Below are 72089 nucleotides of genomic sequence, written 5' to 3' on the forward strand. Positions count from 1 at the left end.
TACATAAGGCTTCCAATTAATGAAGCATAAATAAATAATCTCATTTACCATATTATCCTTTGAAGGAGAGCAATATTGTTTGTTACATATGTAAGGACCCATTTAAGGTTAAACTTATGGAACGATACTATTGTCCCATTGGGTCTATCTTGGTACGTTATGATATCTATTACATAAAAGATATCTCTGAGATCTATTATATAAAAGATTGTGTTAACAATGCTTTGACTTATGTAACATATACTTGGCAAAAGAATATCATCTATATAGACAAGTTTATCTTAGTTGCTCCCACTCATTTTGAGGTAAGTACATTAATCCACTTGATTGTTGATGAAAATAATTACGTTAAGATTTCATCACATTATGATGTTTGCATTAACCCGTACATGGATTTTGTTGGCTTATAAATAAAGTGTTCTTTAACCTTCAGTTTGGAACTTTCAGGTTGTTTTACGAACATGTAAATGTGTCAGCCATTTGTTAAGGAAAATTGTTTTTAATGTTCATCTAATGTAGCTTTAAATTATTATAAGCTACTAGAACAGTGATGATCCTCAAAGAAATCTTTGATAATTTATCTCTTCCTAAGTATAACCTTTGACAATCAATCATGCTTTTGAGTGTCTTAACGCTTATATCAGGATTTGGTTTAGTTATGAACACTCTTAGGTAATTCAATCAAATCCCAAACGTTATACGAACACATAAAATCAGTTTTACTAGAAAACTGTTTTATTCCATTTAGAAGATTAAGTGACACTAATGGCTTAATTTGAAGAGATAGGATTAGTAAACATTTCCAAAATCCATTTCAACTTCAGTTAGGGAGGTTATGTAATCATCAAAGTTAGTAGGTTTTTAAACCTAGATGACCTCCTGAGTTGATTATTGGGTTCATTAGAAGTTTCAGTTTTATGGATTAGCTCTTGGTTAGGTTGTTATCATTTTCATTCTAAGTTTGAAAGAGTTGGTGCAGTATGGTGTACAAGAGGTATAATTGGAGTTAAATTTTGGAGTGAAATTTAATGACACTCTTCCCCCCGCCTCTTGTATTCCTTGCAAGTCATGATAAGGACTTTGACTGCGCCCACTGACCTTAGAAATCTTTAGGAACTCAGCATGCTTAGGGTCAATATTTAACGAATAGAGAAAACAAATTAATGACGTTAGTCGTTGTGATCTCTCTTGTTGAGGATTACGTTAGTTTAGGTAAGAAATCTAAGTGTGCCCACAATTAAGCAACAATGAAACTTTTGTAAGAGTAGCATTAGATTTTAATGAGACAAGTTATGATAGAACAGTGTCAAGATGGAGCAGTGTCTTGTAAAAGAGGTGTAAATTGAGGTAATGTGAAATTTTCACTCCCCCACCTCTTGCAACTATTGCAAGTTATTATTAAGACACTTAATGCTCCCACTGATCTTTAATATCTCTAGAAAAGCTACAAGAGAAGATTCAATGAGCTACGTGACGTGGGAACCTATCATATATATGTTAGACTTTATTTGATTTCTTTAATGTCCAGATATCATGAGAAACTTTAGGGACATATTTAATAGAAATCTTATTAAGTATATATATATATATATATAGGGGATGGTTCAAATGAAAACCACTTTTATTGTGAAAACTCGAAAACTAATTAAAAAAAGCCTAAAAAACACACAAAAATTTTTTTTTTCAATTTTTTTATAAAAATCGCTGGTTTTTATATATAAAAAAAAATTTTTCAAAAAAAAAAAATTGGTGTAGTGCACATGTGTAATAATACACATGTGTAGTACACATACACATGTGTAGTATTACACATGTGCACTACACAAATTTTTTTTTTTTGAAATTTTTTTATATAAAAAAACCTGCGAATTTTGGTTTGCAAAAAAAATAATAATAATAAAAAAATTTTTGTATGTTTTTTTGGCTTTTTTTAATTAGTTTTCGAGTTTTCACAATAACTAGTGGTTTTCATTTGGAAGGTCCAAATGAAAACCACTAGTTATTGTGAAAACTCGAAAACTAATTAAAAAAAGCCAAAAAAACATACAAAAAAATTTTTTTTTTAATTTTTTTTTTGCAATCAAAATTTTGCAGGTTTTTTAATATAAAAAAAAATTTCAAAAAAAAAAATTTTTTTTTTGTAGAGTGCACATGTGTAATACTGCACATATGTATGTGTACTACACATGTGTATTATTACACATGTGCATTACACAAATTTTTTTTTTTTTTTTTGAAAAAAAGTTTTTTTTATATATAAAAACTAGCGATTTTTATAAAAAAAAATTGAAAAAAAAAATTTTTTTTGTGTGTTTTTTAGGCTTTTTTTAGTTAGTTTTCGAGTTTTCACAATAAAAGTGGTTTTCATTTGAACCATCCCCCATATATATATATATATATATATGATAGGGATCCTAAGAGAAGTCCACCCTATTTGAGAAACCTGAGAAGCATTCTGGACCACACATTTTGCTAAGCTTTTCGTAATATACACATATGTATAGTTTAAAATTGACTATATACATATGTGTATAATTCAAGATTTGACAATATACATATATGTATATAGTCAATTTTAAACTATATATATGTGTATATTACGAAAAGGTTAGGGAAAATGTGTGGTCCAGAATGCTTCTCAAGTTTCTTATTTAGACTAGTGCTTCTCACATGATCCTAATCCTATATATATATATATATATATATATATATATATATATATAGATTTCTTCTAAGACCGTGAGCCATATGCGACAAAATTTAGATACAAGTTGATAGTCTTTCAAATGATAAATGAATTACGTCTGAATATTCCATTTGGAATAAGTTCCACGAATGTCAATGAATGACTTATGATGGACCCATACTTATTCCTTAAGCCAAGTAATATTTAGGGCTGTAACGTCATGATTTAAAATCACTTAAAATGAGATTAGATGAATAATCATCCTCATTAACCATGTCACGATTTCTCATGAATTTTGGTTATAATGGATGAAATTTATAAGTCTCATTTTTTTTCTTTTGTTAAATTCTCATTTACATGATGACAAAAAAATGTGAAAATGTAAGGTATCATCTAGTTTTATCTTAGGAATGTTTCTATCCAGATATTTAGAACAAATAAGATGAGAGTTTAAGATAAGTGTGACTTTATGTTGACTATGCAAACCTCACAATCTTCATAACATAGCCTAAGTAATGATACTGTACTCTGATTAATCTTCAGAATATGTAAGGTATCGAAAAGCGTTGTTAGACGACTGCTTATTATGGTCCTTATAGTCTTAACATTTAATTTTGTCACTAACTCTCACGTTAGTTATTTGTTTACTTTTGGTAAGGAAACGTTTAAAACTAGAGTCAACTAATCATGTGTTAATAGGAATATTAAAGAATTATCAGACTTAAATATCATTAGTAAGTGACTATCTAATTAATTTATCCAACTGTTCTTTAGAATAATGGATAGTCTGGTTGCTTATGCCTAGTCTAATGACATAATTATGCAGTGAGATTTTCCCTTGAAGAACCTTAACGTTGGGATTAGCACTTGTAATTTGTCTATGGACCTTAGAACAATCCTCTCTTAAGGTTTTAGTGGTTGTAAGGTGAATAACATCTTATTTTCCAGTTTCAAACATTTATTTCTTTGTACATATGTTAATTATCAACACACTCGTTATACTTTGGTATTTTTGAGTGTTATAGTTGATTTATAAGGCATCAAATTGTACAAGTGAAAATCTTAGTATGTAATGTACTGGAAAAATGTACTTATTTCCATGCGTAAGCCCTTAACTTTATGGGTCATGGTATTGTACATTGTTATGTATTCATATATACCACTTAGCTTTATAATTTATAATTTTAAATGAAGGCATGCATCTTAGGAGTTCTAGTGATTATTCTACAATTATAGATTAGTCTTAGGAAAGACTTAATCTGGAATAACCTTTTAGTGACAGCACTTATTCTTGATTATCATAAGAGACATCATGTTTGATTTGTCCTATTCATCATGCTCTACTTTTCTTCTGTAGTGCTTTATCCGAAGAGAGCAATAGGATCATCGTGTCTTAAGAGATAATCAAGGATTTAATTTAAGAGCTAATTCTTATAGAAACTTTAAGCAAAACATATTAGATTTAGGAATTAGAGTGGATGAGATATAGATTTATAGAAGAAAATTATAGTGAGTAAAATTATGGGTACTAAGAATATGGCAGACGAAATGATCATAAAAATTAATTGAGGATCACTAATATAAGGACCATTGTGTGAAGAGGTTGTGATATGTCTATTACTAACATCAAAATAATAGACTATTTAAAGTTCTACTTAAACGAAGACAAATCAGCTTTGGCCAGAAGTGTAATCGTTTAAGCATGTGTGGAAAGTGGTTGTAACAAATCAGCTTTGGCCAGAAATTGAGACAATCACTTTAGTTATGCACTTGTTAAGTATGCCATCTATGAAGGAATTAAATCAGCTTTGGCCAGATATTAAGACATTCATGTTTATGATGCACACTTAACATAGCTTTCGTAATACTTGAATGATAAGTAGATGCATCAAATCAGCTTTGGCCAGAAGTGATACATCAGAAGCTCATTCAAGTTAAGCCATTTTGGTTTTGTAAAACATTATTTGATCCTCATTAATTAACTAAGTAATTACAAAAACCAATTATTTAGTAGCAAACCACCTGTTAGCGTGGATCGAACTCCGCGGTGAGTTCGCTGAGGGGTGCAGGGGGACAGCGAGCCCCCTGCACGGGGTTTGGGGCGGAGCCGCGAGCTAAATCTTAGTTCACATTAAACAGCCCAAAATAATGAGGTTTCGAGTGAGATCTCGACTCAGTTATGATATCTCGAGTGAGATCTCGAGTCGATTATGAGGTCTTGAGTGAGATCTCGAGTCAAGTCTCGACTCAGCTTATAACATTATGAGGTCTCGACTCATTAATGGTCTCGAGTCGCAACCTCAGTGTCTCGAGTCGTAATCATGGTCTCGACTGCTGTGAATTATGAGATCTCGACTCCTTATGAGGTCTCAAGTCGCAACCATGGTCTCGAGTTGTGACAGATTTAAGCCCTTAGTCGAAATCTTAGTGGTCTCGAGTCGAGACCTTATGATCTCGAGTCGAAATCGTTGTCTCGAGTTATAAACATTTAAGAACACTTATGATTTCGAGTCGAGTTCTTGTGGTCTCGAGTCGACATCTTTGTCTCAGGTGGTTAAAATTTATCTCGAAACTTCTGTTAACAGCTGTGAATGTGAAAACATAACTGAAAATTCGAATTATAAAGGATTTTGAGATATGGTTTCCTGTTTTAATGATGATCTAATTTGTCAAAATATTTCAAAAATTTTATATGATTATCAATTAACAGTTTTCGAATAAACTTAGATGATAAAATTGGATCAAACAGGAAAAAACACTCATCAATCCTAATTACATTCCAAAACATAAAGGAATTTCGAATTTTCCTAAGAACATGATGAACCCTAAAAAATTTAAAACATGATTCTAGAACCCGAAACCTGAATTTTAAGGCTTCTAAAACAGATTTCGGATTTGTTGATTTTAACCATTATGATTTCGAGTCATTTATATAACATTCTTTTTCCGAAAAAAAATGATTTCGGCACATCAGACTCGAAACCGGCTGATTGTGATTATGAAGTTGTTCAAAATTTATGTTATCATGATTTCCGAAACACTGACTCGAGAACAAAGTTTCGAATTTTATTAAACTTTGAAAATTTATGTTTTCCAGATTTCAATCCCAGAATAATGGATAGAATCAGAACTGATTTATCAACATATGCTCTGATACCACATGTTGATCAGTTCTGTTTAGACATAATGGAAAACATGAAAACATACCTGATTGCAGCAGTACAGACCAACAGAGAATCCAGATGGAGACGCAGCAACAGTGTTTGACATGATTGTCATCTTGGTCTGGTTCCTCCTTAGGGTGCAATCTAATGATGGTGATGATAAGAAACCGAAAAGGGAATCAGTTATGGAGAGGGAGGCGAGATAGATGTTATGTGTTATTAGGGTTTGTGTACTTGTCTAACCCTTTAACCTCCACATTATTCTCCTTATATATGCACCCAGGAGGAAACCCTAATTAGTTAATGAGGGTAATTAGGCCCATCAACAATTACCAACTAATTATTTAATAGGATTGTTATATATTTTGATCCATATAATGTAAATGATTATAATGGCTACTAGATTAAATATAAAATAAATATATTTAATCTTATACCATAATATCTGAAAACAATGCTGTTGGAACTTGGAGCAAAACTGGAATCTTGAATAAATGAATAGATATACTGGGATTTTTTAGTGGATGCAGACATTCCACATATTTCAAGCAATGAATTTAGTTTTTCAATTTATTTAGTATATTGGTTTAATTAACAACAGTGAATGTTGCAGTTTCAGATAGAGAGAAGGGAGAAAAAGATAATAAATTACTTTTTATAACTAGGGGTAATTTAGTCATTTAACAATAGTTAACCAAAAATTTCTAACAGTGTTAAAAATTTGGACTCAAATGGTTAAGAAATTTGGCTATACGGACTTTGGGAGTTAAACATTTTGATTTTGGACTCAAGTGGTTAAAATCACTAAAACACAGGGACTCAAAAAGTAATTTACCCTAAGCTATATGTTTTATAAATTATTATATATAACATTTACTAGGTTAATTACCTATGTATTAAACAACTTGAATGCATAATACATATAATTAATATCCTAGAAAATATAGGCTTTAGATGAAACTACATACAATATTAAATAAAAAAATACAATACTAATTAGAATTAAAACTTATAATCTAATTATAAATGAAATTTCATATTACACTAAATAAAGAAATTAAAATATAAATGAGATTTCATATTACATTAAATAAAGAAAAGGCTATATTACATTATAGTAGTAACTCTCGCGCGTTGCGGCGAGTGCATCGATTTTGTTGCCTCGTGGTTGTTGTTGGGATTTCTGGTGTATATATGGCGTTTATGGGTTATTCGTTATATAGTGACTTATAATGTAAGTAGAAACTTGAATTTGCATAGGTTCACCTTATGCCCAATAAGATAGAAGACAAAAACCACTTGTGATGTTTTGTCTATAAACGGGTTAATTTCAATTTGTTTTATCCTAACATACAATACAACTGGAAAAAAGTACACATTATACCAGAATAGCCTTCAAACCATTAATAATCCAATTCTCAGCACCTAAATAGCCTTCAAAGTTCAAACCATTAATATTCTAAAAAATCACCAATTAAAACCTTATTAAAAAGCAACTACTTTATGCATATGGTAGTTGTACCATTGGCTTTGGGAGTTTTTTTAAAAAAATTGGATTTTTTCTTTCTAACCCTAAAGTTTCAATCTTTAGCAATTTAAGTCTAAAGTTTCATTCTTTGGTAATTTAAACCCTTTGATTAGTTTGATTTTTCACTTATAATTCAAAAGTTTCTATCTTTTGCAATTTAACCCCTTTTATTCTTTTTACTTTTAACCCAAAGGTTTTCATCACTTGCAATTTAACCCTAACACTTTTAACTTTCAACTTTCGTCACTTATACTTTTCATCTTTCGCAAGTTTTTCGTTTAACGTTTTGTTTTAAATTTTCTGAGTTAACACGCCACAATGTGCATGTGGGGTTCAACGTTATTTCATCTATTTTTTCCCGTTTTACATGCCTGTCGCAGCACGTCTATTTTCCCTCATTTGATAAGTCTGTCGCAACGCGCGGGTCAGAGATCAACTTAGTTATTTTTTTTATGTTTTACACATAGGTTCGCAATAATGTAAGAAATATTTGACTTTCATCTAATATAATATATAACTAACGAATCCCCGCCGCATTGCGGCGGGTGATAATTCTAGTTGTACTAAAATTTCATTTGACACAAAACTAAAGGTAATTGTGTATTGAATGAATAATGTATACAACTGAACCCTCCTCTTATACGGAGGAGAAAGCTACAATCACGGATACAATTTAGGATACGGTTTCCTACTACACAATATACTTAAATAAATGCACAATATATACTCTAATTTATATATTCTAATACTCCCTTTCAGTGTGAACGGGAGATGAAACAGACGCTCAGGCTGTCTCGAAATGTTTGGAATAACTGTCTGGACAGCCTTTTAGTGAATATATCGGCAAACTGAAAAGTTGAAGGGATATGGAGAACACGAATGTGACCAAGCCGGACCTTTACCTGAACAAAGTAAATGTGACAGCCCTCACAATTACAGGTATCCGTACAATTAATTAATTTTAATTACGTGCTTAATGACTTTGCTGATTACAACTGATGACGTAAACTGCTTTCTGATTTCTGTTACATACATACATGTGCATCATATTTCATACTGTCACCCCATTTATTACACACAAAATTTAGTGACATACTTGATGCACAAAGCACAGTTAGCACACTGAGCGGATAATTCAGAAACATGCTGACAATGCCAGCACATAGACAGACAATGTTTGAGGACAGTATGAGCCAAAGACAAGGTACAACACTAGTATGGAGTGTAGGGAAGTGAGGACCATAAAATTGCGTCACTAGGTGATAGTTAAAGTACCGGGAAGTGCCTAAAACCCACTAATAATGCAGAATTCTGCATTATTTATCAGAAATTCAGCATTTAACATGCTAGTAATGTCACACCCCGACCGCGTATAACATGCAACCGCGGCGAAAACGTCGGGGAGTGTTGAGACAGAATTATTTGTTTCACAACCATGGCATACAAAGTTATATTTTATTTATCAAACAAAAGTGTTACATTGTCTTCAAACAGGAAATAAAGAGTTTATAACATAATTAAACTAAGTCTATCTTCGTTTTATGTCTCTAAGGCACAGGTCCGCCCTAGTATCACAATCATCATCCTAAGCGATAGCTCCTGAAAACACAAGTGAAAGTAGGTACGTCAGCATAAAAAGGCATGTGAGATACATAGGTTTTGTGAAAATTGAATTCATGACTTATGATTGAGAAAATGTTTAGTCATGAACCTTGTAATTTGCTTTGTCTTGTAAATCCATTGAAAAACGATAAGATCAGATGATATGTATAATTAAATGTAAGGTTAAATGAATAACCTAGAAAAATGAGTTTGTATAAGATAAGTTGTTTGTAAAAATAATGTCTTGTGAAGAATATGTTATTTGTGTAAAACGTAATATGTCTAAACTGAAATGATTTAAATAATGCTACGATAGCTAATATTATACAAACACTTATATATAGGAAGTACCAGCGGCATATCCACCATGTTTGTATCATATTACATACGCCAAGTTACTCAAACCATTTACCCAAACCAACCACCAAAGTAAATTGTTCATATATAAATCAATTGTCAAGTGTTATTGTGTAAACCATATCAAAATGTCCATGTCTAATGTAAACCACCAAATGTGTATATCAATGTCAAATTGTTTATGTTTAATGTAAATCATTGTAATGTGTATCCAAAATATCATGTATGGCATGTGAAAATATATCAATTGGGCCATAGGTGAAATGCACAAAAACAGGGTATTGAATTTAAACATAGTTTAAGTCAAAGTTATGTTTTGTGGAACAACTACATGCTATACTGATACAAACATTTATGTGGTATTGTGAAAATTCATACATTCAAGCCTTTGTGACTGTGGTGATAGACCTTTAAACAAATTAAAGGTCTATATGTGTTATTGTTTATCGAATTCGGTCATTCCTTCCAATCCAAACAAACCTGAGATTTCAGGAATGGGAGTTGTCAAGTCCTATGGTACCATTACCTACTAACGAGTGGCGTAGCTAATGTTAATGAATGTACATTGTATCATTTGAACAAACCAAATGTCATACCAAAATGTAAGCATGTGATGAATAATTGTACTAAGTATGCACACAATGGGCATACATAGCATAAAATGTAATGTAAAATAATGTACTAAGTACGCACACAATGGGCATACATAGCATAAAATGTAATGTAAAGTAATATACTAAGCATGCACACAATGGGCATACATAGCATGAAAATGTATTGTAAATCGATTGTACTAAGTATGCACACAATGGACATACATAGCATAAACACAATGAAATCATGTACTATATATGTACTAACGAACATAATAAGCATATGATATGAAAACATGAAAAGCATGAAAGTAACAAGTAGGCACATGTGTTTCACCCCAAAACAGTTTAGAAAACAGTAAAAGATGGGGTTCAATGTACTCACCTGAGATTGCTTTGAAGTTCTTGTATAACAACCAAATAATGCTAGAGATCACGGATATCAAACGGCACCTAATATAGGTAACTACGTTAATATACCGGACCTAACTCGGAAGATCGGATAGTATGCGGGTTCGTAAACCAAACGAGTATGGAGACTCGTGTAATATGGTTTAACAAAGCCTACATACTAAAATGAAATCTAACCTAAGTGCTTACGACCCATTACGACCCGTTTAGGTAGCTTATGCTACCTTAACGCGTCGTTCGCGTAAAACGCGTTTGGAGCGCCTAACGTCATGACCATAAGGTATAACCTCGGAAGGTTATTCCCTATACAACTATGGTCACCTAATGTGTTTGGTCGGATCCTAATGATCGATCAAATGGGTCGGGTTCGAATGTATAAACGATTGTTTAGATCGCTTACCTTACGACCCCATATAAGCACTATACTAAAAGTGATGAGCTAAGCATGTTAGAACATGCTTAACTAAGTTTAGAAAACAGGTTTGGTATCAAAACAAACGGTTTTGATACCCACGAGTAGTTTGGTTACAAAATACGCAAGAATGCGCATTTTGGCCGAAACTACGACTCATTACTGAGCCTAGATAGCGTGGTAATCAGTAGGTATAGTCACTATGGACTATAACCATCGTGATCACGCTCACGTTATGAAGTTCAAACGAACTTCGGGTTGACCATAGGCTGGTCAATGCAGAAAGTCAAACATAGTTTGACTTTAGGACTAGAAAGCGATTAAAAGAACGAAAGAACACTTACGAAGGGTCCCCGAAAGCTAATCTCGATCCAGGAGCTCAGGAATGAAGCAAAGGCCTCAACTTAGAGCTTTAGATCAGATTTTTGTGGGTTTTAACCAAAATAGGGGGGTATTTATAGGAAAAGCAAGACCGTTAGGATCGTTTCTTGAATATCATGCCACGATCTAATCCGTACACTTGTCGCAAAGTTGTGGTGGCTTATTTTGCCCCCACCATAGGGTTTTGACAAGTGGCATTGCCCTTTGGAGGTTTCTAAGGGCTGTTTACAGCTGAAAAATGACTTTTGCTGATTAGAAGGGCCTCGCGTGACGCCAAGGGGGCTAGGTGTCACGCTAAGGTCCCCCTGTTCAGCAAACACTTTCCAATGTTTTCATTTCAGTACCCGTTGCGTATTAAGGCCATTTCCGACATGTTTAAGGCTCGTTAAGCCATTTTCAAGGCCCTAAAATGATGCCTAAACATTGTGGACATGAAACATGCTCAAAAATATGCCGGATGTTGGCTCGTTTAGTCGTACGATCGCGATGTTCGGTTAATTACGACGGAATGCGCATAAGCGCGAAAAACGATCCAAATTGCGCGATGAATGGATTTTTCTCATGCCAAACACTAAGGCATAATATTATGATGCTTATATAAATTTTTGGATGTCCGGATGTATTCAGAACGTAAGTTATGCGCGAAAGTGCAAACTTATGCACTTTTTGACACTTTTAGTCCCTGAATGATCCAAAAGTTTATTTTAGCATACCGAACCCCTCAAAGCCTATTTCTAAGCTATATAAAGGATATTTATGGTATGTTTAACTTATGGACATGTTCCGGAATGTCTGTTTTAGTATGAATCGTCATACTTTTGCAGTTTGTCAAGTTTAGTCCCTGTAAGCGAATTAACTTGTTTTTGCCATACCAAAGCCTTCAAAACTTATTTCTAAGTTATGTAAAGGTTATTTAAGGTATGTTGAGTATATGTTGATGTTCCAGAGTATTTGTCGCATTAATCTGAGTACGTTTACACACCAGTTTGCGTATAATTCTCTAGAAAGCGATGTAGAGTTTAAAATTGAACAAAAGTCAAAACATGAGAAATGTAAAGCATAAACAAACAAACATTGGGATCAAATAACTTTGTTTTATTGATAACTAAACTGTTCACAATGATTTCAAGCACAAATGTTACAGTCTCCCCTACTTGTGGAAATTTCGTCCCGAAATTTATTTAGAGGAAACTCGTGGAAAAAGATGCGGATACTTCGCCTTCATTTGATCTTTGCGTTCCCAAGTAAACTCGGGTCCACGTTTAGATTCCCAGCGAACCTTGACCAAAGGAATGCGCTTGCGTTTAAGCCACTTGACTTCACGTTCCATGATTTCCACCGGTTTCTCAACAAATTTCAGTGTTTTATCAACACGAATTTCGTCAAGCGGTATGTGGAGGTTCTCATCAGCTAAACACCTCTTGAGATTGGACACGTGAAAGGTTGGATGAACATTTCCAAGTTTAGGAGGTAACTCAAGTCTATAGGCTACTTTACCGATTCTTTCGACGATCTTGATTGGTCCAACGTATCTAGGTGCAAGTTTTCCTTTCTTTCCAAATCTGATCACACCTTTCCAAGGTGAGACTTTGAGTAATACACGATCACCGACTTGAAAATCCAAGGGCTTGCGTTTTAGGTCCGCGTAACTCTTTTGACGGCTTCTAGCTGTCTGAAGGTTATCACGAACTTTCTTAACCTTATCTGTTGTCTCTAAAATGAGGGCAGGTCCAGTAAGATGAGCCTCGCCGATCTCATTCCAGCAGACTGGTGAACGACATTTTCGACCATAGAGAGCCTCGAACGGACCCATGTTGATGCTGGAGTGATAACTGTTGTTGTAGGAGAATTCAATCAATGGGAGATGTGAATCCCAACTACCACCAAAATCGATCACACAAGCTCTAAGCATATCGTCCAGTGTCTGGATTGTTCTTTCAGACTGACCATCCGTTTGCGGATGATAAGCTGTGCTCAGATTAAGTTGGGACCCCATAGCAGATTGCATGGTTCTCCAAAAATGAGAAGTGAAACGAGCATCTCTATCAGAAATGATGTTCAAAGGAACACCATGTCGAGCTACAATTTCATCCACGTAGATCTTAGCAAGTTTGTCAGCCCAAAAATCCTCACGGATTGGCAAGAAATGCGCTGACTTAGTAAGACGATCAACAACTACCCAGATGGCATCGTGACCTTTCTTTGTGCGCGGGAGTTTAGTAATGAGATCCATATTAATGTTTTCCCACTTCCAAACTGGGATCTCTGGTTGCTCCAATAAACCAGAAGGACGCTGATGTTCAGCCTTAACCTTAAGACAAGTAAGGCATTTTGATACATATAAGGCGATGTCTTTCTTCATACCAGGCCACCAATACTGAATACGAAGATCCTTATACATCTTATCTGAGCCAGGATGAATAGAATAACGAGACTTATGGGCTTCATCCATAAACAAGGTACGAAGATTATCTTGGCTCGGGACCCACAAACGGTCCATGAAGTAATACGATCCATTGTCCTTCAGTTCCAGATCAGGCGTTATGTGGTAGGGAAATTCCTTATCCATCAAACCTTGTGAAACACAAGATTGTTGAGCCTGAGAAATACGGGCTTGGATATCGGATTGAGCTTGAATATCAGATTGAACACGAACGCAATGAAGCTTAGTACGTTCCTTGCGACTCAAAGCATCGGCTACTACGTTCGCCTTACCAGGATGGTAGCGAATCTCGCAGTCATAGTCGTTTAGAAGCTCCACCCAACGTCGTTGCCTCATGTTGAGTTCTTTCTGATTGAAGATATGCTGGAAACTTTTGTGGTCAGTGAAAACCACACATTTTGTACCGTACAAATAGTGTCTCCAAATCTTAAGAGCGAAGACAACTGCACCCAACTCAAGATCATGAGTGGTGTAGTTCTTCTCATGTATCTTCAACTGCCTTGATGCGTATGCTATGACTTTGTTTCTTTGCATCAGGACGCAGCCAAGACCTAATTTAGATGCATCGCAATAAACGACGAAATCATCATTGCCCTCAGGCAAAGTTAGAACAGGCGCGTGGCAAAGTTTTTGTTTTAAAGTCAGAAACACTTCCTCTTGCTTGAATCCCCAATCAAATGGCTTGTTCTTCTGAGTTAGAGCAGTTAGAGGAACTGCAATCTTCGAGAAATTTTCTATGAAGCGGCGGTAATAACCCGCTAAACCAAGAAAAGAACGAACTTCAGTAGGAGTAGTAGGCGTATCCCAGTCCTTAATCGCACTGATCTTAGAGGGATCTACATGAATACCTTGTTCGTTGACAATATGTCCTAAAAGTTGAACCTCTTTAAGCCAGAATTCACACTTGGAGAATTTGGCGAAAAGTTGCCCTTTCTTTAGGAGTTCCAGAGTAAGAAAAAGATGTTGCTCATGATCAGCTCGCGTCTTAGAATATATTAAAATGTCATCAATGAAAACGATGATGAACTTATCCAAATAAGGCTTGCAGACCCTATTCATCAAGTCCATGAAAACAGCAGGAGCATTAGTCAAACCGAATGGCATGACTGTGAACTCATAATGCCCATAACGAGTGCGGAACGCTGTCTTGGGAATATCTTCTTCATGCACACGAAGTTGATGATATCCAGATCGCAGATCAATCTTTGAAAAATAAGAAGCGCCTTGCAATTGATCAAAGAGATCATCAATGCGAGGTAGGGGATATCGATTCTTGATGGTAAGCTTGTTAAGCTCACGATAATCGATACACATCCTAAAAGATCCATCCTTCTTCTTGACAAAAAGAACAGGAGCACCCCAAGGTGAAAAGCTAGGACGGATAAAACCTTTGTCAAAGAGTTCCTGAAGTTGCTTAGACAATTCTTGCATCTCAGATGGTGCAAGACGATATGGAGCTCTGGCAATGGGATTTGCACTAGGTACGAGATCAATACGGAACTCGACTTGGCGTGCTGGGGGTAGACCAGGTAAATCTTCAGGGAATACCTCAGAATAATCCCGAACAACAGGAATATCTTGAATAGATTTACCTTTGCCCTTATCTGCTACAACATGTGCCAGAACGCCACATAGTTCTTTCGTAGATACTTCAGAGCTTTAAAACAAGACATGAGTTTTAGACCACCAGCAGGTTTCTCACCACGAACCTGTAGGATCTCACCTGCCGAAAGCGGCATACGAATGATCTTCTCGAAACAAACTATCTCTGCATGATGCTTGGCTAACCAATCCATACCCACAATTACGTCAAAGCTTCCAAGTTGCATAGGCGTGAGGTCAATGGGAAAAAGATGGTCGTTAAGGTTCAATTGGCAGTTGCGGAGAACAGAATTAAGAACAATGGGTTCACCGCTCGCCACTTCTACTGTAAATGGTTTACCTAGTTTCGTTCTAGACACGCGAAGCAATGGTTCAAAAGATAACGACACAAAACTCTTATCGGCACCCGAATCAAAAAGAACAGATGCTGGCTGATTATTAATAAGGAACGTACCGTTCACCACATTATCATCTGCTTGTGCCTCTTGTGCGTTCATGTTGAAGACTCGACCTCGAGCTTGAGCCTGATTCTGATTTTGGTTGGCTAGCCTTGGGCACCGGTTTCTGTAGTGGGTCAGATCCCCATAATTGTAGCACGAACCAGGAGGAAAATGAGGTCGTGCAGCTTGACCTTGTTGCTGAGCAAGAGGCTGAGCAATTTGTTGAACCGGGTTCTGAACTGCCTGATTCTGAGCAAAACGGCAAACACCAGCAAGATGACCTGGCTTCCCACAGTTAGTACAGATACGGCACAGAAATTGAGGCTGATGGTGACCGTTGCATCTATTGCACAAAGGTGCATTCCCTGCATAAGGTTTCTTCGCTGGAGGCTGTGTGGGTTGGTTGGGAGCTGCCTGGTTAACCTGGGCAGTGACAGCAAAATTTTGGGAAGCCTTACGCTTCCTTGACCCCCTTGAGGAACCAGAATCCTTTCCCTTCTTGTTTTGACCTTTCTTGCTATCTTCGTTGACAGCTGCCTGCTTCTTACCCTTGTCACCCTTTTTGTGCAGCTTTCCCTTTCGAATCTGCGACTCAGTCAGTGTCGCTGATAACTCGATCGCCTGACGGAGTGTGGTAGGGTTACTACCAGTAATGATGTCTTGTACCGAGTCAGGTAGGCCGTCGGTGTACCTTTCGATGGCTTTGTCGAGTGGGGCAACCATTGTCGGGCAAAGCAGACTCAACTCCTCAAACCTATCAGTATATGCCCGGTGCTCGCCACTGTATTGTTTTAAGTCATCAAACTCTTTCTCCAAAGCTCGCTGTTCATGACGAGGACAGAACTCCCTCATCATAAGGGCCCTAAGTTCAGCCCATGTCTGAGCTAGAGCAACTTCTGCACCGCGATCCCTCATAACCCCGTTCCACCACGTATGAGCCCTCTTCTGAAACACACTCGAAGAAAACTCGACCTTGCGATTGTCAGGACACTGCATGTGACGGAAAGTATTCTCAATGCTCTCGAACCATTGAAGAAGCCCAGTTGCTCCTCAGAACCACTAAACTTGAGTGGTTTAGCCGAGTTAAAATTCTTGAAATTGCATGGAGCATTGTTGTTGTTGTTGGCTTGGTTCCATTGAGCAAAGAGATTTGGGAATTGAGCAGCCATTTGTTGTGCAATAATTTCTGCCAGTTCGGCAGTCGCTATCTGGTTTTCGCGTCGAGGAGGCATTCTAAAAGAGGAAAACATGAAAGAAAACGAGTGAGATGATTGGATGAAGAGAATGAGGTGAATCAATTTCAACAAAAGCAAAGATGGTGGTTATGCATCGCAAAGCAAACAAGCGACACACAATGTCTAATCAAAGTAAATGGGTCAAAAATAATGTATCGCGAAGACATGTTCGCCTATAAGTGAACACTCACCCCAAGAGTTCCCAGGTAAGAGTGACTGGTCCGATTATGTGGATTTGTACGAACACTCTAGCCTTAGATAGAAAACTCAGGGTACAGGCATTCACTCTTCCAGTTTGCACGTGTTCACACTATTAAAACCCAAAACTTTGACGAGATTTTTGAAAATTCAAAAGGGTTCAAAACCATATAACAGAGGGTTCAAAACCTAGTAATCAATCATCCTAGAATAGATGATTAATTTTCAAAGCGGATTCGGAATCGAAGTTCTCGTTGTGGTTATCACCTAAGGATAGGTGAAGTGCATGTTTTAAAATCTAAACACAAGATAACTTGTGTTAGGGTCCTAGAAAGTTATAGTCTAGGTTAAAGCATTACTAATAACCTAATTCCCTATAACCATTGGCTCTGATACCAACTCTTCTGTCACACCCCGACCACGTATAACATGCAACCGCTGCGGAAACGTCGGGGAGTGTTGAGACAGAATTATTTGTTTCACAACCATGGCATACAAAGTTATATTTTATTTATCAAACAAAAGTGTTACATTGTCTTCAAACAGGAAATAAAGAGTTTATAACATAATTAAAGTAAGTCTATCTTCGTTTTATGTCTCTAAGGCACAGGTCCGCCCTAGTATCACAATCATCATCCTAAGCGATAGCTCCTGAAAACACATGTGAAAGTAGGTACGTCAGCATAAAAATGCCTGTGAGATACATAGGTTTTGTGAAAATAGAATTCATGACTTATGATTGAGAAAATGTTTAGTCATGAACCTTGTAATTTGCTTTGTCTTGTAAATCCATTGAAAAACGATAAGATCAGATGATATGTATAATTAAATGTAAGGTTAAATGAATAACCTAAAAAATGAGTTTGTATAAGATAAGTTGTTTGTAAAAATAATGTCTTGTGAAGAATATGTTATTTGTGTAAAACGTAATATGTCTAAACTGAAATGATTTAAATAATGCTACGATAGGTAATATTATACAAACACTTATATATAGGAAGTACCAGCGGCGTATCCACCATGTTTGTATCATATTACATACGCCACGTTACTCAAACCATTTACCCAAACCAACCACCAATGTAAATTGTTCATGTATAAATCAATTGTCAAGTGTTATTGTGTAAACCATATCAAAATGTCCATGTCTAATGTAAACCAGCAAATGTGTATATCAATGTAAAATTGGTTATGTTTAATGTAAATCATTGTAATGTGTATCCAAAATATCATGTATGGCATGTGAAAATATATCAATTGGGCCATAGGTGAAATGCACAAAAACAGGGTATTGAATTTAAACATAGTTTAAGTCAAAGTTATGTTTTGTGGAACAACTACATGCTATACTGATACAAACATTTATGTGGTATTGTGAAAATTCATACATTCAAGCCTTTGTGACTGTGGTGATAGACCTTTAAACAAATTAAAGGTCTATATGTGTTATTGTTTATCGAATTCGGTCATTCCTTCCAATCCAAACAAACCTGAGATTTCAGGAATGGGAGTTGTCAAGTCTTATGGTACCATTACCTACTAACGAGTGGCGTAGCTAATGTTAATGAATGTACATTGTATCATTTGAACAAACCAAATGTCATACCAAAATGTAAGCATGTGATGAATAATTGTACTAAGTATGCACACAATGGGCATACATAGCATAAAATGTAATGTAAAATAATGTACTAAGTACGCACACAATGGGCATACATAGCATAAAATGTAATGTAAAGTAATGTACTAAGCATGCACACAATGGGCATACATAGCATGAAAATGTATTGTAAATCGATTGTACTAAGTATGCACACAATGGACATACATAGCATAAACACAATGAAATCATGTACTATATATGTACTAACGAACATAATAAGCATATGATATGAAAACATGAAAAGCATGAAAGTAACAAGTAGGCACATGTGTTTCACCCCAAAACAGTTTAGAAAACAGTAAAAGATGGGGTTCATTGTACTCACCTGAGATTGCTTTGAAGTTCTTGTATAACAACCAAATAATGCTAGAGATCACGGATATCAAACGGCACCTAATATAGGTAACTACGTTAATATACCGGACCTAAATCGGAAGATCGGATAGTATGCGGGTTCGTAAACCAAACGAGTATGGAGACTCGTGTAATATGGTTTAACAAAGCCTACATACTAAAATGAAATCTAACCTAAGTGCTTACGACCCATTACGACCCGTTTAGGTAGCTTATGCTACCTTAACGCGTCGTTCGCGTAAAACGCGTTTGGAGCGCCTAACGTCATGACCATAAGGTATAACCTCGGAAGGTTATTCCCTATACAACTATGGTCACCTAATGTGTTTGGTCGGATCCTAATGATCGACCAAATGGGTCGGGTTCGAATGTATAAACGATTGTTTAGATCGCTTACCTTACGACCCTATATAAGCACTATACTAAAAGTGACGAGCTAAGCATGTTAGAACATGCTTAACTAAGTTTAGAAAACAGGTTTGGTATCAAAACAAACGGTTTTGATACCCACGAGTAGTTTGGTTACAAAATACGCAAGAATGCGCATTTTGGCCGAAACTACGACTCATTACTGAGCCTAGATAGCGTGGTAATCAGTAGGTATAGTCACTATGGACTGTAACCATCGTGATCACGCTCACGTTATGAAGTTCAAACGAACTTCGGGTTGACCATAGGCTGGTCAATGCAGAAAGTCAAACATAGTTTGACTTTAGGACTAGAAAGCGATTAAAAGAACGAAAGAACACTTACGAAGGGTCCCCGAAAGCTAATCTCGATCCAGGAGCTCAGGTATGAAGCAAAGGTCTCAACTTAGAGCTTTAGATCAGATTTTTGTGGGTTTTAACCAAAATAGGGGGGGTATTTATAGAAAAAGCAAGACCGTTAGGATCGTTTCTTGAATATCATGCCACGATCTAATCCGTACACTTGTCGCAAAGTTGTGGTGGCTTATTTTGCCCCCACCATAGGGTTTTGACAAGTGGCATTTCCCTTTGGAGGTTTCTAAGGGCTGTTTACAGCTGAAAAATGACTTTTGCTGATCAGAAGGGGCCTCGCGTGACGCCAAGGGGGCTAGGTGTCACGCTAAGGTCCCCCTGTTCAGCAAACACTTTCCAATGTTTTCATTTCAGTACCCGTTGCGTATTAAGGCCATTTCCGACATGTTTAAGGCTCGTTAAGCCATTTTCAAGGCCCTAAAATGATGCCTAAACATTGTGGACATGAAACATGCTCAAAAATATGCCGGATGTTGGCTCGTTTAGTCGTACGATCGCGATGTTCGGTTAATTACGATGGAATGCGCATAAGCGCGAAAAACGATCCAAATTGCGCGACGAATGAATTTTTCTCATGCCAAACACTAAGGCATAATATTATGATGCTTACATAAATTTTTGGATGTCCGGATGTATTCAGAACGTAAGTTATGCGCGAAAGTGCAAACTTATGCACTTTTTGACACTTTTAGTCCCTGAATGATCCAAAAGTTTATTTTAGCATACCGAACCCCTCAAAGCCTATTTCTAAGCTATGTAAAGGATATTTATGGTATGTTTAACTTATGGACATGTTCCGGAATGTCTGTTTTAGTATGAATCGTCATACTTTCGCAGTTTGTCAAGTTTAGTCCCTGTAAGCGAATTAACTTGTTTTTGCCATACCAAAGCCTTCAAAACTTATTTCTAAGTTATGTAAAGGTTATTTAAGGTTTGTTGAGTATATGTTGATGTTCCGGAGTATTTGTTGCATTAAACTGAGTACGTTTACGCACCAGTTTGCGTATAATTCTCCAGAAAGCGATGTAGAGTTTAAAATTGAACAAAAGTCAAAACATGAGAAATGTAAAGCATAAACAAACAAACATTGGGATCAAATAACTTTGTTTTATTGATAACTGAACTGTTCACAATGATTTCAAGCGCAAATGTTACAAGTAATGTGCCAAAAATATGGTAGAATGGTCCTGTATGCTTTCCTAAGTGCCGGGAATTAAAAGTGTTACAAAAAGATACCTAAAAGACATTGTACGGAATAACTTAGCACATTAAAGGAATGGTATCTAACCGAACAACCGGACATTACCCGGGACACCAAATTTTCTCCAAAGACATTGTTTAATTATTTCTTGGCTAGTCATGATCCCTGTACACCATAACACCCACTAAAATAGCCACTAACTAACATATGAAATCATATACTTGGATTTGAACTATTATTTACCTCCTATCATTCAAATTTTACAATTAACCCCCCTACCCATTTACGGTCCAAGGGACCCACAAAAATCCCCACCATACTTCCAAGATTTAATTTCATATTTTATTTGATATCTTACTTGATTTAGTGAAACAAATATTGTGTAAGATCATATAAGTAAGGTGCCTTAGATCCTCATCATTCCATATCATCCTCTCACTTCTCAAGATCACCCCAACTCCCTCACATCTCTCTCTCCCTCTCGGCTCACTATAACCGCCACCACCACCACCACCTTATCACCATCACATTCATCCATTTTCAAGCTTGTTTCAAGCACTAGAAGGTGATTAAAGGAACTTGTAGCTTGTGGATCATCAAGGAGCTTCCATCACTTGCTTTCTCACACCATTTTCATCATCTTTTTCACTAGAGATCTTCCCTAGCCTTTGAGCTAGTTGTAAGTTCTTGATTTACCTTTGTTTACTTCCATTTTAATGATTAAAAGTTGTAGTAAGTTGATTATATCAAGAACACTAAAGAACATGAACTAAAAGATTTAACATAAAGCTTACATAAAGAGGAAAACATGATGAAATGTTGTAGTATGATGTTGTTGTGAATATATTGTTGACTTCTTGTTGATTCTTGGTAATGTGATGTTAATCATCATATGAGACTTGTTAAATAATGATTAAAACCATGATTTAGCAAGATTAGGAGGTGATTATGTGTTACATAGAATAATCATCTTCTAAGTTTAAACATGAACTTGAAAGAAAATGATTTTCTTAAAATATAAGTAAACAAAGTAAGTTGATGATCATGTAGATCCGAGATTTACAAAAGACTTTTCTAAACAAACCAAGTTCAAGAGTCGATTTTAAAAAAGATCATGACTTCTACTCGCATTTACACCACTTTTGGTGATAAAATAAGTGTAAGAACGCTTTATTTACAAGAAGAGTTCAAAAGATTAATTTTTGTAAAAATTGTTTACAAGTTGTAAACACTTAACTCTTTTAAGAAAATGATTTTTACAGAAGTGAATGCACTTTGGAAGGTAACTAAGGCCACTAAACGCCTTACCAAGTTACTACGCGTTTTTGTGATATATCAAGTTCATGATTAATATGAAACGCATATAGTTTTTGCTCTTGGTGATGTAAAATTGTTTAAGGATTGATTGTTGATTGATTTTGAAAAGAAAATGATATGCTTAATAGCATGGACACCTCCGTTTTTAGGGGAAACTATGGCGAAATTTTCTAAAATATAAACACTTGGAAATTATTTTCTAACAAGTGTTTACAAATATGTTTTAAACATTTTCTTTCAAAAAATAAACTTCGCCATAGGTTCCGTTACAAAATTTCAAAGTGTCGGAGGTGGGTTTTCGTAAATAAAAGCGGATAAATATATATTTGGAATATATATTTTATACTAAAACGCTTGTGGAAATATATTATCTTTGGGAAAAACATATTTTTTTTGGAATATATTATTTTTGACAAATAGGTTATTATATATTTTTCTAAAGTGGGACTTAGGAATATATAATGTCAAGACTTTAATCACAAAATACCCCCCATCCTTGGGAAGGAAAATACGCATAAAGAATACTTGAGAAGTATGACTACGGAATAGTTGTCTAACTATTATTTCAAAACCTAAAAATATAATTTAAGTTAAAATAATTATTATTATTTTAACAAGAAGTCATAACTTGGAATAATTCCGAAGAAACGTAACTCGAGAACATTAATACTACACTTAAGGCACGGCCCGTTCGTCTAATAGGCATTAGTACGTTGTAGGTCGTCGTATTGCTGACAAAGTCTGAATTACGAGCAGGAGACGCACCACAGTGAGTTCATGTCCCCCTTTTCTTTTAACTGTTTTCAGTTTTATACTTCGGGGTGGAATACATGTTACAATTATTACAGACATTTTATACATGGTATGGTTAGCCTAAGGAGGGTTTACGACTAGATCATGTGAAGGATGGGCACAACACTTAAAGGCCATTAATCCTCGTCGTAGGACCGAGGGACATGAGTGATAGATCTATTTGGGTGTAGCGAGCCCACACCCATGAGGTCGGGGCGGCCCATAGAGGTGACTATGTCTTCCAGCCGGAAGCCCGGTACAAATTTGCTAGGTTTGAGTATTTCCTGCACCTTTTCACACATACCATTGGCTTTGCAACCCATTGGTGATCTGTTTTTCCTTATTGCTACATACCAGGGACATTTATACATATAGACATATTTCAAAGGTTTACACATACTCACATACACATGAACTCGCTCAACTTTTGTTGGTTTTTCAAACTATATGTATTTCAGGGAATTAATCGGATCTGGCAAGTGATGCATGATAAGCTGCGTACTAAATAAAGATGTCATCCAGGGTTGTAGGGTTTGGTAGGTGTAACCCTTTCCTGGACGGGTCGCACGTCTCCAAACCTCGTTTTATTTAGAGTCTTTTGTTGAGTCCTTGTGAACTCATTTTAAACAAGTCATGGTTGTAACTTATTTTGGGTTGATGTTTCAAGACAAACATGTTATGGTATTTTCTAAACTATATTAATGGATGAACATCTTGTGTTTTTATCATATAGCATTGTTATGATTGTTGCTATGGTATTAAGAAGTCACACCAAAATAAACCACGCTTCCGCAAAAGGCAGGGTGTGACAGTAAATGTCGATCTCAACATGCTTGGTGCTGAACTGGGTTCTCCGACAAGTACATGGCTAACACGTTATCACAGTAAACAATGGTGGCACACCGAATGGGAATATGAAGTTCGAGAAGTAAATTGCGAAGCCACGTTGTTTCAGCAACCACATTAGCCACAGCTCTATATTCAGCTTCTGTGTTGCGAGTTAAGAAGGGATTGTAGAGCTGAAGTGGTCGTGCAGTGGGCGTTTGTTGTGGCAGATGTGCATGCTGAGGTGGTGGAAGAGGTGTGGCCTGGGTGAACCGCTGTGCTGGGCCGGTTCGGTGAGGGTGATGGGTTGGTCAGATGGTATTGATGGAGGTGTACTAACTGATGTTGGGGTGGGGTTGGTGTGATGAGAAGGAGGATGGTGCATGGGAGTAGTAATGGGTGTAGTATGCACAAGTGGTGAAGGGAAGTTGAATTGTGTGTTGGGCAGTGGAGTTTCATCTAGAAATTGATAGGCCTTGGCAAAAAAAGCTATTTTCATCTAAGAACACATGTCGCGATATGTGAAGCTACCCGTGTCCAGATCTAGGCAACGGTATCCTCTAAAGTTAGATGGATAGCCTAGGAATTTGCATCTTGTGGAACGAGGGTGGAGATTATGTGGCTGTGTGGCAGATTTTTTTGGGTAGCAAGCGCACCCGAACACACGTAAATGGTCATATGTCGGGTGTCATTGGTATAAGGCATAACATGGAGTGTGAAAATTAAGACGCTTTGAGGGAAGATTGTTATGTAAATACGCCACGGTGTGCAAGGTTTCTGCCCAAAAAATCGGAGGAAGATGAGCATGTATTAGGAGGATATGGATTATATCATTTAGACGATGAATCATTCTTTCGGCTTTGCCGTTTTGAGGTGACGTTTGTGGACATGAGTAACGAAAAACAAGACCATGAGATGAGGCAAAGTTGTGAAATTCAAGGTTGTCAAATTCTCCTCCTAAATGACATTGAAATGTTTTAATTTTAGTGTAAAATTGGGTTTGAATTAATTTGTGAAATTTTGCAAAATTAGTGAAAGCCTCAGATTTATATTTGATTGGGTAGACCCGGACATATTATGTAAAGTTGTCTATCAAAACCATATAATACTTATATTCGGCTTTGCTTCAAATTGGAGAAGTCCATAAATCACAATGAAGGATATCAAATGGTGCAACAGTAAATGAAAGTGAATCAAAAAACGTTAGCCGTTTGCTATTAGAAACATTATACGAATGAGACAAATTGGTTGTTGAATCCTTATTACATGAAATAAACGAACAACTAGAAAGAAAATTTAACACTTGGTGGCCGAGATGTCCAAGAGGATCATGCCACTTATTTGTTGATGAAGCAAGCATAGCAAACGACAGAGACGTGAATGGATAGAGATCACTGCTACTGTCATGGCGTGAAAGAATTGTTCTAGTTTTGAGATCCTTCAAGAAAAAACCATATGGGTCAAATTCAATCGAAACAAGATTATCACGTGTGAATTTTCAAACGGATAAAAGGTTTTTGACAATGTTCGGTGCAAGTTGTATATTTTTAAGCTCAAAGGTGTGATTGGGTGTATTAATGGAACCATTACCTGAGCCCGTTATTGAAAATTTATGGCCATTACCAACGAATATATTATCATTAAAGGATTTAGTCGAGGGAGTGGTGATCTTACTGTAACACCTTTGTTATTATTTTAAAGGTTTTCGTATAAATAACGAAAATAAACATGTAATTACTATTAAGTATCCTTAGAAAATACGAGTTTACTAAAACTTTTACAATTTTAAAAGTTTGAACAACTTAATGTAATTGGATTCGTCGTTTTAAAGATACGACAAAACATCGCGCGGAAGCTTGTATTTTATCGTGTTCGGTTCCTCATCGAGCTTGATCTTCATCCGGGCACTCTTGGCGATCACCTATGATCAAAACCAACTTAAAAGTTAGTTTTGATAGTCAAATATTAAGTTCAAACAAGTACAGGGGTTAAAATGACAAAAACTAAAAAATTTTCCGGAGTTAGGGGCGTCGCGTGATGCCAAGGGCCTAGGCGTCACGCCTAGCCCTTGTTTTCACAGACTGTTGCCTTCAGCTGTTGTTGTACATTCCCAGCTCAACCCGATTTCACGGAAACGGCCATAACTTCTTCGTTATTGATCCATTTTACCCGATTGTTTTTCCTACGCGTCCGTAGTTTAATTCTCCATCTAATGGAGTTAAAATCCAACATCCAACATAAATAAATTTTGAGACTTTCAAGCCTTCGACTCGTTACCTTTTATCAAATTTTACCCGTTTATGCATTTTATCAAACAAACATATTTGTTTGATTCCTACATCACCTACACTTCTTCAAATAAATGTTATATACCATATTAGGTTCTAATTCACAGGTTTATTACACAATTTAAACCCATTTTCGCTCGTATGCTTATTTTGACCCGTTAAGGGTATTTAAGCACTTTCGAGCCTAAAATAGCTTTCGATTGCTTCTAGCATTCCGTTACCACATTTCTTATCCTATAATCTTCCACCCCAACTGTATTTAAGGTAGGTTTAATGTGGTGATCGATATAAACCAAATTTTACCTCTCGAATCATTATTTTACGGCAAAAACTCAAATAGTGCCATTTAGCTAATATAATACCTCTTTCAGCTTCTATACTTATTGTAAGTATTTACCTAGTCATAAAACTCGTTTCCAAACAACCTTTAAGGGTCATTTGTTCCATTTAGCCTACAGGGGCGTTTTGGTCGATTTTAGTCCTTTTATGACGAAGGACTCTCTCTCAAATTATTCGACCAAAATAACACTTTTAACTACAACATAATTATGCATACCTTGCCCGGATCAACAAGTAGACCCGATTTATACCTTGTTTTCATTATCACACCATCAATGGTGATGCAATTATCCGATTGGCTAATCGGTCCTGTTAACATAAGGCTTGACAACCACATTAGTCGCTATTGTCAAATGGTGTTATCACCACCATTCGACCCGTTTGGACTATATGCCCAACGTTATCTATTTAATCAAAAACATCGTTTTTGATTTCCAATTCATACATCCATCCCATCCCGGATTTTATTATCATGCCCCTTTTCTTTTAAACTCTTTTCTTACAAATTCAACCCATTTCGGCTTACGCCATGGGTATTCTTTTAACTTCGATTTACATTAGTCAACACTTGACAAATTTCCATTTTATCCTTTTTATCATGATTAGATTACACTACAAGGTAATCTTAACGGGAATTCATAATTTCTTAAATCATTACATGATTTATTTACCGTTTTGCCCTTTTTGCCATAAACCAAGGTTTTTATCATCTTTATATGTTCTGACTCGTATCGATCGCGTCGGACATCATATTTTCTATATTATCGTTGTCGCATTTATATCGTATAGAATAAAAAAATATTCTACAAAATTGTGTAAATTTCACTTACCTTGCATCCCGAATACGCTTTTTCTTTATGCTTGACTCGTTCGACCCGCTTCCTCCCCAAGCTTCACCTAGCTTGTTAAGCGCCAACTATCATTCATCATTCACAAGGTTGTTAGATTAGTCATTATAAATCATGACTTTCACACCTTATGAATCTTTGACTACTTTTCTTATTGAACTAAATCATAAATCATGAGTTTAAGTCTTGTGTCAAGACCCACTTCAAATCAAGTATGAACTCTTAACAATTCCCCATTTTGTTCAAGTAGTTCATTCATACAAGTTAGTATGGTGTTTATAAACACCAATACATCATCAATTTCATTAAATCATCCAAAAACCCATTTTTCAAGTCATGTATGATCAACACTCAAACTTGGAAATTGTTCAAGTATCTTGCATCAACTATCAACTATGATGATTTCTAGCATAAACATATCCTCATGTTTGGTTCGTTATTAAGTAGGCCACAACCTACTTATTTTCCACAATATTCCCACTTATTAACTAGGTTAAATATTCCTAGTCAACTTAGCGGGTTTGGGAATATTTATGACTAAGTTTATTTTAGGTCCCGTTAACTCGGGCCTTCTATCATTTTATTTCTTAAAAGCTTTTATTCACTTTTTATTTATTATTAAGATTAATTATTTAAATCCTAATATTTACCGGATAAACTTTTTACCACTAACGGTATTTTACCCGTCAGTAATATTAACGTGGTTTGATTACCAAACCCGTTTTTGGGGTGTTACAAGTCTACCCCCCCTTAAAGAGGTTTCGTCCCCGAAACCTTCCTTTTGTAGTTCATTATTGTTAGTATTACCCGAAAAAAACACGGTAATATCTTTTTGATTACGAAACATCTATGTACCTCATACGACATAATGTAACTTGAAATAACGTGATTCCATTATTTCTACTAGTTTAGTTAACTTAGCGATATTCATCGCTTTTATATATTAGCGAACTCTTTGTGAATCCGTTACCTTGACCCGTTTAAAGGTCTTTTAGTGAAATCATTCACTTTTAGCAACTATTTCTTTTGTTTTCAAATTCGTTTATTCGGTTCAGTTACACCGAATCCTCCGCTTACGAACAAACCAAATTTCTCGATTTGAATTGTTGACCTTCACTGGTCTCACTAACTAGACTTATTAGTCCAGTTACTTTTTACCGCTCGCTTGGTTATAATGCGATTCTACTTCACATTACATTTCTTCACCGTGATCGTGTCGCGTCATGTTTAATTTATATATCTACCTTTCATTTTTGAAAAGATCACTTTTCGAATATATCGTCTTGCGCCTATCAGCGTCAAGACTCGAATCTTTCATGCTTACTATTCAAATTCCTATCAGAATTTATGTTTGTAAAAACGTTATTTCTTACTAAAACTGAATTTTAGTTTAACGTTTTTCTCTTTAACTATGTCAATTACTCATATCAAGGAAATTGACAACCCATAATTTATTGTTTTCTGTTCCCATTTTACACGTACATCTTTCATGTGTAAGGTCTCGCGGGCCGTTACTTTCAGCTTATATCCTTTATCTTTATTGACCGAGTTGTCACATGTCCGCTTAGTCTCATTAGTCTGTTAACAGGTTTATCACGTGCTTGTCTTATATTAACAAGCGTTTTGCATTTGTCATGACATTTTCTTAACTTTGAATAGTTTTGCCGGCTAGACTAATTAGCCACCGTCATTTCATACCCCGTCACACGGGTATACTATTTTGCCATCTCCGGCCTTATGTGTGTTTAAGATTTTCTAAACCATCTCATACTACTTATGTTTGTTAAAACATTGCTTTTGACTAAAAACTAAATTTTTAGTTTACGTTTTCTCCTTGTCTTATATCTTTTTCTCATGTCTAGGAATTTTCGTTCTAAGTTTTATTCCTGACCGTTATTATTTTACACGGAGAATTGTAACCAGTTTCCCTTACTTTACAATATTGACCCGTAGGTTTCTTCACTTAGCCTCATGGGCTATTTCTTTTAAATTTTTCACCCTTTTAAGGTGGGATCTCAACAGTTCGTTTGTTTTATTTATGACCCAAGGGTCTTCTCGGTCCCGTAGACCTTGACATTTCTTTGAATCCCGTAGGTTATGATGATCTCATAGATCATCTTTTATTCGTGTCTGTATTCAAATGTATATATGTATACATGTATAGCTTCAAGGCATCCCTTGTTATATTGGAAATCATTTATTTTCGCTTTTTAAACTTTAGTTGACCTTGACCGTAGTCTAAGACTTCATTTGTTTACTTTCGGACTAATCCCCCGACTTTATGACTTCTGACATTAATTACACGTCAGTTCGTTCTACGCCTACCGTTTCTCGGTTCATTCTTATACCTCTTGACAACCCTTTACATTGGTTTGTTAACAACTCACACTTTTATTTATTCAGTCCGCGCCCACTTACATTAGCAAGCGTCATCATTTATTTAATTCGTTTGACTTGTTCATGTGAAATTTCATCACTGGTGAACGTCAAATTTCATTCTTTGTTCGACCCGTTCGACTTTTAACTAGTCGAACGTAATTTTTATCAAAATTTATGTTTGCGAAAATTCTTGTCATCTTTTAGTCATGACTCATATTCCGAGTCTTTTGACTTTCTATTTCGCGTTCCTGTTTCTCAGTCTACGCATGCGTTTTAATCCTTACCCACCAACCGGGTGTTTTACCGAAGTCGTTATTATTGCAACCCTTACGGTATGCATTATGACTTCGTTTCGTTTTTTTTTTATATTCCTACTTTGTTTTCAAATTTGGCGTTTTACAAAATTGGCCCGTTAAGAGTCATATTTTCATTCTCCGGGTTCGAGTGTAAGCACACCCCTCCCAATTGCATACCTTAATCATTTTACATTAATCTTTGTCCGTTCACTCGGGCTCATCATCCTAATGTAATACGCTTCCGTCACCCGGCTGTGCGTTTACATTATTATCAAATATTTTGCTCCTTTGATTCATTTGGGTACTTTTTAAGTTAGTCCCATTCACTCCACCCTTACTACATCGGACATAAATGTGTCCATCATAAGAAGTTCATGGTACCACGTGTTCACTACTTACTTGGCCAGAGCAAGCATTATCAGGTGCACGTTTCAAATTATTGCATAAATAAGTAATATGCAACAAATATATAGAAATTGAAAGTTGCATATGTAGATTGAAAACTTGGAAAAACCTGAATAGAAAACCTATCCGGGATACTGTTTCCAAGAAAAACCAATAGAGGCATTACTTACATGGGGTGTAATGTGAAAATTATAAAAAGGTCATGTATCCCAGGTGTTGATATCAGGCTCTCCTTTTTCCGTTAACCTTGTTCGTGATCGCTACGCGATTTAGATCCTTGATGAGTATGCTTTGCTTGTCATACATCGGACCGTTTCATCCTCATATCCGTAATATGTCCAACTCCCGTCATCTTCAGATGCGAGTGTCCTTCAATTGAAACATTCACAAAAGTTAGTAGTGTCGTTATCAATAATCGCCCGTATTATAATACAAGGCTTTTCCACTATACGTGTCAACACACGTAGTTTCATTGACTATATCTCTCCTTTATCGATTTGATTGATGTATCGTGTATTACACGATAACCCTATGTGTTGTTCTTCAACACTTTAATCATACCCAATCATTACTATATACATGTACTTACCGGATTTGCGATCAAGCCTCGAACCGAACACCAATCTTTATCAAGAGCTTAAGGTTTAAGTCCAAGCATAGCTTTCCCGCCATACTTGAATCTCTTAAACCAAGGCTCTGATACCAACTTGTAACACCCTTGTTATTATTTTAAAGGTTTTCGTATAAATAATGAAAATAAACATGTAATTACTATTAAGTATCCTTAGAAAATACGAGTTTACTAAAACTTTTACAATTTTAAAAGTTTGAACAACTTAATGTAATTGGATTCGTCGTTTTAAAGATACGACAAAACGCCACGCGGAAGCTTGTATTTTATCGTGTTCGGTTCCTCATCGAGCTTGATCTTCATCCGGGCACTCTTGGCGATCACCTATGATAAAAACCAACTTAAAAGTTAGTTTTGATAGTCAAATATTAAGTTCAAACAAGTACAGGGGTTAAAATGACGAAAATTAAAAATTTTCCAGAGTTAGGGGCGTCGCGTGACGCCAAGGGCCTAGGCGTCGCGCCTAGCCCTTGTTTTCACAGACTGTTGCCTTCAGCTGTTGCTGTACATTCCCAGCTCAACCCGATTTCACGGAGACGGCCATAACTTCTTCGTTATTGATCCATTTTACCCGATTCTTTTTCCTACGCGTCCGTAATTTAATTCTCCATCTTATGGAGTTAAAACCGACATCCAACATAAATAAATTTTGAGACTTCCAAGCCTTCGACTCGTTACCTTTTTATCAAATTTTACCCGTTTATGCATTTTATCAAACAAACATATTTGTTTGATTCCTACATCACCTACACTTCTTCAAATAAATGTTATATACCATATTAGGTTCTAATTCACAGGTTTATTACACAATTTAAACCCATTTTCGCTCGTATGCTTATTTTGACCCGTTAAGGTTATTTAAGCACTTTCGAGCCTAAAATAGCTTTCGATTGCTTCTAGCATTCCGTTACCACATTTCTTATCCTATAATCTCCCACCCCAACTGTATTTAAGGTAGGTTTAATATGGTGATCGATATAAACCAAATTTTACCTCTCGAATCATTATTTTACGGCAAAAACTCAAATAGTGCCATTTAGCTAATATAATACCTCTTTCAGCTTCTATACTTATTCTAACTATTTACCTAGTCATAAAACTCATTTCCAAACAACCTTTAAGGGTCATTTGTTCCATTTAGCCTACAAGGGCGTTTTGGTCGATTTTAGTCCTTTTATGACGAAGGATTCTCTCTCAAATTATTCGACCAAAATAACACTTTTAACTACAACATAATTATGCATACCTGGCCCAGATCAAGAAGTAGACCCGATTTATACCTTGTTTTCATTATCACACCATCAATGGTGACGCAATTATCCGATTGGCTAATCGGTCCTGTTAACACAAGGCTTGACAACCACATTAGGCGCTATTGTCAAATGGTGTTATCACCACCATTCGACCCATTTGGACTATATGCCCAACGTTATCTATTTAATCAAAAACATCGTTTTTGATTTCCAATTCATACATCCATCCCATCCCGGATTTTATTATCATGCCCCTTTTCTTTTAAACTCTTTTCTTACAAATTCAACCCATTTCGGCTTACGCCATGGGTATTCTTTTAACTTCGATTTACATTAGTCAACACTTGACAAATTTCCATTTTATCCTTTTTATCATTAATAGATTACACTACAAGGTAATCTTAACGGGAATTCATAATTTCTTAAATCATTACATGATTTATTTACCGTTTTGCCCTTTTTGCCATAAACCGAGTTTTTTATCATCTTTATATGTTCCGACTCGTATCGATCGTGTCGGAAACTCATATTTTCTATATTATCGTTATTGCATTATATCGTATAGAATAAACAAATATTCTACAAAATTGTGTAAGTTTCACTTACCTTGCATCCCGAATACGCTTTTTCTTTATGCTTGACTCGTTCGACCCGCTTCCTCCCCAAGCTTCACCTAGCTTGTTAAGCGCCAACTATCATTCATCATTCACAAGGTTGTTAGATTAGTCATTATAAATCATGACTTTCACACCTTATGAATCTTTGACTACTTTTCTTATTGAACTAAATCATAAATCATGAGTTTAAGTCTTGTGTCAAGACCCACTTCAAATCAAGTATGAACTCTTAACAATTCCCCATTTTGTTCAAGTAGTTCATTCATACAAGTTAGTATGGTGTTTATAAACACCAATACATCATCAATTTCATTAAATCATCCAAAAACCCATTTTTCAAGTCATGTATGATCAACACTCAAACTTGGAAATTGTTCAAGTATCTTGCATCAACTATCAACAATGATGATTTCTAGCATAAACATATCCTCATCTTCACTACACAATCAAAACCCACTTGTCTAAAAGTGGTAAATCATCAAATTATTCAAATCATAGAAATTTTACTTCAAATTTCTACTTAGGGTTTGTTCCTAAGCAATCACACTTCACTAATTCGGCCATAGCCTCTACGATTCGTACATAGATTGCATCATGCAAAGTTAATCGATTTTCACAACTTCAAGAATGTTAGAAATTCGACATACCTTACGATCCCCTTGACTTGGTGACCGTTTCTATGTGTTCAAATCCGAATTTGGCCCTTGTTTGATCCTCCAATTTGAAGATCTTGTTGAAATTAGGGTTTGGCTCCATGGGAGCTTGCTCCTGTCGATTACAGAACACACACATGAAGTGTGTGTTTTGTTTTGATTTTTCTTTTATTTTATAACTTATTAAGTTATCCCAATTTAACCCCTCATGTTTGGTTCGTTATTAAGTAGGCCACAACCTACTTATTTTCCACAATATTCCCACTTATTAACTAGGTTAAATATTCCTAGTCAACTTAGCGGGTTTGGGAATATTTATGACTAAGTTTATTTTAGGTCCCGTTAACTCGGGCCTTCTATCATTTTATTTCTTAAAAGCTTTTATTCACTTTTTATTTATTATTAGGATTAATTATTTAAATCCTAATATTTACCGGGTAAACTTTTTACCACTAACGGTATTTTACCCGTCAGTAATATTAACGTGGTTTGATTACCAAACCCGTTTTTGGGGTGTTACACTTACCCGATTCCGAGGTGAGATGAGATGAAGCTCCCGAGTCCATATACTAAGCCTGGTCTGGGGTGTTCAAGGTGACTACTGAATGAGCATGGCCGAGTTCGGTTGGGTACAAAAGATAAACAGGTTGTTGTGGTGAGTTCTTACCGGCTACTAGTCCACCCGCAAAGTCATTTGGGCGAAAGGCAGCGTGGGCTGAAGGAGGCTGAGCGGGCCAGACCTGATGTGTGTTGGACAGGGCCTGAGTGGGCCACTATTGGGCTACAACAGAAGATGCAATATTGGGCTTGGCAGTCCATGGACTGGACCAAGCTTGTTGGGCCGGATAAGGACAATTGGGCGGCCCATTCCACCAAGGCCAGGCCCTGTATCCCTGCTGTTGCGATACAGATTGCGGCTGAAAGTTGTTGCGATTTTTGGAGTACCTGCCACGTCCATGACCCCCACACCGATTGTTTCGACCATGACCTCGTCCCCTAGACGCCTGAACCAGATGGGGATGATGGAGTGATAGTCATGTTTGGCAGTGGGAACGAGAGAGATTGAAGGTGAAAGGCTGATGAAAAAAAAAACAGGCGGCTAGGGTTCAGAGACTATGGTGCTCTGATACCATAAAGGTAATTGTATATTGAATGAATGAATAATGTGTACAACTGAACCCTCCTCATATAGGGAGGAGAAAGCTAGAATCACGGATACAATTTAGGATACGGTTATTGACTTTCCTACTACACAATATATTTAAATAAATGCACAATATATACTATAATTTATATATTCTAATAAAAACTTGTTACGACCCATTTCATCTCAATCTTGGTAGATGCTTTTCAAATTTGTTTTAACATGTTATACTATCTAATCATCTATCTAAAAAACAATTGCAAACCCCTAATACTAAACTCAACCAAATCGAGCCTTTGGTGTTAAAACCAATTCCGCGATGATCAAATTTATTACTCTCGATTTCCAAACCTTAAAATTTTTGCAAATATAATTCAAAGCTTTGCAACACCAAACTCAAAACCCCTAGTCCTCTTTCCATGTTCTCCACTAACACAACTAAAAAGAATACTCTTTGCACTAAAAATATTTGTATTGTTGTGAAACAAAGACCTATTAACCTAATAGCAAACCATAAGAAAAAGAGATGTAGGGACAAAGAGACTGATATTTTCATTGATAGATATGATTACAATAGTGGTATATATAGGTGTACAAAACTTGGAGGGAAAGCTAATCTATTTTTGGTGTTGATAACCACATTAATAATAAATATATTCATAACACTCCCCCTTGGTTATCAACATAATACGCTTGATGCTACCTCGTTAAAAACCTTGCTAGGAAAACCCGATGGGACAAAACCATAGCTAAGGGAAAAAGAGTGCAGCGTGTAATGCGCATTAGTTCCCCCTGATACTTCTAGATCAGGTATGTTGCCTCATTAAAAACCTTACTAAGAAAACCCAATGGGACAAAACTTAGTCAAGGGAAAAAGAGTGCAACTTGAATAAGTCTCCCCCTCATTTTAACATGTCTCCTTTAAGTGACGTGTGTCCATCTTCCTTGAAAGTTGATCAAATATTTTGTAGTCAATGATTTGTCGCTCGATCCCTTAATGTGCAGTCATTTATGTTGAGCAATGTTGTATAATCTTCTAACGAAACTTTAGGTGCCTCCTTTCAAGAAACATCATATGTCCATGATTGTCTTTTGTTACATTCCTGCATCTACAAGACTAACCAAGCTTGTTTTGATGGGTTAGTAAAATATAATCAAATATCATTTATACCTGAAATATTTCTTTGAATTCGTTCCAATATCTCTTCGCTTGACAAAGACTATATCATGACAATAAACTCAAGTGAAAGATATTATAACCATACATAGCTAGCAAAACATATTAATGCACATATGCATTTAACGATGGTACTTCTAGAATGAGAACCTCTACTTTGGTAGGAGATGATAATAGGCATTTCTTATAACAAGTGACTTAAGAACCTTTAACATACTTTAAGGTTCAACTATGTCAATACTAAAATATCTCAACATCATCTTCTAGATGTACTTGAGGGATTGATAAAATATAATTACATATATAATCAAACTGCAGTTCGAGTAATAATTAGACCGTGCCAATGTCTTTCAAAAATTCTCCCTTTAAAAGCTCGACAGTTTCTCTCGATGATGCCTAGACGTCATCACTGTAAACTGCAATTAGAGTGAACTTTAAAAGTAGAATGTTGATAAAACATGGCTAATTTAATCAAACTTATATCCCTCTTTAGGCGAATATCTCGAGTTGTACAACACTCGACCCGACTATTTTAGTCCATACATACTTTGTCAACTTCATCTAGTATGTTCTTGAGGTTTTGACATCAATGCTTCTGGCATTATCAATCCATGAGAGAATTCATTCCACCTTATCCGAATATGCATGTGCTTTCACTCTTCAGAAGTTTTGCTACATAAATTTGTCCATTTAACACATAGATATCTATATTATATGCAAAAATGTCATGAACACTTGCTTAGTTGCTTTTATCTCCAAAATCCATATTGTACAATCCGTGTACACTATTTATTGAGATATCATAATCACCATGTACAAGTTTTCTATGTATCATTATTGGTGCACAAGAATTACATCGTTAAGATGTTTCAATTCACCTTTAGGTAACTCATCAGGAGTTCAATCGTATTCAAATATGAATATGTATACAACGATCATATTGTTCTCGAGAACTTTATTTACATGATTTTGATAATTTAAATCCTCCAGAGACTTTCATGTAAACTTTCAGTATCAAGTGATAAATATTATTCATAAGACGCATGTCAATTCTCTCTTTAATATTATTACCAGACTAATTAAATATTGGAAAGCTATTGTATCCACCACTGAAGAATACGATTCCTCATAATCAATATTAGGTCTTTGCGAAATCCTTGTGCCACCAATTTTGCCTAATACCATTTACTTTTCATTTATTGATTCGCATAAAAGAACTGTTTGTTTCTAATATGTTTTACAACATTTGTTGTATGGACTACTGGTCCAAGAACTTTCCATTTCAATAGAGAATTCAACCCTGCCTCATTTACGTCTTTTCGTTTTGGCCAATTATTTCTTGATATTCGTTCATAGGCAGATCTTAAATCTTGATCCTCATCATTTCATCATTACAAGCGCTATATTATATACAAAAGTATAACGACGTCGATTTTATTTCGATTCCATACATATCTTAGACATGATACAACTTATCGAGATCTCTTTATTTTCAGGTACCTGAGGTTCTTCTTGAACCATCATGTCTACTGTCTCTTCAGGAGACCTTTTTAATATAACCCCGACTTGACCATCTTAATTAGTTGCTCCAACTTTCGAGGAATTTTATTATTGGAATCGACTAGTCTACAACGCTTCAGACGTGCAATAGACTCATTACAAATGTGTGGTTGTCCTTCTAGGACACTCATCTTAATTGGAGCATTAGCAGTTGGTATATGTGACATAGTCACCTTTTGAAGGTCAGTGAATGTGTCTGGTAATATTCGCTACTCGTTGTAAATGATTTATTCTTTGAACTTCTAGTTCATACTTTTAGTTTTGAGGATCAATGATAATTCATACCAACTCATTTCTTTTCCAACTGCTTTTTATCTCCCCCTGATGTTGGGAATGTTAATCCATTGAGATAGGTATCAATTAATTGAGCCATAAATAAATATCTCGTGAAAGGCTCTATTCGTTATCATATATTCCCAACCACCTTTTTACGTCCCATCTTTGTGCGTAGTGGTGGACCAATTTCAGTATATACCGCACTACCAAAATCTTAGAAGGGATATCTTTGGTTCCTGACCAAAAACCAACTATAACGGGGAGAAACTATTACAACATGTTGCCTTGATGTGAATTAATATTATCGCATATTTAAAATCACATGTACTCAAATTTAAATATAAACTTTTGCTCTCATGATTATTGGCTTTGAAACAATCGTAGACATTTGGTTACCGTATTCAACAAAAGCAATTTGTGTATAAATATACATAAAGTTCAACACCTATTGCAATAACCATTTATCACTTGGAAATTAAATTCACTAAACCAAATATGCCAATGTGGAATAACATGGTTGCTATCTTCGTAGCTAAGACAAATCATGCAAACTTCAAGTTGCATACATGATAACCATTTAGACGATGCATCGATTTTAAAATACTAAATGGTATCATGTTATGATCCATATAAATCCTTTTATCATTTTCATAATATTTAAAGGTTCACACCCTATTTTAATTAACAAAGAATTAATTTCTTTGAGAGCAAAGACTGCATGCTTATTACAAACTTGAAGAATCTTATAGTTCTTTGAAACGTTTTCACATCATCATTGACTCGGTGTGGTCTAACCGGTCATGCCAATCTATTAAATAATCATGATCCATAAACTTCTGGTTTCTGATCAATATGTATCACTTGCACTTATGCTCATTTAAGACATGAAAGAATAATGTATTATCATATCAAACTATATATTCTCATATAACCATCCCTTTAGTTTGCCACTTATGGTGGCCGATCTCATTATGACTATCATTACAACTTTAATAGCCAATCTCATTATTAACTTGGCTATCATTATAATTTTCGATGGTCGATCTCATTATTAACATGACCATCATTGCAATTTTCTCAATTATGTCCATAATCACGACAAATTTAATTATCACTATATAATCACATTCGCTTAGTAAAACCAACCAAGTTTCATTGTTTTTCATTAATTCCTTGGATATTCACTCTTAACCTCTCATGCCCCCTTTTTTTAATGATATTGCTACTTCATGAGCAAATTTGAGGGAGGATAGAAATCATTTTATCCGATCTTTCCTTGCAAATACTCTTCTATTTGCATAACACCAATTGGGAAGTAATTAAATGTCCGAGTCATATAAGATTTATCGGTCTAATATCTTGCGACCTTTTATATCTTGATAGTTGACAATGAGATTCGGGAAGTATGGCAATTCGGATGTCATATCTAAGTATATTTATGTTCTTTCATGATAATGATAAGAAACCACAATTTTGGTTTGATTGTTCTACTAAATATTATCTATAAAAATATAAATAAAGTATAACAATTCGAACATAATGTATATCATAAAGGCACATTATACAATACAAGAGATTATAACATGTTATCATATAAAAGGAGTTTTAATAAAACTTTATGAAAAAGTTTTTCCTTTGATTTACCCTTTAGAACAACAATATTCAATAGTATATGCAAGTGGTAAATAAAAGAAACATATCAAAAACTTGAAAATTAGAAAAACAAACGCACAATCCCATAGCCTTAGAACATATCCAATTTTTATTGGTTTCTCGAAAAGGATTTATTAGGTTTAACACATAAGTTAAAGCATTAAATTATGCATGTAGGGATTACAAGCGCCGACCAGATCTAAGGTACTAATTCTTATAACCAACATTCACAAATTATCCAAGTCGTAATCTCATTAACTTACCATTAGATTTTAAAAATAAATTACTTATAAGAATTTAATTATGAAAAGAGAAAAATGATGAAAACTTTCTTTCATTTCTTGATAACAATATCTACAGAATATAGGCTCTTAATCAAATATATATTTAAAATATTAAGGTTGTAAATTTTCTATAAACATATAATAATACATACGTAATTTTCATAAAAAGTTTCCTTTAAAAATAATTGTCAAAATCAAGAATCCATAATACCTTTATCCATTGATTTTGAAAGAAACTTCCTGAATTTAATTTCTTACAAGAATTTATCACGTATGCTGTTTTTTTTTAATTTAAACCTTTTACGATTAGCATGAGAAAATAATTATTTGAGTTACCAACCACGTCTTACGATTTTATATACATTGGTCCAAGCTCCTTCAATATATAATCAACATAAATATTGTTATAAAAGCTATTGCCGTATTATAATAAATAACTACAAGCTGCATTTATAAATAAATACACCAAAATTTCGGTATATGTTTTCTTACTAAAATGTTAAAAAGATTCAGTTTACTTATATATATTTTCTATCTTTTAGAGTATTCATATTTATAATAAATAAAGGGTAAATGAATGTAAACCAAGAATTTTACAAAAATATGTTTAGGATTGTTTTGATATCTCATTGATTTAAATCTTCGAGCAAAAAGGTAAAAATCATTCATGCAATCTACCTCCTAACTTTATGATCCATATAGAAAAAAAAAATAAACATCAAAAAATACAGCCGCTGCCAAACATATTATTTATTGTTATTATTTTAATAGAATATTCAACGGCTGTTAATACTGTCATTTACTTTTTATATAAATGTTGTAAAGCAAAACTTTGAAACACTTCAAAAGGGCACCTATTTTTAGGCAGCATCTTTTAAAGCATTTAGAAAACGTTTTTATAAAACAATTCCACTGCTGTTAATAATGTGTTTTGTACTATTGTTTAATGGTGATATGTATGATTGCTTTTGGATGATTAAATTTTGAAAATAAAAACTAATCATTCAAAAATCAATACGAATAACTAATAGGAGATTAATAATCAATAAATCTCATGAATCAAAATATAACTTACTTGTAGAATAGTCACGCCGTCTAATAAGTTTTGAGAACTTTGATTTTCTTTTGATGACTTCATGGATGTGAATTACCAGAACTCCGTGCTTAGAGTCTCGTGCTGATAACGTGTTGTGAAACAAAGACCTATTAACCTAATAGCAAACCATAAGAAAAAGAGATGTAGGGACAAAGAGACTGATATTTTCATTGATATATATAGGTGTACAAAACTTGGAGGGAAAGCTAATCTATTTTTGGTGTTGATAACCATATTAATAATAAATATATTCATAACATGTATTAAGTTTTGCTCACTACAAGAAAAATGGGTTTTTAGTACGCGCAAAAGCGTCCTAAAATGCTATTTTATAGGACCTTTTATTTAATAGGACCAACGATAAAAGCGTTTCATGTAAAGGGGTCGTAATAAGTCCCGGAACTAAAAAAGCGTCCTAACATCTCAAATAAGATTATGAAACCAATTTTATGGTCGCTTAATATGTCTTTGAACAACCAAAATAGTGTCCTAATAAAAACATATTAGGACACTTTACGATGTCCTAACATGTGCTTACATACTTTTAATCTTTTGATACACTTACAAGCGTCCTTAGAAATTAATTGATAGGACCCTTACAATGTAACATTATAGCTAATTTAGTACCAAGAAAAGGGTCCTAATATACCAAATAAGATTATGAAACCAATTTTATGGTCGCATAATATGTCTATAGACAACTTAAATAGCGTCCTAAAAAGAACATATTATGACACTTTTACAATGTTCTAATATGTGATTACCAACTTTTAATCTTTTGATACACATACAAGCGTCCTTAAAAATTAATTTATAGGACCCTTATGATGTAACATTATAGCTACTTTAATATCAATAAATGGTCCTAATATCCCAAATAAGTTATAAAACCAATTTTTTAAACAGACCATCAACATATAACATCCTAATAGTTATTGTATAACATCAACTAATGAAAGAAATAAAATTTCATTATATTTCAAATAAGCATGTTCATAACAAAAACACTAACCATAAATAAGTTATAACATTATCTAACATAAAGTCTTAACAATTAACAAAAAGAAATTAAACGCAATTAAAGAAATAAGAAGCATAAAATCTTGAGTCATCATGCATCCTCAATCCTCATAGACTACCTACAAATAAACCATCCATGTATAAGTATTAAGTTCCATGATATTAAAATTATTTGTGTCACAAGTTTAACAAATACATACCGAGATGAATGGATAGGGCCATGCGATGGATGCACCAATACAATCTTGAATTGTAGAAAATAAACCATATGCTCTTACCAAGTTTTCATCTTTTTTTATTGGTACTTTAACGTTTACCTCACACCATTCTGGTCCAATCTCTGTACCACCAAATAGATCATTTGGGTCCAAGCTCTAGACCCTTCCTCTTGCTACAGTCTCAGTAGAGTTTAGAATGCCTTTTGCTTTTGAGGAAAACTTCATCTCCGACCTAGATTTTAGTTTTCAACAAATATTTATTAAACTCTAGTCATAATAGTGCAAAAAATCATTTTACAAAAAAAATTAATAAAGTTTTAAACTAGCAATCTAACATTTTTATCGAAAAACTAAGGAAAATTAGTTTTTAATAATCTCAGGTTTACAATCTTGTACACAATAATCCCACCTTTACTCTTGGTACATAATGCCCAATTCATATCAGGATCAATGCTTATAAGTAGACTTGGCAAACGGGTCGAGTCGGGTCATGGGTCAAAACGGGTCAATTATAAAAAGGGTTGTTTTGGTTCGGGTCGAAACGGTCCGGGTCAGAACGGGTCTGGGAGAACGGGTTTCGGATCAGGTCGGGTCAGTTTTTTCTTTTAGATATACTTACTCTAGTCTAGCCCTTTCATCTAAGGCGCTAGCCACGCTAGAACCTTACTCTAGTCCGGACCTTTCATCTAAGGCGCTAGCCACGCTAGAACCTTTTCTTGGCCTACAAGCCACCAGCTCCACCTCATAAAAAAATTGAACTTTTACATAACCCATTACTAATAAAGTTGATCGTCGTACTCCTGTAATTAATAAGTTATTTCTTTACCTCCAACGTCGCCTCAAGGAATATTGCTAGCCATCGCGCTTGCAAGCCGTTCACATTGTCTGTCAAGCGTTGCTACCCATCGTCTGGCCCCAAATGCTAAACCAGAATTCACTAGTGACCGATAGCTGTCATGAACAGCTCTATCATCGACTTCAACATGTTCAACCCATGTGACCTAAATGACAAAATCCAAACATGAACCCTCGAGTTTAGGTTGTATTATGACGTTTTTCTTTCATTGTAATTAGTAACATTGGCAAATAAGTTGTAGTTTGCGTAGATTATTAGTATTTTTCCCCAAATATATAGTATTACTAGACTACACTCCTACTGGTAGAATAAATCGAAACAATCCAAAATTTGGCCAAGAGTTTCACCTTCGAATATCCATTGGAAGTTCTTCAATCAAACAACCCAATGGCCTTCTTCTAGATCTTGCGGTTGTGGAAGGGTGCAAGTTGTCCAAAGATACATCAACCACGGCCCATAACCCGTCAGTATGTTGTTTGCAGTACCTAACAAAATAGTATTCTCGGGTTGGAACAATTGGTGAAAAAACTTGATACTCTGAGGTCATCTGAAAAATACATATCAATTGGGTTAACTTCAAATCGACTAAAAAGATGCAAAGAATTGTACAATCGCAGACGTTTTCCAGCTCTTAGACTACTAAACAAATAAGTGAGGTTTGATTCCGTCGATGAAGGACGTTATGACAATATTTTAATTTTATATCTTTTTTGGTTTTTCTTAAATTGATTTATTTTCTAAATTTAAATACACGTGAAAATATTTAAAAAAAGAATCGCACAAAACCTAAATATAATAAAATTAAATTTGTTTAGTAGTGAGTTTGCCTATTCTTTCGATTACTAACTGTGATATCAACTTATTGTTTAATGTTACACATTTCATTTATACATGTGAGCTATTGAATTGTTAATAAATGAACCAGTATGTGTCCTATCAATCTGTTGAACACATCAAATAAAAGAATCTAGCTTTAGAAACAAAGTTGCAATTACAAACAAAGTTGCAATTACAAGCAGTTTTTCTTGAGACTCCATTAAGAAAATGTTAAATGATGATGCAGCCGCGCAGCCGCTGCTGTTGCGTGTAGTGCAGCCGCTACTGCTGCGATCGTGCAGCCACGCAGCCGCCGCTGTTGCGTGCGGCACTCCTACTGAGAAGCGCATGCAGTGCAGCCGCGGGCGTGCAGCTGCGCGCTGCTGCTGCGGGCGTGCAACCGCCGCTTCTGCGTGCGACCTTGCTGCTGCAGCGTGCATGCAGTGCGACGCTGCTGCTGAGGCGTGTGTGCAGTGCAGCCACGCAGCCGCTGCTGCGGGTGTGCAGTGTGGTGCTGCCGCTGAGGCGTGCGTGCGGTGTAGTCCCCGTTGCTGCATGTGGCGCTGCTGCTTAATTGACCAATTAGATAAAAAATATTGATTAATTGACCAATTAGATAAAAATTACTCAGTGAACCTAGGACTAGCGATTAATCAGAGACTGAATTGGAACTTACATGCGTTGGTGCGATGGTAGTCACTCAAAGTGGTGGTGACTGGCGGCTTTAGCGATTAGCGAGTGTGATCGAATCACCTTGGAGAAACATACACAACTCACCTACCAAAACTGAATTCATTAAAAGTTTATTACAATTATTTCATTACCCAGATATGATACCAACTAACCTGCTGAAACTGATTCGGTGATTCGAACCCAAAATAGATGCATACACAAGCATGAGTCTATGAAATGAATTGCCCCGACCTCCCCTTTTATATAGTCACCCACCATTAAAATGGATGCCCATGATCTATTCAGTCTAATAACTACAAACTTTTCTTTAAAATGTCATATTTTAAATTATACAAACTTAAGACTAGTATCAGGAAGTAACTTCAACATCCTTCCATCTTATTATTCTTATTATTATGACTCGAAAAAACAACAGTTTTAATAATTAAAAAAACCCATTTGCACATAACAGGACCTCAAAAATCATATCCACTGCCCTATTATTATCTAATAGTAAAACTACCAAATTAATATATTTATAGCTTCAAAAACAAACACTCCATCTGATTCAGAAACAGATCTTCTAAAACATGAAACCCTAAACAGAATGAAACAGTTGCGGATAAACCAGAACTAACCTCGATCTTAATAGCTTTCTTGCTGGCTTCAAGTTGACTACCTGTACACATATCAATCAATCAGAAGGGTGAAACCAGAACGAATTAGAAAGAGAAAGAAGAATTAGGGTTCTGCGCATTTCCTTTGGAAGAAGCTTAAGCTTGTCCAGATTCCTCTCACGGGCCGTCTTCAACTTCTTCTCATTTACTCCATCATCGCTTCTTACTGAATATTTCTGGCCGGGCCCAGAAACCCTAAATAGATTTTTTCAATCAAAAAACTCATTTTGACAAAAACTAACTGGTCACGGGTTGAGTTTCGGATGGTGATTCAGGTCGGAGCTTTAAGAAATATACTTGCTTTGTTATTCTGGACCTGGAGCTAGGGTTTTGAGTTGAAGGGGTGTGTGAAAAGATTGAGTGGATCCAGTTGAGAGGAAATCGATGTAGGGAAGAAAATGGAAGCTGAGGAATACAAGAAAAAAAAATTAGGGGGAGTTTGAAATTGGAAGAGGAATTGGGTTAGGAGGGAATTTTTTTGGGTGTGAAAATGTTTAGAGGGAATCCATTTTTTAAAATTTTTAATAAATAAGTGGGTTTTTAAACACATTATTAAAAATTTATTGCGGCGATTAGTAATATTTTGTCATAATCTACTGTGTTTCCGTCATATTTATTTTATTGAAAGTGTGACTAAAGGTTTTAAAAGATGTGTTTCCGTCACATGAATTAAAAAATCAAACAAATATCATGACAGCAGGTCACATTTGGCCACATGTTTCAAGTTGTGACTAAACTAGCTAGTAAATGTCATATTTTTTTTTTTCAAATAGTGTGGCTAAAGGATTTGAGTTGCTATACAGTGGTCACGTTAATAATAAAATGTGTGGCTGAAAGTGTTTTAAAATATCATAAATGACCTTTAGCCATACATTTATTCAAATGTGTGGTAGAACGGTTTTGAGAAAAGTGTGGTCGTAGGCCATTTTGACGTAGTGTAAGGACCAATACATATCACGCTCATAAGAACGTAAAAGTTATGATATTAAAATTGTCCATAACCGTTTTTTGCTGCTAAACATCATCAATGTAACTAGGGGTGTTAACGAGTCGAGTCAAGCCTGAGCTCGTCTCGTTTAATTTACAGAGAGCTTGAACTCGGCTAGTTTCGATATCTATTTCTAAAGCTCGAGCTCGGCTCATGAGTAATTTTTCAAGCTCGGGCTTGGCTCGTTTATTATTTATTAATAGAAACCGACCACTACCACCACTCACCGCCCACCACCACCGCCGGCCACCACCACCGCCGGCCACCACCACCGCCGGCCACCACCAACGGCCACCACCACCGCCAGCCACCACCACCGGCCACCCACCGCCGGCAACCACCACCATTTCTCACCACCACCACCACCACCGTCGGCCACCCACCACTACTCACCACCACCACTACTCACCACCACCACCACCGGCCACCACCACTACTCACCACTCACCACTCACCACCACCACTCACCACCACCACCGGCCACCACCACTACTCACCACCACCACCACATTGATTAAGCGTCCTATAAAGGTAAAATTTTTAAGACCCAAGTGTCAAGTGTCTTTTTAAGTTATATTATAATAAAACTCTAGCGAATAAGCGTCCTATAAAACTAATGTTTTATGACTCAAATATCAAGTGTCCTATTACGGTGTATTATAATAACACCACAATGATTAAGCGTTCTATAAAGTTTAAAGTTATAAGACCCAAGTGTCAAGTGTCCTATTAAGTTAAGTTCTAATATGACTTCGACTAGAAAGGGTCCTATAACACTAAACATTTATGACTTAACTACAACGTGTCCTATTAAGTTATGTTATAATAGGACCCCAGATGATCAAGTGTCCTAATATAATACCACATAATGGGACACTAACAATTAAATGTCTTATAAAATACTTTATTATGATCTACATTTTAAGTGTCCTATTAAATTATATTATAATAGGACCCCAAAAAAACATCTATCCTATTAAATAGTTTTTTAGAACACTCGTTTAGTAGGGTATATTATAAAAGGACCCCAAAAGTTCATTAGTCCTATAAAATAGTTTTTAGGACCCTCTTTTACAAGTGTCCCACGGAAAAGGTCCTAAAAAGCCATTTTTGTTGTAGTGGCTAAATAATTTGGCTTGTATATGATTATAAAACACTTTATTATTAAAATAAATATCCACTTTTTTTTTCAATTCAAACCATTAAAGAATTTTGGAATTTTACATTACCCGTTTGACCATCATCCATAAAATCCAACCGAAATTGTCTCTTTAGCCCATCATCAATAGAATAGATCCAGGTTTAATTCGTTTTGATATGAATGAGTTGAAAATTTAAACAAACCTATCTTCCTTTGGCACATCATCTGTTTCAACTTCATAATTCTCACTCCAGGTTCAGGCTCTTCTAAAACCAGCCTCACCTGCACAAGGGATTATATTTTAGCCTTAGGACCGACGGGGCGGTCCCGTGATATTATCACGGAAATTTGTATAACGCGTTGATGTTCGTTATTTCCCACCCCTGGTACAAACTATAACGCGTTGATGTTTCACGAAAATTGATTTCCGTTATTTTCTTCACGCACGTTATACTTTTTTTGTGAGGGTAATTGTTGGTTGGGGGGAAATTGTTGGGTGTGGTGGTGAGTGATGACCACCCCCACTAAAAAAGGTTGTGAGTGATGAAAAAATGGTTAATGACATGGCGGAACTTGATTGGTGCTTGTGAGTGATAAATTCTATCACTAGTGAACCACCCCCCCTCCCCTTATACCAATGGTGATTATATTAGGGTTACGAAAGACTTCTAATTTCTCTCGTTTAGGACAAACTTTGCATAATCATGTTATAAAAGATCCTGCCAATTTAAAAAATGTGGAAGAGTATATTTCAATATCAATCAATGAATTCCATTCTTAAACTCACTTTTAGAGAATGCAAATGCAAGGAATTAATGATAGAAGTTAGGCTTATTCCTACCAATTTAAAAAGATCCTGCCAATTTAAAAAAAGTGGAAGAGTATATTTTAATATCAATCAATGAATTCTATTCTTAAACTCACTTTTAGAGAATGCAAATGGAGGGAATTAATGATAGAAGTTAGGCTTATTCCTACCAATTTAAAAAGATCCTGCCAATTTAAAAAAAGTGGAAGAGTATATTTTAATATCAATCAATGAATTCTATTCTTAAACTCACTTTATGCAAATGGAGGGAATTAATGATAGAAGTTAGGCTTATTCCGCCTCAGCCACAAGGCCAACCAACCCACCAGTCTAGTTTTGCCTAGCTTATGACTGATTAATCTTTTTTTGTAAGGCTAAAGAGATTTAATGAAGTTAATATAGGGAAAACATACATGCTTAACAATGAAGGTCTGGTATCTGTGAAAGTACCATCACCCACCTGAAAAAAACACATTTTATGACTGATTTATCTCTTTTGTATGGATCTTTCTAATGGTTTCATTTATCAAATAATAAGGTAAAAAAAATCATACATAGGCACCATACAAAATGACTTCAAATCCTCATTTTCTAGGTGCCATAACATGGTTCTTTCACACACTCAAATGCGTCCAGGAAAAGCCTCACATTGGTTGGCTTTAACCCCCTTTTCATCCACTAGTTTAGAAGAGTTAGCTCAAATTCCGCATCTATAAATAATTAAATAAAAGCCTCGCATTGGTTGGCTTTAATCCCCTTTTTACCATAATCCTATCATTATGTCTTATTGATGGAGAAATATAGGGAGAAGAAGCGGGATCTACATATGGTGTTCATTGATCTTGAAAAAGCATACAATAATATGCCTCGTAGACTGATTTGGGATAGTTTAGAGAGTAGAGGGGTTTCCGGGTAGTATATAGATTTAGTTAGGGATATGTATTTTAGGACCAAGACTAGCGTCCAGGCGTCTATAAAGGATACTGATTTTTTTTCCTGTGGAGGTAGGAGTCCATCAAGGGTCTGCCTTAAGCCTTTTTCCTATTTGTGGCTGTTCTAGATGAGTTGTCAAAGTTAATTCAGGAGACAATTCCACGGTGCTTGCTTTTTACGGATGATATTGTGTTAGTTGCGGAGAGTAAACTAAGCTTAAATGAGAGGCTAGAAGAGTAGCGGATAGCTTTAGAGGGCAAAGGGTTAAGGATTAGTTGATCTAAGACTGAGTACTTGTATTGTGACTTCAGTGGCGTAGGCAATGATGAGGAAACAAAGATCACCATTGGGACTCAAGTGGTTCAACTGGTGACAGAGTTTAAGTATTTAGGATCCTTTGTACAAAGGGATGGGGAGAGAGATAGTGACATAGCCCACCGCATCCAGGCGAGATGGTATAGGTGGAGAGCAGCAACTGGGGTTTGTGCGACCGAAGGTTTCCAACTAAATTAAAGGGGAAATTTTATAGAGTAGCAATTAGACGTGCTATGTTATGTGGGACTGACTGTTGGGCCATCAAGAAAATGCAGGCACGCAGGATGGAGGTAGCTGAGATGAGGATGCTGAGGTTAACGTGTAGGCACACATAGTTTGACCGAATAAGAAATGAGGTTTTTAGGGAGAGTTTGGGAGTAGCTAGTTTGGCTGATAAGATAAGAGATGGGAGATTGAGATGGTTTGGGCATGTGAAGAGGAGGCAAAAGACTAAGCCAGTTAGAGTGGTAGAAACCCTCACCATGGAGGGGAGGAGGAGTAGGGGCAGACTCAAATTAATTTTGGACAAGCGGATTAGCTAGGATTTAATAGGGTGGCACCTCTCCGATGACATGGTCCATGATAGGAGTTCGTGGAGGCGTAGGATTAAGGTTAAGGATTTTTAGAGGAGGATATAAATGTGTTTTTAGTTGTGTTGTAGGGACCTATGTTTGGTCTGCATGTTAGGTGGAATTCACATGGGATTTTTTATTGTATATATGCTTATAGGTTGTCTCTGTTGATATGTTTGTCTATTTTTAACTATGTACTCTTATATAGGCTTATAGGTTATCTCTAATGTTATATTTACCTATTTTTAACCATGTACTCTTTGACCACCTATGTTATTAGTGGTAGGATTTTATATGTGTTAGTTTTCTATATACATATATACTTCACGCTTTATAAATCTGTCTATATGATTTAAGCCAAGGGTCTCCCTGGAAGCAGCCACTCTATTCCTTGGATAGAGGTAAGGTTTGTCCACATCTCACCCTTCCTAGACCCTAACAATACCTTTGCTACTTGTGGGATTTACTGGGTTTGGTTGTTGTTATAACTTTTGAATCTATAGATCAAACAGGTATATATACGGTGACAATAGGTAGAATCAAAACATCTAAGGCTGAAGTCGCGCATATATAATTTGCAACCTTTTTATGTTAACAAGTAACCTGTTAATTGAAAAATAAGGCCTACACGTATACCTTACCTTTGTTTTTACCATAAAAGCTTTGATTTGAGTTATTACCTGCAAAACCAGTTGGGAACAATATTGCAAGAGTCAATCTGATTTGTTAAGAAGAATCTACGTTCGGAAATTCCAACTCTAGAACAGAACTTGCCACCATAGCCTTCATTGTTCATCACCATTTCTTCAGTTTCGTTGACACCTCCTGAACTCCGACAGAAACCCACCTTTTCTCCCCGAAGACACACGCAACACCGGTAGCAACACAATCAACACATGAAGAAACACAAAAGCAACACTGTTCATCATTACTCGTTGTCTAGCCATTTCCTCTCAGATCAGCAATTACATCTCTGGAATAATGACCGTCATTTCAAGAAAACCATAACAGGTTTCGACTGAAGAATAAAAAACTCATGAACCGTCTATTATTAAAATTTTTTTCATTTAATATACTATTTAATAGATAATAAACAAGCCAAGATCGAGCCTGAGGGACTATCAATGAGCCGAGCTCGAGCTTTAAAAATAAAGCTCGAACCAAGACAAACTCGAGCTTTTAAAACAAAGCTCAAACCAAGCCGAGTTGAAGCTTTCATAAGTTAATCAAGCTCGAGCTCAAGCATGGACAAGCTCGGGCTCGGCTCGTTTGCACCCTTCAGACAATGAGATATAATTAGTTACTCTATTAGTCATTGTCAAATGAAGTAAGAATCGAACCGATAAATGAAGTAAAAAGAAATAATAATGGGATACAACCCGTTTAAACTAAAAAACTTCAACCCCCGAGCAAAATGACTTTATACGATTCTTGGGAGACAAGAATCGCATCTGTTGCTTCCTGCAAGTATAACAATAGGTCAAATTCTAGTCATTAATGGGTCAGCTATAGGTTAATCATAATCATAAAATTTTTAAACAATTATAGAGATCACCTACTAACATTCCTTTAACTAAAATTTCCTAATCGTAATCACCCAAAACTTTACAATCAAATCATAAAATAAACGTATAATTGATGTAACTGTCGTGGGCTAAATAAAAGTATTTGTATTTAACTTAAATACGTACGAAGTATAGACAAGTAAGGTCGTATCCAAAAGGAATTTGTGGTCAGTGTTTAGCGTTTAATTAATTAACTACCATTAACCTAATTGGGAGTTTGTTTGTTTGTTTTAAAGAAAAGACAATTTGTCACGAAAAGTGTTATGAGAATGAGAAAAAGTAGCTGCCACCCAGAATCCCGATTGCCCGTTTTAACACAAAAACTTGTTTACCGATTCAAAACACCACATAGACATGGCCTTGGACTTAATGGTTTTGATTAGTTATTAGGGACCGTTTCTAAATAAATTATAACATATAACAATCCGTTTGATTATACCAACCACCCATCAATTTACCAACCCGCTAATGATGCAAGAAAATCACTATTACGCTTGATAAACGACGAACAATTCAAATATAATAAACGTTTCACAAAATCATCACAAGTAGTTTAAATTACAAGTTAATACGAATCAGCAAACAAAGTTCAAAGTGCAAAACCTAATAAATGTTCATTCGGGCGGAGGTCACCAAGTGTTTAGCTGTGCATACTTGACATCACATCATCTAGAATTGATTTGATACAATCAGACATGAAGAAACGGGATGAAAGTTGGAAGAATACTTTTAAAATCGCTTTCACCCAGCTCCAGGATCGTCCAAAACAGAAAAATAGCAAAAGATAGGGTTTCCATTCGATTTGGAACGTATTTAAACAAGTTTCCACCGCCTCACATTGTCGTGTGTAACACCTCGAAAAATTTCGTCCAATAATGTCTTGACACGTGTCATAAGGTTCCGTTATGTGAAAACATACTTTAGAGGGACTAAAAGTGACAAACAGTGAAAACTATGGAACGTAAGGGTCCAAAGTGTCAACAATGGATAAATAGGCTCTATGATAACCCCACATAATGTTTATAACCTTTAACGGATGGTTCATGGATCATACGACGCGGAAATTGCACGAAAGTGAAGTATTGTAAACTATAGGGGCCAAAAGTGTCAACATGTTCAATTTATACCTCTGAGTGAACTTTTGGCAGACCCGAAGCTTTGTATAGCTAAAATATACTCACTAGAATATGTGGTAAAAATTTCATGAAGTTTCGTCAACGTATGAGAAAGTTATGGCCAAAACCGTACTTAAGGGACTAAAAGCGTCAACGTCGAATTCAGGGCTTTTCGGTTGAGCGCAAAGTTATCCGAGGACATTACCATGTTGGTAAAAGTCCCAAGGTTCTTAAAAACCAAGTTTGGGGGTTTACGGGTCGAGAAAGGTAGCCGAAACATCGCGTACGAGTTCAGGGGTCAAAGCTGTCAACATTGGAAAGTTGTTTGGCTGAAACAAGGGTCAGGCGACCCGCCTGGGAAAGCCCAAGCGGGCCGCGTGGGACTGCCAGCGACCAGAAATTCGGTTTTGGGTCGAATTGAGTCCGAATTTGAGTGGAATCCAGCTGGTTTCGCCTCCAATTGCACCAATTAAGAGCCATGCATGGCTACTACTACAGGAACCTCGAAATTATGGGTTTAAATCAGATTATTGATCATTTCTTGATCATTTTTCATAGTAACAAGTGCTCTCTCTATCAAGAACCTTCAAGGCAAGACTTCTGGAGCTAATCCGATCAACAAGGCCGACTCCTAGTGTTCACTAAACACCTATAGGACTCTTGTAAGCTTTCAATTCGTTCTTTAATCCGTTTTTGCTTTGATTATTAGTAAAAGTCAAACTGGGTGTTCATAACCTTTGACTTTCTGATTATACGGATTTCTTTCAGTCATTTCTCGAATTGAAACTTGTTATAGATTGGTATTTATGTGGGAAACAAACCCTCTAAAGGGTACTAACTGATTCCCACTACATGCATGCTTAATGTCGAGTCAAACCTATTTCTAAAAAGTCAACAGAAGTGATTTTTGTGAAAAATGACATGATTAATGATATAGATGACATGCAACCTGATTGATCATTGAAAATAACTTGTAATATATATAAGAATGTGTTTTAATCAGCATCAACTCGACAATCTATAGTATAGCCACGAATCGGAACCGAAAGTCTTGTAAAACGATTATTCCGTAGACTATCGATTCGGATTCATACATGCATGTTCGAGATCTGTATTGGAAAGTATTTTTGACTATTTTTATTTTAGTTAAACTTTCTGGAATTTTCTTTGATTGAGTCTATGTTTAGCCTATTCGAATGCATGTTTCCGGTTTATGCATAAAGTTGACTATTTTGCCCTTTTTGATTTAAAACGGGATTTTTGGAAAAGTAAAAGAGTAGAGATCTTTATTTTGATTATATAAACTTGCACCGAAAATTTCGGATCAGTTGGTGGTCCAGATTGTGAGTTATGGCCATTAGCGTAAAACTAAATTATAAATTTACATAAACGGTCCTTTTTGCGTAGAACCCGTTTCTGGCCACGTTTTGGTACAAAACTTTTTACCAACAGAAGTAATATAATATTCTGGGAATTTTGATGATTTTTAATTAATTTTTGGCTGAACGGATCCTAGGTCGCCTAGTCATTTCGGCTTATGTCGGTTTTGACCGTTTTAGCCATAAAATGAGTTTTACACCTCCTTTTGACCCGAAACCTTTTTCTACTGATTTTATATGATGAATAAATTATTTTAAGTATTCTGGAAATATAAAAATCTCAGATTTACTGTGAAAACCCAAAAACGCCCTTAAATCGTATTTTTTAGCGTTTTAAGCGCATAGTAAGCGTTATACTTGTTTTAAACATATAAGACCTATACCTACTGATGTGTTTAGCATATTTTCATATAAAAACAGTAAGTATAAGTATACGAACTCAGACTTCCAGTTTTGGCCTTTTTAGCCCTTGTGAAATTACTAAATTGCCCCTACGGTGCATAGTTTGGTTTTAAATGATATATTTGGTATATGGGTCATACCCTACTGATATAATATGTTATATTAAGTATATTTACTGTATAAACCAGACCCGAAACTCAGATTTCTAATTTTACCCTTTTATTATCTTTTAAATGACCAAAATGCCCTTCTAAGGCATAAATTGAGTTTAAAATTATCCCGGGCAATATAGAACATAACTTACTGATATAATATCATATTTTAAGCATATTATCTCAGGGAACTTGCATTTGAATCATTTGGCTACCCGTATCGCCCTTATTGCGTTCGGTTCGGTTTACGTAACTAGTTTGCGTAAATTGACCGAACCGGGTCAAACGTCATCATTTTTATCTCAAAATCCAGAATGTATTTAGTATACCCATAATATACAAGTATTCAAACTTGTCGGGTCTAAATCACATTCTATCCGGTCTTTCGCTTAATCGTGCGTAAACCGTATCATTCCTAAAACTAACCGGTCAAAGCTTAAGCTTAAATAAAAGGCCGTTAGGAATCTAATAGGTTAATTATAAACCTTTGTTCCAGATTAGGGAGCCCGGTAAAAGCTACCACCACTTATCGTTTGTGACTTATACTTGCTCAGGTAAATACATTTTGACTTATTTTCCCTATACGGGCTTGGGGTACGGTATTTAAAATACCGCTTGATCGGGCGCACAAGTCCTGCTCCTTATAGGTGTTCAGTCTTGAATAGCTTGTGCGACTTCGTTTAAACAGTTTTGTCTTACTTAAAGGCTTTGGGGGGTTATTGACCATGTCCCGGATATCCTTGGCATTATCTTACGAGATGGCCACGACCAGAGCACGGGGTGTAGGCGTACACCCGTCGTGTATAACTCTTTAATGTGGTGTGTCAATTAAATCTCTAGCCCGGACAGTAGATCCCGGGCCACCAGAGATATAAGTGCATGTAATTCGTTCACAAGTTTATATTATATAATTATCCCAAGTTAATAAAAATATTTATGCCTTGTGCATTTAAATCAATTTTCAATCATTTTCAAAATGAGTCAGTCGATTTGTATTTACCAGTGTAAACTGACGTATTTTTCCCAAAAGATTAAGTGCAGGTACTATACGGAAATAGGCTGGCTGTTTCCTAGAGAGCGTCCACAATAGTCTCGCAAACTCGGACGACAATTATCTGTTGAACTGTTTATTTCTATTTTTATTTGATCCGCCTGTGGATCCATTTCAACTACTGTGATATTTATTATTACACTTGTTTAAAAGTTGAAATGTTTCTATTCTGCTTCCGCTGTGCATTATTATATTGTGTTGATTGTCTATGACGATGCCAACTACGTCACTGTACCCCACACCGGGCCCACCGGTGACACGTGGAAATCGGGGGTGTGACAGGTTGGTATCAGAGCCAACGCTGAGTGAATTAAACACTATCCTAATGTGTTTAATCTCAGTTACACAATTGCACATTCCTCGATTTTCGAGTCTAGACAAAGAACTTAGGAAATGTTCAACAATTCGTTTAATTTCATTTTATTTATTATTGCATTGTCTTATATATATTGTTGTGCAACTTGTTTGATTTTTGACAGGATCACTATGCCGCCAAGAATGAGAGGTCGAGGAGGATTTGCTACTACCCACGACCATGAGGCAGGGCCCTCACATAGGCGAGCACCATCCGCCACACACAACACAGCCGCCAACGACCTTTGGAGGTCTTTCGCCGAGCCTGCTAGACACTCGGTATCCGCCAGCACTTCACCGTCTTTACCCCACTCGTTTGGGCCCCATTCGGAGAACGGGCCCCATGGTTCGCATGGATCATACATACCATTGCACCAGTCACCGCAGCAGTATCCAGCGCCAGCCTACCAGGGTTTGTATAACCCTAATGCTTATGTGGAGGAGCCAGTGGGCCACAACCCACTCGGGCCGGAGGACCATTTTCAGGGAGAGCACGAGATGGACGTAGACGAGGATACGGACCCGTCACTACCACCATCAGGTACACCTAACCATCCGATTGAGATATCGGATGGGTCGCCATTTAGGGGATCACCCTATAATGGTGGGGACAGCTTCCAGGAGAGGTTTAAGCAGCATGATTGGTACTTCACCCCTAGCCACAACTCTCCTATGCTTCAATCACTCCATGGTACTCCGATGCTTCAATCGCTCCATGGTTCGCCGGTGCACTCGCAGCACCACTCGCAGCAGCTTCAGCAGCAGCCGCCATTACCGCAGGACCTATCTGAGGCCCTGTGGCGCGACGTGATCACTCCGTCGCCACCGCCGCCACCAGTCTTACCTCCTCCGCCTCAGAGGCCTAGGAGGAATGCGCGCATGTCTACGCGCGGAGGGATTCGCATAGGCACCCCTCCACGTGTTAGTAGCAGCCGCTACACGTCTCTACCCGGGGAGTCTGAGACAGGGGAGTCTCAGCATCCCGTATCGGAGGTTACTTCTGTTCCGATCCCGCCGCTGCCGCCGCAGAATTTTGGAGAGCCGATTCCGGCTTATGCTAGTGCCGCTCAGTTCAACCCGTTCGAGCATGTATTTCCTCAGGGTTATGATTACACGGGAGACCCTTATTGGCAAGCTGTGAACTACAGCTCACTCCCTCCTAGCGGTCCATTGGGAGACACTTGGACTGCTGGGCAGTCTACTTTTGGTTACCCTCCGGGTTACCAGCAGCCACCGCAGCCGCAGCCTTACCAGCCGCCGCAGCCGCAGCACTTCCAGCCACCGCCACCGGCGCCTATGATGTCGCCGCCGCAGGTTCAGGAGATCCTGCATGGGATTGATAGCATGCGACGGGAGTTGCAAAGTGATCGCCGTCACAACCGTGGCATGTTCAAGAAGGTGTTTGACCTGCTCAAGGGTAAGAGCAAGAGGGATCATTGAATCCTTCGATTATTGTCTCAAGTACTCATGTCCCTGCGTGGACATTTATTCCAGTACTCTACCCCTGCGTGGGTATATCTATCTTTCTCTACCCCTGTGTGGGTATGTTATCCTGTTAACCCCTGCGTGGGTTTGCTTTATTTTATTTTGTTATTGTTGTAATTGTTTAGCCCCTGCGCGAGTATGTTATTCATGTTATTCATGTTATTCCAAAGTCCCGTTTAGGGCATAGATGTACTAGTACTTTGTTTGAAATTTGAAATGGTTAATTTGCATTTATCATTTTATTTATATGCATGAATAATAATAAAATAATGGAAAATATCAATTTTTATTTGATTTGCCATTTTATAAGAATCTTAGTAAGGTATAACCTAGCTTGAATGCCTTATTAACAGGCCTGGCCATGATGGTAAAACCTGGTTGAAAGGATTCAACTCCCTGTTAACATCTGAGAACATGTTAACATTCTGGGCTAAGCGTGATCTGTAGAATCACACAAGCCACCCTTTTTAAAGAATTATCTACAGATTATATCTGTATACAAGTCTATTAATGACTTGATACCTACGGGTTATGACTATGTCATATAGTGGCAGTTGTGGTCTATGACTCCCTGCCTAGTAAAGAATTATCTACAGATTATATCTGTACACAAGTCTGTTTATGACTTGATACCTACGGGTTATGACTATGTCATATAGTGGCAGTTGTGGTCTATGACTCCCTGCCTAGTAAAGAATTATCTACAGATTATATCTGTACACAAGTCTGTTTATGACTTGATACCTACGGGTTATAACTATGTTATATAATGACAGTTGTGGCTTATGACTCTCTGTCTAGTAAAGGATTATTTGTTTAATTATACAATTTATAATCCTATAAAAATCTAAATTTGTAATTTAGTAATTGTCCATGTGACTAGGCCTATGGTGCCAATATATATATTTTCATTCCTTGATTGCTAATAAGAGCCTGAATGAAATTTATTAAATTAACTGCTAAGGTTATTGATACCATGGTTAATAAATCGTCTAGAACGATAATACTGTTAGGTTCTAAATAAGACCTTGTCCTTTATTGTAGCTTAAAGCTACGATGGCCAAATCGGAAGAAACCAACAGTCATTCTGGGGAACGCTCAGATAATGCAAAGATTCACGTTACCGGTGCAGAATTGCAAGCACTGATAGATAATGCTGTCGCCAAGGCTATGGATAGGCAGTTCAAAGAATCTAGTGGTACTCAGAGTAGAACCCGCTCAGTGACGCATGTCAAGGCTAAGACTCATTCTGGGGCTCATAGTAAGCCGCCGTCTAAAAAGAGTGAGCCAAAGAAAGTTGAGGGTGATAATCATTCCTCCAACCACAGCAGCGTCCCAAGGCAGGAGATTGAGCTAAAGCATGACACGTACAACAGGTCCTGTACGTACAAGTACTTTGTATCCTGCAAGCCCAGAGATTTCACTGGGGAAAAAGGAGCCGTCGACTGCATGACGTGGATTGACGAGATGGACACTGTAGTTGATATCAGCGGGTGTGCTGATAGGGACGTCGTGAAGTACGTGTCCCAGTCATTCAAAGGAGATGCGTTAGCGTGGTGGAAGTCACTTCTACAAGCTGCCGGTAAGGCCACACTGTACGGTTTGTCATGGGAACAGTTTGTGGCCCTGATCAAAGAGAACTTCTGTCCGCAGCACGAGGTCGAGCGAATTGAATCGGATTTTGTATCCTTAGTTATGAAGAACCTCGACTGCCAAGCGTATCTTACTACGTTCAACACGCTGTCTCGTTTAGTGCCTTACTTGGTGACCCCGGAGCCGCGTAGGATTGCTCGATTCATTGGGGGTCTGGCACCGGAGATTAAAGCCAGCGTCAAAGCTTCAAGACCTACAACCTTTCGATCCGTAGCGGATCTATCCCTCTCCCTCACTCAAGACGTGGTTAGATTGAGAGCCATGAAGAGCTCTGAGGAGAACAAACGGAAACGTGAGGATGACACCTCACGAAGATCTGAAAAGCGACATAGAGGGAACAACGACCACAGGAAAGGGTCGGGGTCTAGGAAAAATGATCATCAGTCGGGTGAAAAACCCAGATGCAAGATCTGCAGGAGGCACCACTTTGGGAGGTGTCGGTTGGAAACGAAATCCCAGTCTTTCGAGAAACGTTGTGGGATCTGCAAGTCCACAGATCATAAAGCTGTGGATTGCAAGAAGATGAAGGATGCAACATGTTTTGGTTGCAACGAGAAAGGGCACATTCGGCCCAACTGCCCAAAGTTTGCAAAGAAGGCCGAGGAAGGAAAGAAGACTAATGCGAGAGTCTTCATGATGGACGCAAAGGAAGCAGTCCTTGATGATAACGTCATTACCGGTACGTTTCTTGTAAACGATATTTTTGCTAGAGTTTTGTTTGATTCAGGAGCCGATAAGTCGTTTGTAGACGATAAGTTTTGTAAATTGTTGAACCTTCCTGTTAAAACCTTAAGTGTGAAATATGAGGTGGAATTAGCCGATGGAACCATAGAAACCGCCTCGACTGTTCTAGATGGGTGTGTTATATCCATTAGGAATCATTCCTTCCCGTTATCCTTGCTTCCCTTTAAGCTAGCTGGATTCGACATAGTAATAGGCATGGATTGGTTGTCGAGTAACCAAGCCCAGATTCTGTGCAATAGGAAGCAAGTAATAGTTAAGACTCCGTCTGGTGAGTCACTTACTATTCAAGGAGATACCCAGCATGGATTGCCGGAGCAAGTGTCCATGCTCAAAGCATCCAGATGCATGCAGAAGGGATGTGTCATTTATATGGCACAAGTTACCATTGATGAGCCGAAGCCGAAGATTGAAGATATTCCTGTTATTTCGGAATATCCTGAAGTATTTCCTGAAGAACTACCCGGATTGCCACCGGATAGACAAGTAGAGTTTCGGATAGATATCATTCCAGGTGCTGCACCTGTAGCAAGAGCACCATACAGATTGGCACCAACGGAGATGAAGGAGTTGAGGACGCAGTTGGATGAGCTTTTAGCCAAAGGTTTTATTAGACCTAGCTCGTCTCCTTGGGGAGCGCCAATCTTGTTCGTTAAGAAGAAGGATGGTTCGATGCGTCTGTGCATCGATTATCGTGAGCTTAACAAGGTCACTATCAAGAATCGGTATCCGTTACCCAGGATCGACGATCTGTTCGATCAGTTGCAAGGAGCAAGTTATTTCTCCAAGATTGACCTGAGGTCAGGTTATCATCAGCTGAAGGTCAAAGATGAAGATGTGCACAAGACCGCGTTTAGGACTCGTTATGGGCATTACGAGTTCCTAGTGATGTCGTTTGGGCTCACTAACGCACCAGCCGCGTTCATGGATCTCATGAATCGCGTCTGCAAACCTTATTTAGATAAGTTCGTCATAGTCTTTATTGACGACATCCTTATCTATTCGAAGAGCCAAGCTGACCATGAGAAACACCTTCGTTGTATTCTCAAACTTCTGTATCAAGAGAAGCTTTATGCCAAATTCTCGAAGTGTGAATTTTGGCTTCGAGAAGTCCAGTTTCTTGGACACGTTGTAAGCGAGCGTGGTATCCAAGTAGATCCCGCTAAAGTAGAAGCAGTCATGAACTGGCAGGAGCCGAAGACTCCTACTGAGATTCGCAGTTTCCTCGGATTGGCAGGATACTATAGAAGATTCATCGAGAACTTCTCAAGGATTGCTGCGCCCCTAACCTCATTGACCCGTAAGAAGATTAAGTTTGATTGGGGCCCTAAGCAGCAGGAATCCTTTGACATTCTGAAGCAGAAGCTGAGCAATGCGCCAGTGTTGACATTGCCCGATGGTATAGATGAATTTGTGGTGTATTGTGACGCATCACATACGGGCATGGGTTGCGTACTCATGCAGAAAGGCAAAGTCATTGCCTACGCTTCTCGCCAGCTAAAGGTGCACGAGAAGAACTACACCACCCACGATTTGGAATTGGGTGCGGTTGTATTTGCATTGAAGCTATGGAGACATTACTTGTATGGAACCAAGTGTATCATTTATTCGGATCACAAGAGTCTTCAGCATCTGTTCAATCAGAAGGAATTGAACATGCGTCAAAGGCGATGGATGGAAACTCTCAATGATTATGACTGTGAGATACGATACCATCCAGGCAAGGCAAATGTGGTTGCCGACGCCTTAAGCAGAAAAGAAAGGGTTAAACCAATCAGAATCAATGCCAAGCGCATTGAAATAAGGAATAATTTGAATGAAAGGGTGTTAGCTGCACAAAAGGAAGCTGTGCTGGAAGCTAACTATCCTGCAGAAAAGTTGGGAGTAACTGAGGAGCAGTTATCCCACGACAAAGATGGAATGTTACGACTAAACGGACGAATATGGGTTCCAGTATATGGAGGACTTCGGGATGTTATCCTCCAGGAAGCCCACAGCTCTAAATATTCCGTTCATCCTGGAGCTGACAAGATGTACCAGGATTTGAAATCAAACTACTGGTGGATTGGTTTGAAAAAGTCCGTGGCCGAGTATGTGGCCAAATGCTTGACTTGTGCGCAAGTCAAGGCCGAGCATCAGAAGCCGTCAGGTTTGCTTCAGCAACCTGAAATTCCCAAGTGGAAATGGGAAATGGTGACAATGGATTTTATCACCAAGTTGCCAAAGACGAAAAAGGGAAATGATACCATATGGGTCATAGTTGACAGACTGACTAAGTCAGCCCATTTTCTACCCATCAAAGAGACGTATAGCTCAGATATGTTAGCTCAATTATACGTCGATAAGATAGTAGCGCTACATGGTATACCTATATCTATTATCTCGGATAGAGATACTAGATATACGTCGCATTTTTGGAAGAGTTTCCAACAATCGTTGGGCACTCGTTTGAATTTTAGTACGGCTTATCATCCTCAGACCGATGGTCAGAGTGAGCGTACTATTCAAACTTTGGAAGACATGCTTCGTGCATGTGCGATTGACTTAGGTGGTAGTTGGGATAAGAACCTACCACTGATTGAATTCTCCTACAACAATAGCTACCATTCCAGCATAAAGGCTGCGCCTTTTGAGGCCCTATACGGTAGAAAGTGTAGATCGCCCATTTGTTGGGCAGAAGTTGGAGATGTCCAGTTGTCTGGACCAGATATCGTCTTTGAGACGACAGACAAGATCGTTCAGATCCGTGATCGTTTGAAAGCTTCCAGGGATAGGCAGAAAAGTTATGCGGATCCTAAGCGCAAAGATTTTCACTCCGATGTAGGTGAAAAAGTGTTGCTTAAGGTATCACCTTGGAAAGGTGTGATGAGATTTGGAAAGAAAGGCAAGCTAAGCCCAAGATACATAGGACCTTTCGAGATAATCGAACGTGTCGGGGCAGTCGCTTATAAGTTAAACTTGCCTGAAGAGCTTAGTGCTATTCATAATGTGTTTCACATCTGTAATTTGAAGAAGTGTTTCGCTGACGATTCACTGGTTATACCGCATACAGATATACACATAGACGAAAGTCTAAAGTTTGTTGAAAAACCTTTGTCGATTGAGGATCGACAGGTAAAGAAGCTTCGAAGGAAGCACGTGCCTATTGTAAAGGTCAAGTGGGATGCCCGTAGAGGTCCCGAATACACGTGGGAAGTGGAATCCACGATGAAAGAAAAATATCCCCATTTGTTTGAATAAATCTCGGGGTCGAGATTTCTTTTAAGGGGGTGAGGATGTAACACCTCGAAAAATTTCGTCCAATAATGTCTTGACACGTGTCATAAGGTTCCGTTATGTGAAAACATACTTTAGAGGGACTAAAAGTGACAAACAGTGAAAACTATGGAACGTAAGGGTCCAAAGTGTCAACAATGGATAAATAGGCTCTATGATAACCCCACATAATGTTTATAACCTTTAACGGATGGTTCATGGATCATACGACGCGGAAATTGCACGAAAGTGAAGTATTGTAAACTATAGGGGCCAAAAGTGTCAACATGTTCAATTTATACCTCTGAGTGAACTTTTGGCAGACCCGAAGCTTTGTATAGCTAAAATATACTCACTAGAATATGTGGTAAAAATTTCATGAAGTTTCGTCAACGTATGAGAAAGTTATGGCCAAAACCGTACTTAAGGGACTAAAAGCGTCAACGTCGAATTCAGGGCTTTTCGGTTGAGCGCAAAGTTATCCGAGGACATTACCATGTTGGTAAAAGTCCCAAGGTTCTTAAAAACCAAGTTTGGGGGTTTACGGGTCGAGAAAGGTAGCCGAAACATCGCGTACAAGTTCAGGGGTCAAAGCTGTCAACATTGGAAAGTTGTTTGGCTGAAACAAGGGTCAGGCGACCCGCCTGGGAAAGCCCAAGCGGGCCGCGTGGGACTGCCAGCGACCAGAAATTCGGTTTTGGGTCGAATTGAGTCCGAATTTGAGTGGAATCCAGCTGGTTTCGCCTCCAATTGCACCAATTAAGAGCCATGCATGGCTACTACTACAGGAACCTCGAAATTATGGGTTTAAATCAGATTATTGATCATTTCTTGATCATTTTTCATAGTAACAAGTGCTCTCTCTATCAAGAACCTTCAAGGCAAGACTTCTGGAGCTAATCCGATCAACAAGGCCGACTCCTAGTGTTCACTAAACACCTATAGGACTCTTGTAAGCTTTCAATTTGTTCTTTAATCCGTTTTTGCTTTGATTATTAGTAAAAGTCAAACTGGGTGTTCATAACCTTTGACTTTCTGATTATACGGATTTCTTTCAGTCATTTCTCGAATTGAAACTTGTTATAGATTGGTATTTATGTGGGAAACAAACCCTCTAAAGGGTACTAACTGATTCCCACTACATGCATGCTTAATGTCGAGTCAAACCTATTTCTAAAAAGTCAACAGAAGTGATTTTTGTGAAAAATGACATGATTAATGATATAGATGACATGCAACCTGATTGATCATTGAAAATAACTTGTAATATATATAAGAATGTGTTTTAATCAGCATCAACTCGACAATCTATAGTATAGCCACGAATCGGAACCGAAAGTCTTGTAAAACGATTATTCCGTAGACTATCGATTCGGATTCATACATGCATGTTCGAGATCTGTATTGGAAAGTATTTTTGACTATTTTTATTTTAGTTAAACTTTCTGGAATTTTCTTTGATTGAGTCTATGTTTAGCCTATTCGAATGCATGTTTCCGGTTTATGCATAAAGTTGACTATTTTGCCCTTTTTGATTTAAAACGGGATTTTTGGAAAAGTAAAAGAGTAGAGATCTTTATTTTGATTATATAAACTTGCACCGAAAATTTCGGATCAGTTGGTGGTCCAGATTGTGAGTTATGGCCATTAGCGTAAAACTATATTATAAATTTACATAAACGGTCCTTTTTGCGTAGAACCCGTTTCTGGCCACGTTTTGGTACAAAACTTTTTACCAACAGAAGTAATATAATATTCTGGGAATTTTGATGATTTTTAATTAATTTTTGGCTGAACGGATCCTAGGTCGCCTAGTCATTTCGGCTTATGTCGGTTTTGACCGTTTTAGCCATAAAATGAGTTTTACACCTCCTTTTGACCCGAAACCTTTTTCTACTGATTTTATATGATGAATAAATTATTTTAAGTATTCTGGAAATATAAAAATCTCAGATTTACTGTGAAAACCCGAAAACGCCCTTAAATCGTATTTTTTAGCGTTTTAAGCGCATAGTAAGCGTTATACTTGTTTTAAACATATAAGACCTATACCTACTGATGTGTTTAGCATATTTTCATATAAAAACAGTAAGTATAAGTATACGAACTCAGACTTCCAGTTTTGGCGTTTTTAGCCCTTGTGAAATTACTAAATTGCCCCTACGGTGCATAGTTTGGTTTTAAATGATATATTTGGTATATGGGTCATACCCTACTGATATAATATGTTATATTAAGTATATTTACTGTATAAACCAGACCCGAAACTCAGATTTCTAATTTTACCCTTTTATTATCTTTTAAATGACCAAAATGCCCTTCTAAGGCATAAATTGAGTTTAAAATTATCCCGGGCAATATAGAACATAACTTACTGATATAATATCATATTTTAAGCATATTATCTCAGGGAACTTGCATTTGAATCATTTGGCTACCCGTATCGCCCTTATTGCGTTCGGTTCGGTTTACGTAACTAGTTTGCGTAAATTGACCGAACCGGGTCAAACGTCATCATTTTTATCTCAAAATCCAGAATGTATTTAGTATACCCATAATATACAAGTATTCAAGCTTTTCGGGTCTAAATCACATTCTATCCGGTCTTTCGCTTAATCGTGCGTAAACCGTATCATTCCTAAAACTAACCGGTCAAAGCTTAAGCTTAAATAAAAGGCCGTTAGGAATCTAATAGGTTAATTATAAACCTTTGTTCCAGATTAGGGAGCCCGGTAAAAGCTACCACCACTTATCGTTTGTGACTTATACTTGCTCAGGTAAATACATTTTGACTTATTTTCCCTATACGGGCTTGGGGTACGGTATTTAAAATACCGCTTGATCGGGCGCACAAGTCCTGCTCCTTATAGGTGTTCAGTCTTGAATAGCTTGTGCGACTTCGTTTAAACAGTTTTGTCTTACTTAAAGGCTTTGGGGGGTTATTGACCATGTCCCGGATATCCTTGGCATTATCTTACGAGATGGCCACGACCAGAGCACGGGGTGTAGGCGTACACCCGTCGTGTATAACTCTTTAATGTGGTGTGTCAATTAAATCTCTAGCCCGGACAGTAGATCCCGGGCCACCAGAGATATAAGTGCATGTAATTCGTTCACAAGTTTATATTATATAATTATCCCAAGTTAATAAAAATATTTATGCCTTGTGCATTTAAATCAATTTTCAATCATTTTCAAAATGAGTCAGTCGATTTGTATTTACCAGTGTAAACTGACGTATTTTTCCCAAAAGATTAAGTGCAGGTACTATACGGAAATAGGCTGGCTGTTTCCTAGAGAGCGTCCACAATAGTCTCGCAAACTCGGACGACAATTATCTGTTGAACTGTTTATTTCTATTTTTATTTGATCCGCCTGTGGATCCATTTCAACTACTGTGATATTTATTATTACACTTGTTTAAAAGTTGAAATGTTTCTATTCTGCTTCCGCTGTGCATTATTATATTGTGTTGATTGTCTATGACGATGCCAACTACGTCACTGTACCCCACACCGGGCCCACCGGTGACACGTGGAAATCGGGGGTGTGACATCGTGCCACGCAAGCAGGCACTTTTTCTCTGTTGCATGGCACGAGGAGGTTAAAATTTGACTTCGTTGACTGAGCATGGTCGCGCCACTCGACCAACCCTTCTCTCCTCGTCGCGTGGTGCTACGAGGTGTAGTTTCCAGCAGTTTGTTTTTTCTTCCACTTCCAGGTACCGTCGAGCCCGTTTTTCCAGTTGGATGTTTTTTCACCTCATTTAGACTCTGTTAAACCTAAAAAACCTAACACTTGATAAGCACGACATACCAGTCTGATTTAATGTATTTAAACACTAAAACCAACGCAAAACTATACAAAATACATTGTGTTTTTACAAACATATCACATCCCCACGCTTATCTTTTTTTTTTTTTTTTGCAATGGAATCACAATAAAAAACATCGATTTTCAATATACGTGGTTATATTATAAACAAATCAAAACACACATTAACTAAGATTGCAGGTATATGATCCACCTAAACACAATCGTCGCTTTCCAACCCTTATTCACAATCCATTAAGTTCATGTGAATTATTCATCTATGGATCCCACACTCATAAGACCACAATGCTACCTAATCCCGCTTCAAGCTTATAAGGTTAAAAGATAATTATCTACCATCTTATATAAAAAACTCTTATGTATTTCTTGTTGGACCCAGTATGGCCTTAACAACTTCTTTTTACGTAATATGGCAAGTGATTTCAGTATATGTGAAAAAGATGTGCGGAAATGGAAATCAGACATTCAAGAAACAAGACCTACAGAATTATCAAGTTTATATCACTTTGAAACAAATTAGTTTAACAAGGTGATTGTAAGATTATTATCTAATACAAATGAATCTTGATTTCTGTGGGTGAGAAGAGCAGTGGAGTTTGGGTGTTTGTATATGAATGCTAAGCTTCAAACTCAAGTATCTTCTGCCTCTCAAGCCTTCTATTTATAGACGGTTGTGGATATGAATAAACAATTGTTTATTCATGCAATAAGTCCTGCGTAAAGTAGCAATTTGACATATTCATTGAATCCATCGTTCAAGTTGCATTTGTAATCATGATAACCAAATGTCATGATTTGGTCATGGGTGGCAGGATAGAGTTGTGATTTTTTAGACAAGTGGGGCTTTCATCAGAATTTCTGATAAGCCACTTCATCAGAAATTCTGGTGAACAAATCATCAGAAAGTCTGATGATCAGAATTGTCTGAGACTGATCAGAAATATCATCAGATCCATCAGAAATGACCTTCTCTGATAATCCAAATCAACTCTTGATCAACTTGTGATTCTTTGTAGTAGATACTTTGCATTTCAGTTGTCCTATCTGATTTTCTTCATCTTGCTGTGATCTTCAGGACTGTTATCTTCTTCAGAGATCTAGTTGATTGAGATTTTCTTCAATACTTACAAATAAAGTTTCCTAACAGTTTCCCCCTAAGTATTGTAAGAAAATGAACTATCTCATGAATATAAAATTTCCAAAAACAGTGGAAACTTAATACTTGCAAACTTAAACCAGTTGCTAAAGTTTTGAAAAACAAATTACATAAAAGATGAAGAAAAAATAAACAAGTTTTAATTCAGCTTCACTCTTTTATGCACATCTCCTTTCTTCATCTTCTTTTTGTAGGAGATATACTTGTTGCAGCTAACATACATGTCTTTGTACCATTCTCTTGCTTGGATCCATTCTTCAATCATTTGCTCAATTTCTTTTCTGCTTCCCTCCAAGTTCTTCTCTATCTTCTGAAGATGTTCTTGTCTTTTGTTCATGGTTTTCAAGATATACCTCAGAGTTTGATTTGAGTACTTACAGATGTCAACACTTCTGAACAGAGCTTTGTTATTGTCATGGTCTCTGAAGATTACACCATATTCTTGTTCTCCATCTTTGCTTGTATGCATAATGATGTCTCCAGATTTTGCATCATTCAATATTTCTAAGGGAACTTTTGTTTTAGGTGATCTAAAGTACACCTTTTTGTTGTGCACATGTTCATAATTGATGCATAGATCAAAATCTGAAAAAGACATTCTTTCAAATAGCAATATTCCAGCCTTTGATATGCCATTCAATGCCCTTCTGACCTCTTGGTTATTTTTCTTTTCCTTTTCATAGTGATCCTTCATGAACAAAATGTCCAAATGATGCAACTGGTCAGCTAATTTTCATCGGTTACCTTCTGTTCATCCCCATTTTCTCTTTGAAGTATGTATCTGTTTTGTACATAAGTTCCTCCTATATCATCAGTTGCAACTTTCACGTCATCCACCTTTAAAATTCTCCTTACCGGATTCTCATTGTGCTTGTGAATGCTATATGACCCTCTTTTCATTCTTTCTTCTCTTAACCCCAGTCTGGTAGGAGATAGTGATCTTGGCATTTCATCTTCTTTTGTCAAATAGTAACTCACCAGATTGTATTCAGGAAACGTCATTACATCCCTGGCAATTTCTTTAACCATGACAGACTTGGTTTCTGAGATTTTTCTCTTAACAATCTTTGACTTTGCCTCTGACTCACCTTCTTGTTCCCATTCCTTCATTGTTTGTATATTCATATATTTGCTTATTGCCGAGTCATCAGTATTTGTTGGATTTGGAACAGCAGCTAGCAGTTTCAAATTTGTAATGACTTGAGGTTTTGCAGCTGCTAGCCTTTTCAGCATTTCACCTTTTGGAATATTTGGAGGTGGACCCATCATTGTGGTATCAGCTTTGGTGATTGGTGTGGTTGATGATTGTTGAGGAGTTGACTTTGGAGCTTTCTGATGTGAGCTTGAAGCAGGAATTTCCTTCATGAGTTCTTGAGGATCCACTTTGGCTAAACTTGCAACATTGAATTGCATCTTCTCTATTAGTTGTTGTGTTTCTCTTACCAGTTTTGAGTTGCTGGCCATATTTTTCTGAACTTGGTTGAATTCAGCTTGAGCTTTCATCTGATTTTCAACCCATTCTTTTGACAGCTTCTCAAGGGCATCTGTGATACTGTTATTACTTGCCCTTAGAATGGTAACTTCTTCCAAAACTCTATTTCCACTACTTGACTGCCTTGACTCCATCACATTTACAACTTGTGTTTTGATCTTTTCTATTTCTGTGAGAATCATTTGAATTTCTGATGCAGAAATGTTGAGTTCTGGTGCTTTTTCTTTCATCTTCTGAAGAGACTTTAGTGCTTCAGTGTTATTATCAGTCTGTTTCTTTATTGCCTCCACTGATTCTGACAAAGTCTTCATTTCAGCCCTTTGACCTTGTATTTCTGACAGCAACATATCAAGTTTTTCTTCCATTGGATTTCTTTTGCAGACTTTGTAAACTTTTTCCAACATAGTTTCCAGATTTTCTTGATTCATGGGTTTTTCAGGGATATTTGGAACAACAGTTGTTCCTGCTAATGTTCCAGCTGCAAACACATTTGCTGCTGTTTTGGAAATTATAGGGTCACTTTTTGCTTTACCAGAATTTGGTGCAGCCTTAAGTTTACCAGTATCATCTCCACCAGAGGTGAGTGACATACTCTCATCCTGGATTTCCTTATATCCTTGAATCACATCAAGATGTGATTCTCCATAAGTTTTTAAGGTAAACATATTACCTTTTTCCAGATTTCCTTGATCAGTTTCCTGATCTCTATCTGTTGAGACCTCATACTCCTCCTCATTTTCTGATTCAGAGTTGAGATTAAAAGCACTAGTAACCTCTTTATCAACGTCAGTTTCTTTATGTTTTAAGTTGTAAGAAACATTTACTGAACTTTCTGAGTTAGTTTGTTTTGAGTGAGTATCAACTAAAACAGTTCTTGAGAAAGATGTACCAGCAATATGAGATTCATCATGATGTATTACTTCAGTTGCTTCAATTTCAGTGCCATCAAATTGAGCTTTTTCATGAATTCTTCCAGCAATATGTGACTCTGCATGATGTTCTTGTGCTGTCTCTTGTAGCACATCAAAATCTGGATGAATTATTCCTTCATGAATTTGATCATTTTCAGCATCATCTAGTGCGTTGGTAATCATCTGAATTCCTTCTCCTCCTGCCTCTTTTGATGATCTTGACTTTTATTCTTCATCTCCTTCTAGTGATGAAGAGCATTTGAAAACTTCTCTGCTGGCTCTTTCTGTTGTGGAGTCTGATTTGGTTAGAAGTGTCTCATGCTGTATTCTGAACTGTGAATCTTGTGAAATGAAAGATAGCATGCTTTCTGGTAATATAGGGATATCTTTGTCAGATTCCCATCCATGATTAGAACTCCAGGCCTTCATTGTGTTTGATCTCCACAGATTTTCCAAAATTGGAATTTCTATTTCTCTTGCAGCAAATGTTTTAGAAATGAAAATAGAAATTAATCTCGGATATGGTAGATGTGAGATTATTTTTCCATTTTTGGTGATAATTGACCTTTTAATCAGGTTAAAAATTTCTAATCCATAATCAATTCTGAACCCAGTTATGAGTCCATACATGATTGTTAGAATAGCTTGATTAATCTGATCAGTTCCTCCAATTTTTGAGGTGAGACATTTGTTTAATACTTCCATCATCACTTGCCATATTGCTGGCAATTCATTTCTTCTGATTGAACCAATTTAGTTGATCTTCTTGTTTTTGTAACCAAGCCCAATAATAAAGCTTAATAGCTCTTTCTTGCTTGGTGCTTCAACATAGTTATCAAGAATAGGTAGTTCAAGCCATTCTCTTACCCTTGCAGGAGTTAATGTTACGGAAACATTTTCCCATACATGAGCAGAGATTTGGTTTTCTTCAACTTCATCAAAGGTGTGAACAAATTGTTGTAGCAGCTTTTCTGGTACTTCTCTCTCTCTTTTGTTAGAGCTCCTGAAATTGGACAGTTCATGAGATACTCTATCAGAAGTTGACATCTCACATCATATTCTGAATGCTCTGTATTCATCAACAAATTGTTTTCTTTCATTGGCAGAAATTCATTGTCTTCAATGAAAGGTACATCGTGTTGAACAATTGGGATGTTGAGGTTTACTTCGGCCATTTTTGAAGTTTGTGAATTAGGGTTTGGAATTTAGGGATTTTTGAGTGAGGAACAAAGTTTGCTTTGGTTTGGAATTTGTGAGAAAGGTATGATTTTTGAATTTTCTGCTAAGAGTTATATAGTGAAGGGTTTTAGCAGAGTGTTGTGGGTTTATGGAGTTGAGAGGATATGGAACGTGTCATGCAGTGGCAGTTAAAGGATCATTAATTGTCTTTATTACCGTTTGATCATGGGATGTCGGTTTTTGATTCATGATATAACCGTTGGATCGTGGGTATCAAGACTTTAATGATGATTAATCGTGTAATCTTAATCATGTAATCGTGGTAGTGCCCTTTCAACTTGTTCTTTTTAACTTGTAGTTTCACTGAAGTGCTTCATCTGAATTCAGATTAGGGAAACATTATCGGTTGTATGACACCTTTCCATTTTTGTGGACCCTACTGTTTTGAGGCGGTCCAATTAACTTTC

At 36.8% G+C, this 72089-nt stretch overlaps 1 long non-coding RNA gene across 2 annotated transcripts; it reads right to left on the minus strand.

Annotated features, from left to right (window-relative positions):
• Positions 1-41987: 41987 nt before the first annotated feature.
• On the minus strand, positions 41988-45605 carry LOC110868008. 2 transcript variants are annotated; one of them, XR_002552124.2, is made up of 6 exons: positions 45103-45605; positions 44469-44569; positions 43324-43523; positions 42947-43121; positions 42103-42352; positions 41988-42021 (listed from the first exon to the last, which is right to left on the minus strand). It is a non-coding gene; the product is annotated as an uncharacterized LOC110868008 (long non-coding RNA). The 2 variants fall into 2 exon arrangements; XR_002552122.2 differs by having other exon boundaries at positions 44469-44578.
• Positions 45606-72089: the final 26484 nt, after the last annotated feature.

The sequence above is a fragment of the Helianthus annuus genome, chromosome 7 (genome assembly GCF_002127325.2).
Source record: "Helianthus annuus cultivar XRQ/B chromosome 7, HanXRQr2.0-SUNRISE, whole genome shotgun sequence".
In the NCBI taxonomy this organism is placed as follows: Eukaryota; Viridiplantae; Streptophyta; class Magnoliopsida; order Asterales; family Asteraceae; genus Helianthus; species Helianthus annuus.